The sequence below is a fragment of the Harpia harpyja genome, chromosome 3, assembly GCF_026419915.1.
Source record: "Harpia harpyja isolate bHarHar1 chromosome 3, bHarHar1 primary haplotype, whole genome shotgun sequence".
Classification (NCBI taxonomy): Eukaryota; Metazoa; Chordata; class Aves; order Accipitriformes; family Accipitridae; genus Harpia; species Harpia harpyja.
Window position 1 is genome coordinate 23,762,149 of NC_068942.1, and position 72,089 is coordinate 23,834,237.

Sequence of the window (72,089 nt, forward strand, 5' to 3'; positions counted from 1 at the left end):
AATATTTACATTTTAGGATATACTGAAAGCCATTCTGACATGTTTAATATTGTCATGCAAGAAAAAAACCTATACATTCATAGGGAATCTGAACCCAAGTGGCAATAAAAGTTGCTGCATATGCTATATATGGTTTAGCATTTGACTCTCTAAGTAAAGCAGTCTTGCAAACTGTCATGGTTTAACCCCAGCTAGCAACTAAGCACCACGCAACTGCTCACTCACTTTCTCCCCACCCAGTGGGATGGGGGAGAGAATCGGAAAAAAAAGGTAAAACTTGTGGGTTGAGATAAAGACAGTTTAATAGGATAGAAGGGAAGAAAATAATAATGATAATAATAAAAATAACCTAAGAATAATAATAAAAGAATTGGGATATACGAAACAAGTGATGCGCAATGCAATTGCTCACCACTTGCCAACCGATGCCCAGTTAGTTCCCGAGCAGCGATCCAACCCCCCCCAGGCCAGCTCCCCACAGTTTATATACTGGGCATGACGTCACATGGTATGGAATATCCCTTTGGCCAGTTTGGGTCAGCTGTCCTGGTTGTGTGCCCTCCCAACTCCTTGTGCCCCTCCAGCCTTCTTGCTGGCTGGGCATGAGAAGCTGAAAAATCCTTGACTTGGTATAAACACTACTTGGCAACAACTGAAAACATCAGTGTGTTATCAACATTCTTCTCATGTTGAACCCAAACCACAGTACTATACCAGCTACTGGAAAGAAAATTAACTCTATCCCAGCCGAAACTAAGACACAAACACTCCTGTGATGACCATGAGGGATATTCTGGCTATACTGTTACTACTGTTATTATTATACCACAGTATTGCAATTCCTATACAGTAGCATATTTGTGATTATCAGACCTGTACATTCACAAATATTGCTTTACAGTATGTCTTTATCATTCATGAATGTGAACAAATCTGGGATTATTAACATTAGTAGATTATAAATCCTGCATGACATACTGTGATGTAGTACATACTGGAAGCATAGCTCAGGACACATCACATTGTAACCTGTGTTCAAGGATACTTTTGCACATATCAGAAAAAAAGACAAAATACAGCTAGGAATAGATTTCAATTTTGGTTGCCATACAAAAACTTTTCTGTCATTTCTACACATTAAATGCAATACACATGGAACAGAATACAATTTGCATCCCACCTAGCCATTTCACAAGTCACTATGTAAAGCCATCACACTTGAAACACTGGAAGTAATATTATAATTAACTGGACATACATCTTTAATTATATTGGCAATATTTTAAAAAACATAAGAATGGAGAACTCACCGTCCAAGAGTATTAAAATATTAAAATAGTTAGTCAAATAAATCTCTTAAATATTAAAGTTGGTTTTTCTCTAATCTTGAAACACACGTGAATTTCAAATGCATTAGAGAAAACATGTCCAAATGTTAAATTTCTTGATTTCACAAACTTCTAACTCATTAACATGTGTGTGCTGGTTTTGGCTGGGATACAGTTAATTTTCTTCATAGTAGCTAGTATGGGGCTGTGGTTTGGATTTGTGCTGGAAACAGCGTTGATAACCCAGGGCTGTTTTCGTCCCTGCTGAGCAGTGCTTACCCAGAGCCAAGGGCTGTTCTGCTCCTCACCCCACCCCACCAGCGAGGAGGCTGGGGGGGCACAAGGAGTTGGAGGGGACACAGCCGGGACAGCTGACCCCAACTGACCCGAGGGATATTCCAGACCATAGGACGTCACGCTCGGCATATAAAGCTGGGGAAGAAGAAGGAAGGGGGGACGTTGGGAGTGATGGCGTTTGTCTTCCCAAGTCACCGTTAGGCGTGATGGAGCCCTGCTGTCCTGGAGATGGCTGAACACCTGCCTGCCCGTGGGAAGTGGGGAATGGATTCCTTGGTTTGCTTTGCTTGCGTGCGCGGGTTTTGCTTTACCTATTAAACTGTCTTTGTCTCAGCCCACGAGTTTTCTCACTTTTACTTTCCTGATTCTGTCCCCTGTCCCACTGTGAGGGATGTGAGCGAGCAGCTGTGTGGGGCTGAGTTGCCGGCTGGGGTTAAACCATGGCACATGACATGGATTCAGGACTCAATTAAAAATGCAGAAATAGGATGCCATGAGAAAGAAAATAAAATGTGTAAGCAATCGATGTCCATCAACCTGGTACTATGAAATACAGATTTTGTCAGATAGGCTTGCTATTTGAAGATCTAAAGTCTGACAAAGGTAATGGTACTAATATATAAGATAAAGCTTCTGTAGGCACCTGAATTTCATGAGTTTATGAAAAAAATAGAGATGCAAAAATTACTTTATTTAAATTATATGGTTTAACAAGTAGTTAAGTGACAGAACAGAAAGGGTAACTGCAAATGGAACCATCAGCTGTAAGTAGTAAGAATACAGTCTTAACATATTCCATGCTTTTTATTTTCCCTTTGTAATGTTTCAGACGGGGTTCTTTGGTGCTGAAATAAGGCTGATTGTTCTGTCATTTAAGGATGCCCATAAAACTTATTTCAAGGATAAATCAAATAGTCACGGATTGCTAGCAGCTGGGGAAGTCTATTGGAGAATTACCGTTCATTGACTTCTCCTGTTGTTACTTTCTATTCTGCTGTTGGTTTCTACCAGACACAGCCTATCGTTGCTTGGATTTTTTTGCATTCTTACAGTAAGTACAACATTTAGTCTTGTTCCAGAAGCCAGAGATTCCAGTCCCTTTCATTAGTTGTCAACTTAAATGGGACGTACAGACATCTTAACTTGCATTTACTTCATAGTAATATCAGCATGCATTACCTAGCACTTCCTTAGGCTATGTTCTTAAGAACAAGTTTAAAAGTGTTAACAATATGTACAAGTCTATGCAAGGGATGACGTGAGAAGTAGTACCAACCTCAGCTCACCATGCCTCTGCTCAGACTGGAATGTTGAAGTTTACTAAAAGTGACAAAAATTAACATCTGAAGTTAAGGTAGGAAAGATTTAACTTCTGGAGTTGAAGGCGAATCACAGAAGAATTTAGGTTGTAAGGGATCTCAAGATCATTTAGTCCAGTCCTCTGCTCAAACCTTGGCCAACTTTGAAGTCAGAGAAGATTGCTCAGGCCTTTTGGTTGGGTTCTGAATATCTTTTTCTTGGCTGCAACTTCTGCCCATTGCCTCTAATCCTTCCTCTGTGCACCTCTGAGAAGTGTCTGGCCCTGTCTTCTCTGCACCTTCCCCGGAGGTAACTGTAGACAGCAATAAGTTCTTCCTGAAGCCATCTCTTCTCTGCGCTGAGCAAACCCAGCTCCCTCAGCCTTTCCTATTCTATCACGTGCTCCAGCCCCTGATCTTGGTGGTCCTCCAACGGACTCAGTATGTCCAAGTCTTTCTTGTAATGAGGAGCCCAAAACTGCACATATCATTGCAGATGCTGTCTCACAAGTGCCAAACAGAGGGAAGAAGCACCTCCCTTGTCCTGCTGGCTACGCTCTTGCTATTGCAGCCCAGTATGCATTTGACCACCTTTGCTGCAATGGCACACTGCTGACTCACGTTCAGCTTGTTGTCCAGAAGGACCCCCAGGTCTTTTTTTTGCAAAGTTGCTTTCTGGCTCAGTCCCCACCCTATACTGTTGCATGGTGTTATGCTATCCTAGATGCAGGACTGCATTTTCCCTTGTTTAATTTCGTGAAATGTTCATCAGCCCATTCCTCCAGCTTGTCAAGGTGCCACCTCCAATGGCAGCCGTATCGCCCAGCACAACGACTGCTCCCCCCAGCTGGGTATCATCTGTGAACTTGTGGAGGGCACGCGCTGTTCCACTGTCAAAGCCATGAATGGAGATGTTAAACAATATTGGTCCCAAGATGAATGCCCAAGGAATACCACTTATAAATAGCCACCACCACACTTTCAGCCTGTTGCTCCAGCCTTTTTTTTACTCACTTTGTCATTCACCCAGCTAGTCCCAGCTTTCTAGTTTAGCTCCAAAGATGCTGCAAGAGAGAGTCAAAAGCTTGCCAAAGTGAAGGTCAATGACATCCACTGCTCTGCTCTCATCTTCAAATCCAGTCATGACATTGTATAAGGCAATTAGGTTGGTCAAGTGCAATTTGCACTTGGTAAATCCCTGCTGTTTTTTCCCAATCACTTTATTCTCCCTTATGTGCCTCGACATGGCTTACAGAAGGATTTGCTCCATAACCTTCGCAAGGACTGAAGTAAAGCCAATTGGCCTGTATTTTGCCAGCGCTTCCTCCTTGGCCTTCTGGAAGATGGGTGTGACACTTGCTTCTGCAGTCATTGGGAACTTCTCATCACTGCAGCCTTTTGAAGAGATAGAGAACAGCCCTGCAGTGATATCAGCCATGCATCCTACTTGGCTCTGTGTTCAGGTTGCTTAAGTAATTCCTAACTCAGTCTTCCTCTAACATCGGTTGTATTCCACCAAACACATGGGAAGCCTGAGAACAGACCTTGCCAGTAAAGAGTGGGGCACAGAAACCTCAGCCTTTCCATCTTCTTCATCACTAGGCTACCTGTCCACTTGGCCTTACTCTTCCTCTTGCTGCTTTTGTTCCTACTTCTTGTAACCCTTCATGTCCTTCACCAGTTTTTACTCTGGCTAAGCTTTGGCTTTCCTAATTCAATCTCTGTACACTTGGGCATTCCTTCTTTATTCCTCCTGAGCAGCCCATCCCTGCTTCCATCTCCTGTAGGGTTCCTTTTTCCATCTAAGCCCAGTCAGGAGTTCCCCATTCCGCTAGTCTGCCCTCCTCACATCTGCATCATGTTCTGCAGACAGAAGTGGGTGCTTCTTGTGCTTTAAGGAGGTTGTCCCTGAATATCAACCCGCTCTCCTGGAGTCCTTTGTCTTTCAAAGCAGCAGTTCCAGGGAACCAGCATACCAGGAATCTCCCTGAAGGCCTCTCTATTGAAGTTCAGAGTTGTTATTGCTCCTTGCCTCTTTTGCTTTCCATCTTCAAATCCTATGGCTTACTAGGACTAGACCATACAAGCCCAGATCTTTTGTTATTAGAATCAGCTAGGAAGAAATAAAACCAAATTTTATTATTCAACAGGTTTATTATAAAAAAATAAAGATTTTTTTCCACGTTGGCATGTATTAATAAATTGATCCTCAGATTAATATAATTCTAAATATTAATATAGATTAATATAATTCTAAACATTTTATTGTGCTCTTTTAGTGCAGCATCTTTGGCCTCCCACACATTTTCAGTTGCCACTTTCTCAATGAAAAGGCAAGTAGTATATATCTATTGGTGTTTCTGCCTGTAAATGACATAAAATAGGTGTCCATAAAGACTCTACTGAAGTCCACAGAGTCCTGTTTGTTTATGCAAGCTGAGGATCTGTTCCAACTGTCGCTTCATGAATTCTTGAGGTGATTCAGATACAGAGCTATTATTCTGTGTCCATAAGTGCCTCTGTTCTTATGATTTTGGGGCAGGTATTGCAGTATCTGGTTGGTCTTTGTCATTTGGGCATACTTTAATATTGCCTCTAACAGGTAGATCCTCTTCCAGGGTCAGGTTTTGGTTTTAAGCATCCTGCTCCATTACATAGATAAGACCTAAAATTTTGAGACAAGACCTGAGGCAAAATAAAGATTTTGTGCTAGATGCGGGGTTGATAAAATATGCATGGCAGATAAAACATGCATATTTTGTACACCTACTCATATGCAATAGCTGCCTTTTAAAAAGCACAACAGTTTAGGGTGTCACCTTCCCTTCTGGGTGTCCATTTAGCTGCCATGTAGAGTTGTGACTCTTACCTTGGGGACAGGTGACTTCATTCCCACCAGAGCTTTGTAATCCTGGTAAAATCTTCCTATTAACTGGCTGTTGTGCTAAGAATGGATGGTGCCCAGGCTAACACCAACACCCTGCAACAGGCAGTGCAAACCCCAGCAGACTTCCGTGCCTATCCCCAGGCTGGAGAGATGGACGTATGGCAACTTGGGCTGAGTGCAGACAGGAGCTTGTAGAGGAGTTCCAAGGTCCTTTACCAAGTAATGGCTGTTCTTCTGATTTCAACAACTTAATATTCTTACGTTGTATTATCTTTTTCTGCTCTTGTTTTGTTCTCTTAAAACACCATTGTGTTATACACACACAAACAACTACTACAAAATTGTCAGAGAACCCTGCCAACTAAAAAACTTTAGAGCAGCCACTGCATGAAAACATACAAGAAAACTGGTATGTTTTGTGAGAAATTTGGAATTTCACTATTTAGCATAGGAAATGTTATGTTTTATATGTGTCTGTCTTGCCTACAACTACCTAGTGGATCTTCAGGTTCTTTCCAAGTAGGGTCCTGAGGCTCATGCCCTAACTGATCATGCCTGGATATGGCGCTGGAAAGACCAGTGAACCACGGGTTTATACCAGTGAGTGGACAAGACTTAGCTAACTTAAGGGAGATCCCAACATTTTTGCTCTATTCCATTCCAAAGAGCTGGAACTGGCATTGCTTTTCTCTAGGCTTGATTTCACCGTACAGAAAATGAACTTAATAATAACCGCTTATCTTAGTAGGGTGTTATATGGCTAACCTCCTGTTTATAAAATGTATAACCCTGTGGCAAATACTTCCACATGATCTTCTGAGGATAAGACAAGGTGAGCCTCTAACGAGGACTGGCATTCAGGCTGTCCATCAAGAGCGTACGGATCTACAGAATATCCCCCTGGCAGAGTGAAAGGCGGAGCGTGCACCAGGTCACACCGGTTCAGAGGCCCAGAGGCTGGCACAGCCTTTATGTAACTCCTTTACCACAATTTTGTCCTCCACACATCACACAGATAAAGGATGTGCCCAGCGCTATCGTGACCACCCATGCTCACACAGTTACAGCCGGGGACAGCGTAATAGCACACAGCTTGCATCATCAACACCCTTCCACCTAACTATATTGCTATAAGCGGCTTGTGCAGGGGACTATGCCCTACATTTCAGGCCATTACTAGCACAGAAGCAAAGGTGCAAAATCATCCCTACAAACAGCTACACGCCTTCGGGAGGCTGACACACCCAGCGAAGTGGGTGCAGTAGCAGTGACACACACCTATGGAAAAGGCTGGATTTGGTAGTTAGCGACGTGCTGCAGATCTGACTATACATGTTGCTGTCGTTTCAACACAGTGCCCTCAAAACATCAGCTGATAGTTTGGCATAGCCGTTCTCCAGCATGTACACATATGAAGCCCTCATTGCAAAAGCGTGCTTGCCACACCTCACAAATGATAGATGCTGTGACAGATATCACTGCAGATAAAAATCTTAGCTGTGTAAAAGTATGAGAAACCATGTAAGAAAAGTATCAGTAAGGCAGAATGAGATAGTATGCGTACAGGTTTTTATCATCCTTGTGTCCGTGAAACACTCATTTTTAAAAGGAAGCCGAAACACAGGTTAAGCTATGAATGTGTACCTGCTGGGTATACAACACACCTCATATACTGCGTATACACATTCGCTTCCTGGTTAGGGTGAAATCTCCCACAGAGGAATTAATTATAAATGAATCTCTCAGAATGGGGCTGGGAAGCACTGGATTAATGATTCCTCTTCTGGACCAGCAGCAGTTTAAGTTGGATGCAGCCCAGCACTGCAGGCCAACACTTCCAGTCACTGTCCAGATTTGCAGTAAACAGGGTTAGTTCTACAGTTTAAAACCTGTAAACATAACAATCTGGAGTCAAACCATAGTTATATTTACTTGGGAATAAAACCTGATGCAGCTTGGGAGAAAGCTGTCCACTACTTCCCTGGTCTTCTTCTCGGGACCAGATTTTTGGGTAGAAAGATGGAGAAGAAATGTCCATATGTATATAGAGTCCTGTGGAAACGAAAGTTGCGTTTGCTTCACTAGGAATTCTCTCTGTTGGATCTGGCCCTTGAGCATTTAAGCCAGGATATTAAACATATTTTAATTCTGATATTTCAGACAGAGCCACAGCAAAAATGGCTGATGTTCAAAACATGAAGTTGGCACAGACCAGAAATCAAATTCAGTGCTGGTGCTGGGAGACGCAAGTGAGGTGGAACCTAGTGGGAACTTACATCAAAGGGAAGGTTTGGCCAAAGCCTGCACTGAGCATTAACATCTCTGGATACTTTCTGATGCATCATGCCAACATATTTGGTTTGGAAAAAACCTGTTTTGATGCAGTTGAATGTATGAAAGGACAGATGGCATCTAGCAGGCAGTTTGGAAGACAAAAGAGCTGGATCTGTTTCAGATCCTGCGGAAGACTCCCTGTGCAAAAGCTGTGTAATCCCTGTGTGCCTGAGTTACCCCACCTCAAATTATGGAGTGAACAACATGTTACGTAATAAACAAAAAAAATTAATTAGTGCTGAAAGACACATTGTTGGTTTTAATGTTATTATTTTTAAAAAATTATGGTTGCTTGAAAACAGCTTCTTTTAAGAATGTATACTATAAAGCTGCCATAAACCAGCCTCTGTATTGAAGCAGATAGCAGTTGTACTATTGCACATGCATACACTTAAGCCTGCACTTGTTGATTCAAAGAACAGACAAGCTTTGTTGGCACTGCTAGCAGTCTTTACAAGGCATATCAGCTATAAAGCTTCAATGCAAGGAGCATATAAATTTGACAGGCTCTGCAAGAAAATCCCATGCACCTCAAATTGATGCACTAATTTATTTCATCATTTTCCCTCTTACAACATTGATGGAGTCAAATGAAAAAATCTGATAGTTCAATAGTTAATCAGAACACATTTCTAAATTTAATGTCTTCTGAACAATTTAAATTTGGTCATCGTTAATGCATATAATACTTTGTGTGCCTTCTTTACTGGTAAGTGAATTGATTGTCCCTTACTGCATGCTGTAACATTTAGAACTTCTGACAAATGCATTGATTCAAGCACTTTTATGGTTTCCCACCAGGAAAGTTCCTGGCTGTGGTGATTCTCTTTGTAGCAAGGCAAAGTTCTTTTACTGCTGTTTTTGTCTTTTGGTGAGCTGCCTGGAGGGATCACTGGTGGCAACATACAAAGCTCTGACAGCTTTCTTCCTACTACGCTTCATAAATATTATCCAACATACCAGTATTTCACCTTCCCCTTACAACAATCTCATTGCTAACCTGAAGCAAAACCTGAGTGAGTTCAATTAGTGAAGAAGCAACTGCTCATTCATCAAACATTACAGTAGAATATGCTTCACTGAAATTAATGAATAAATGCTTTTTCCCGTGCATTACTATATGCACTGATCATCTGGACTTTGTAACATTTCTATTGCCATTAATTTGTGTCATGAACAAGCAGCAAATGGCTTGAAATAGTTCTGAAATGAGGTATCTCGGGTTTTTTACCAAAAAGTTCTGGAAGGAAAACAAAAAGTTTGTATCTCAAATGGGAACTGGGAGGAGACCTTCCTTGAGGCAGGCTGTCCCACACCTTCCTGTTACCTTCTGCACCTTTCCTGAAGAACGCAGACTTGCCTGCTGCCAGCACAAGCACCCTGGAGCGCTGGACAAATGGCTGGAGCGCAGCTGGGAATTCATGTGTTCCTCTGGGATCAGCTGCCCCAGGCCTGCCTTTTCTGAACGGAAATTTGCCCACCTGAGATGTCCAGGTTTTCGGAACATGTAGATTACCAAGTAAAGGATGACAACACTGGCTAATTAACGATATTTAAAAAAATAATCTTTTTCTGACTACCATGCTGCAGATTTCCTTGGAGGCTGCTTTGATGCTATGCCTTTGGATGCCTTCCTCCTTCTGCTCTCTTTAACTAAAGACATGGGTCTCAGCTTTCTTAGAACCAGCACATCCTGCTGGGTGCACAAATGTAGGAAACTAGTTGGGATGTGTTTGGAAGCCCTCAGACACTGACCTGATTTTAAAAGCATGTCCACGTGCTTGCAGGCTGAAAGTTAAACTAATGAGAATAGTTTGTCATAAACTTCATCTCATTTTCTAAAGCCAATATCAAAGCACAAAAGAAGTTACTCTGGTTAGATTGTTCATCTTCTCCCTGTTCTCCAAGCTCTGCAGCTCTGTTGCGGCTCTTCTCAAGGCTTAACTGCTCCGTAAAATTATCTGTGTACAATCATATTGCCAATATAAAGGAATTAATTGCAATCCAGAGAAGTTATCTAATCTGAAATAGATGAAAGAGTAAACTGGATCATATAAATATTTTATAAACAATAATTATTGGTGTAAATTGTGCAAAAAAGATTTCCATAGAATAAATAAATAAACATTTTAATAAAGAAGTAAGCATATCTAGGCTATAATATAAATAATGATTATTATTATTATTAATATGTATTAATATTCCTAATATGTCTTGTTCCTTTTTGTTCTTTGGTAGACTGCGGATCTTTACGCAGTGTTGGTGGTACTCTGCTTAGTCCACATCTTGCCTGACATCAGGGATGGCCAGAGAGTGCAATCCTTTGTCATGTTGATTCATTCAGTAGTCCATTCTGTTCTAAACATGTGGCCAAGGCAAATGGCCATATACCAATCTGAGGATTATGACTCATTCTTTTGGTTTCCTTTTGATTTAAATGATAATGTTAAAAAAAGTTCTGAAGCCATGCTTTAGACAATACCAACCACGCGTCAGGTTTCTAACTGCCCAACAATACGCTGCAGTGGTTTCACCTGAAGGAGGCACAGGAACCACAGCTAACACTACAGCTGTCTGTCTGCAACTTGGGAAGAAGGTTGGCGTTCACCTGGCCCTACCCAGTGACAGATCCATTTCAGAGCTCTCACCGGACCTCCTGCCATGATCAGTGCCATCAAAATAAAATATAATTCAAGTCAGTGTAATTCATGCAGAGTTTTGATTGACTCTTCTCGTGTGAGAGAAGTAGCAGCTGTCCATACATCAGCACGCGGTAACCTTGCTTCGGCTCCGACTTTCAGGCAGCATTGGGATAAGCTGGACTTCCCTGTCCATCCAGGCCTCCAGGGGTTGACATAGCTCCTCTTCCTTTTCCCAGTGCAGGTGATCCCTACTCCCAAACACCTGCTAGTTTCCAAGCTCCAGGCGCAGCGGCTCTACAGCGGAGTTAGCTAGCGATGGCCAGTGGGCCTCTCCTGTCCATGGGGCTGGGATCGCAGCAGCCAGGGTGGTCCAGGAGCTGAGCGGAGGGTGACTCACCCAGGAGGAGGAATGCGAGCTGTGCTCACCAAGACCAAGTGACAACAAGTGACACAGGTGCTGGTGCACTGTGGGAGGGAGAGATAGATACCATCTGATCTGCTGTCTGCCAGGAGGAAAGCTCGCAACTCGGGTGGAGTAGCTCCTCTCCTGTCCCTCGGTGGGGAAACTGACCCCGAGGGTGTCATGCAGCCATCCACGCTACGTGGATCGTGGGAGAGGGAGGGCGAGAGACAAGCTGGCAGGAGGAGGTAAGAGGCAAAGGGTGTGAGGAGCAGCTGGTGCATCCACACCAGGCAGAGGGTTTGTCGGGGTTGAAATGTCGGGTGCAGAATGGATGAACCGCGACTGCACCCGCAGCCCCGCCGGCCTTTGCCACGGAGGCTCCTTCTCCTGCAGCCCCCAGCAACGGTCTGGGTGGGCGAACCTCTCTGCGCCATGAAGTGACCATAAAGGCTTTGGTCCAGGAGATGGAGGGGAGAGCGTGCGAAAGGCACCTCGGTGGTGCCGGTAGGAGGCTGGGCAAGTTGCTGGTCAGGGAAATGCCACCAACCACTGCCGGTGGGGCAGGGAGATGGCGAGATCCCGTTGCGAGATCGCTCGTTTTACCAGTGCTGGGAGGGGAAGGGATTTTAGCGGAGGCTTCTCGGGGCAGTCAGCTGAAAAGCCGACACCTCCGTACCAACAGCTTGAGGTAAAGTGAGTGCCGCTCACACCAATGCCTTGGCCTGCCCGTCAAGGGGGAATGAGAGGGGAAGGAGAGAAGAATCAAAACCCAGACTGCGAAGAAGAGAAAAGGAAGAAAGGAAATAAAAGCTGACTGAAACATTTATTCCCCCGTCTGGTAAAACCCTACCTATTTGAAAATAAAAGGCAAATTAAGATAATAAGCACCTCTTTTCCACCCCGGACGCCCACTGAGGGACAAGCGGGGTCCGCGAGGCGGCGCCAGGGGCCGCCGAGCCGCCCCTGCACCTGCTGCCGCCTCGCTCCCCTCAGCCGGCGGCCGCCCGCACTGCGCCTGCGCGGCCGGCCCGGGCCGCCGCGCACCCCGCGGCCAGCCGCCGGCGGGCAGCGAGCCGGAGGTCACGTGACGCGAGCGCACCGCAGCGCACCGCAGCGCGGAGGGTGCTGCGGAGCCGCGGCCGCCTCGCCGCTCCCCTCTCACCCCCCCCCCCCCACTTCGCCCGCCTCCGCCTCCTCGCCCTCCTCCCTGCCCGCGGGGCACGGGAGCCGGTGACGGGAGCGAGGCGGAGTCTGGAGGGAAGATACCGAGAGATAGAGATTTAAATCACATCCCCGGCTGTAGAAGGGCAGCAGCAGCAGCAGCCCGGGCGCAGAGGCACGGACGCACGCGCCGAGACAGGACTGCCGGCTCCGCCGTCGCCGCTGCTGCTGCTGCTGCTGCTCACCATGGGTGCCGCCGCCGCCGAGCCCCCCCGCGCCGTGGGCCTGGTGTCCAGCGTGGTGAACGACACCCTCGAGTTCTACCGCTGGACCTGGAGCATCCGAGGTAACGCGCCCAGGGCGGCCCCGCCGGCAAGCCCGGCGCCGCCATCGCCGTCCCCGGCGCCCCCCGCCCGCTGTCACTGAGGCGCAGCGCTTCAAAATGGCTCCGTCTCCTGGGAGACGCGGCGCGCGCGCCCGGCGGGCTGAGGCGGCGGGCGGGCCTGGGGCCGCGGCGGGGTCCGCACCCCCTCGTCCTCTTCCTCCTCCTCCTCCTCCTCCTCCTCCTCCTCGCCCTTCGGGGTGTGCTCGGGTGCTCCGTTTGTTTATCTGTCTCAATCCCGTGTAACGGCCCCGGGGTGCGCGGGGCATCTCTGCGTGGCAAGGTGAGGGTGTCCCCCACGGGCGCCCGCGGGCAGGAGGTAGCGAACTCCGCCTCGCAGAGGCCTCTGGTTCCCTCTGACGGCAGCGTGCCGTGGGGTGGTCGTACGGGAACCTGGTGTCGGAGGTCGGCCAGGCCCTCCGGTAATTCGTGGCGGAGCTCGGGCGGCCTTCGGCTTCTGCGGCAGGTGGGAGTCCTGTGACGGCGTCGCGTTGGAGTTCAGCAAACTAAATGAGGAAATGGTTGCGACCGGCAGCGCAGAAGCTTTTCGTTTCGCGTTGAGCGCGTTTGGGTCTGTTCTGCTGTTTGCCGTTTCCAGTGCGCTCCGTTTTTGTATCGGCGCCCCATCGCTGCAGTGTGGAAGATGCTGAAGGAAGAGAAAATGTCTCGGAATATGGAGAAATGTGGAAAAAAGCAGCTCTCGGTGCTGGGACGGCAAACGCGATGGTAACTCGCGACAGCGACCGGTAGCTCTGGAAGTATTGGTCAGCATGAATGGCTCTTTCTCGCTGGTCAAATGAAATGCGTCGGGTAGAGTGGCAGCTTTCATAGTTGCTCTTGTCAGTAGCCTTGGGCAGTTGACAGAAGAATCACTTCTCTGGATGTTTTCTTCGTTTTTCAGTTGTCCACACAGCGATGAGGTCTAGGCTATTTTGATCTAAACCTAGAAATACGTGGAGCAAAACTCTGGACTGAATACAACTATGGACGTATTTTGTGGCGGTGTGATAAGTGAGAATGTGGGGCCTTCATTACAGATAGGAAGCTCACTGCATCAGCAGTCTTTTCTTTTCCGCCCCCCTCCTTTCTGCCATCTGTCAGATAATAAATTAATCTTATGATATAGATGGAGGAAGCTCACTTTTTTTTTTTCACAATTTGCCTTCCCAGCCTGTCTTCTGGTTTTTGCCATATTTTAAAAATTAAGCCTGCGTGCATTTTTTTTCTTCTGTATTTAAAACCTGCCAGAATATGAGATCAAATAAAAATGCTTGCAGCAGCACTGCATTGTAATCTACCAGTGTTTGCTCTGTTTCTCTGCCTCTTGCAACATACAATTGTTCGTAGACTGCCAGGTAATGCATGAAAGAGATGCTATTCTAGCCAATCAATAGCATTTTCAGATGGATATAAAAATAGATGTGGGTACAAAGTTGATGTCCTTATGGATTATTTGATTTGTTTCGAAAAAGACCTCAAGTTCTGATATATTTCCAGAACTTCAAACACGTTATTTAAGTCTGTATATTGACCGTGTTTGTTGTAAGCAAAAACACATGGAGGAAAAAACAAAAGAGGGTTGAAAAGGCAAGTTTATGTAAGGAATGTAAAGATAAGTAACTTACATTAATACTACATACAGAGCAAACTTTTATCTCTTCCTCCTGCTTCTTTGGAGAATGTTAAGCAGTAGTAGGATGACATTGCGATGGCATCTAAAATATGCTTAAGTCTTTTACTAATTTGCTAATGCAAAATTTTAAATTTTTGCTCTAAGTTCGGTAGTGTTGCTGTTAACACAGGATTCCACTGTAGTTAAGTAATCAGTTGCACTTTGTGTAAGAGGTGGAGAGTTTCTTGTTCAGGTTGTGGATTTCAGCGTGTCCTTGCAAGAATAGTTTTGGATAGAGCCTCAGTAGCATCAAAAGCATGTTACTGTTCTTGTTTATACCCAGTAGTATGTAAAACAAGGTCCTCATATAGTTTTTACAGTCAGGTATGGATACGCAAAACATGTAATATCACACAATGTAGTCACAAGGTACCTCCGGATAAGAAAGTGTCATTTATGAGGCAATGCTGCGTTGCTATTTAATGAAATCATATCTTAATGCCCTAAGTTCTGCTTAAATACCTGTTACCTGTTCAGTTTGCAGCTTTTCTGCATGTGTCTTCATTCAGAAAAAAAAAAATTGTCTCCATTTGCCATCTCTGAGTGAATATACGTTAAAATCATGAATTCAGCACTGTTATGTGAATTCATGCAATTCACCTTTGTGTCAAGAACTATGGCGGTGACATTGCTCAACGGAAAACACAGATTATGGCATGCAAGACCATTGCCTAACATTCAATATCATTAAATAAAAAACTATACCACGCAGCAAAGTTGCTCAACAAATGATGCCATGCAATAGCATTACACAATAAATCATACTGAAACACTACTACACAGCAAAATTACACAATAAAATGTGAAGAAATTTTATTCCCACTACTACTCCTACGCAAAAACTTCTCATTCATATAAAACCAAATTTACTTATTCTCTTCAGTTCTCACTTATATTTTTTATTGGACACCCAAGTCTGTCTTTAGCCCTGTTCTCAGTATTCAGCAGGATTGTCCTGCCAGCAGGTGTTTTCTAATGCTGACCCGGACTCCTGTGATGAGACTTGTGTAGAACTGTGCCAGAACATCCCACTGAGTCTCGTGCTGCTTTATTTTTGTGCTGTAAAGATTTGGTCTTTTTCTTCCCCTGCTTTGTGCTATTCAAAAAGCAACCAACCTTTTCTAAGACCAAAAAGAACCCCAAAAGACTGAGTGATGAGCCTAACTGGCTCATCAACTGGATTTTTTTTTAATGATGTCACAATTTTTTTAGCATTAAGTGCGCTATCTAAAGCTGGTTTGTTTGTGGTTTTGGTTTTTTAAATCTTGCCTTTAGGAATAATAACAGTATTCTGTGACTTTTTCCTCATATATATTATCAAATACATTTTCAGCCTTAGCTTAATGGTTTTGCTTGTTAATTTGTTGAAAAAACTACTTTTTTTCTCTCCTTCCTTGACTATCTTTTCAGACCCCTTTCATGAAAGCCTAAAATCCATTGTAACCGTATATTCACCTGAAAAGGCTGAAGGAGATCATTTAGGAAACCATAAACTTCAAGGAGAGGTAGAAAGGACAAAAAATGGCCTTAGCAGTCATCAGGAGAAAAAAAGGTGGTCGATGGAACAGTTACTATCAGGAAAGATGATCTAGGAATTCCATGCCATTATTTCTGTAAGGACATGGGACTGGTTACATGTAATAGGTAGGGCAGGGCTTCCTTCTTTCTCTCGGCTCGGGTAGCTGGTTGGGGTTAGGTCTGCCAGGGAGGATTAAGGGTATGATTAGATGACTGAGCAAGTGACTTAAAGGGAGGTTCCAGGCTGAGTCCAGGGGAGCTATTAAGGTGAATAACTCGGGACACAATCCAGGAAAAGAAGAATGTGGAAATCTCAAAACATGGGTGAAGAGACCATTGGCAGTTGGGGAGGGGGAAGTAGGAGACTGCAGCTTGAAAAGGAGATTTGTGAAACCCTGTATCAGAAAGATTTCTTTTAGAGGAACTAGTTAGTTTGAATGTATTGAGCTAAAGAACAGAAGGCTTTATCGACTTTGGGTGAGAATGGTTGTTCTTGGAGCTCAAAGTTAAAAGGAGGCAGGGCCATCCCAGGCCACGTGGAACTGCTTTGGAACAGCAACTATTTACAACTGTTGCAGTTAATAAGATTACAGACTTTTTCCATCAGGAGGAAAGGAGAGAGGAGAAAGATGCAAACTTTCACTTCAGTGGTAGGATAGTCTTCTAAGTAGCATCTTGTTCAGGAGCAATATGAATCATAGCTTTTATCAGTTGGGTCAGAAGTGTAAGGCAATGAGGATGGGAAACATAGCTGCTTGCCTTAAAAGTGAACGAGTGGAGTAGCTTCCATGGGAACTCAAACGGCCATAAAAACTTTCACCAGGAAGATCTTGGGACTAAGTTAAGAATGCTCAGGAAGTTCACGTTCTGTTTCTTTTTCAGTCCAGGGAACAGAACTGGAAGAAAATGCATTTCTTCTTCCTCTTCCCTTGTTCTTTTCCCCATGCTGAAAACAAGTGTGGCCAAAGGATCCTGAATGTTTATGCTTGAGGAAGGTTCATTGGGGTTAGCAGAACAGTCTGAGTGCAAGTAGTACCCTGTTGCATTTGAGGAGTTGTGCCAAAGCTGGAGGCAAGTAGAATCCCAATGAAAGGTCTTCAGAGGGTGATGATGGGGAGGGAGAGCGAAGGGTGAGATGAAGGTTCATGAAGCCTGTTTCACAGAAACAAAGCAGAATGCGTTCCTAAGCTCTCAGAGGGCTGGCTGAGCATCAGACTTGGTGATTTGACATGATACTTGTCTTGCAGATACAATTTTCTTCTCAAGGGAACAGGTTTTTTTGATCTGTGACCATGACTGGGTAAAACACGAGGATTAGACAGGAAGAAACACACCAGAAACTGGAGAAGCTAGTGTAATTGGGTTTGGCTGTCTTGTGGCAGAAGCAGCACTTGGAGAAATTGATTATGGAAGTAAAGAATGTTAAAGGCTAGGTTATGTGAGTCTACTGTCAACCAAACTGAGCAATAGGAGTATCCCAGTTTACATGATTTGTTTCATTAAGCATCACATTTCACTGCCTGTCAGTGGAGGGAGGGACTTTATTAGTGAAGAAAAAACAGCTGTCGGTATTGAAGACAATTTGCTGGGTGTTTGAAGGAAATTCCACCCACGTTTCATCACCAGGAGATTTTTATCAGATTATGGAACTCAAAAGATGGATAATAAGAACAAAAGAGATACCAAGCACCTTTGGAAATGGAAACATCATTCAGAAAAGTACATTACTGAAGTGGAAATATCTGCTTAGAGACTTTGGATCACCAAGCTTCAAGAATTCGAGCCTGAGGGAGTAGCCTGAAGCAAAGCTAACACTATGGACGAGGAGCTGAGTTGTGAGTGGAAGACTCCTCTTTCCTAAAATGAAGGAGGGGTTGTACGTGATGACCTGCAACTCTCAGGACCAGCAAAGAGATGAAACAGAGAAAAAGCCTTCAAAGAGCACCAGCAAGAATGTGATATGAACTTCTGTTTGAATACTCATCAGCATATTCCAGAAGCAAAAGCAAATGTTTGGAGAAAATAGCAAGAACATAACTGAACTTCTGAAAATTCCTTTTAAGGCTGTGTAGATAGCACGTCTTGAAATCTTTGGAGGAAATAAGATGTTATGAATACTCTTAAAGCAGATTCAATGGAAAAAGGCTAGGAAACGGCTTTATACAGAACTTAACCAAACTGGTTGCATGACCTTAGTACCTACTGGAGAAGGCCAAATGACTAGATTTGCAGCACACCATAAATTACTGTTGTGGAGTTCTCGGCAGATCATGTGTCTTGGCTAAGGCTGTATGCCATTAGTGAGGTGCAAATTGGCACATGGTCCTGGAGCCACATACTGCAACGAGAGGTGAAGAATTCTTGAACAGTTGAAATACCTGTGGCATGAAGCAGATGCAGTCATCCTGGGGACTGCGCTGGTTCCATAAATTGATTGAGCATAGTGGTTGAACTGTTGTTCATAGGTAGCTGTCTCTAGTTGGAGAAGCTTGACTAGAAGTTGATCATGGTAGTCATTCTGTATTTATATGCTGTGCTCGGAGTGAAGAGGCATGTAGCAGGGCTATGGTTATAGCTATGAAAGACCATAAGAGGTTGTATTCAAGGCAGCTATGCTATACTATCCTGTGCAACCAGGAAAGATTGTCAAAGGCTGTGTAAGGTCAATTAGTAGAGGAAGGTGTAGGAAGCGTAGGATGTCGTTCCTTTTAAGGTCTTGTAGATCAGGAGCCATGAGGAGTGGGTGAGGCAAGATTCCACTTTTTCCTCTGCCAGTTCAGACAGGTTTTTGGAGTTACTCGATTCACATGGAAAGGATTAAGGGAGCGCTTAGATGAAAGGTGAGTGAATGAAAGGCTTCAAGTGGACATGGAGAGAACTTTGGGAGGAAGAATTTGCTAGGATGCAGGACTGAGGGGGGAAGAGGCTGTGGTGTGTACTGAAGAGTTTTTTGAGGTAAGCAAAATGGGGCTAAACATAAATGGCCTGAAATACTGGAGCTAAATGAGAGTTCATTTAGCTGAAAAGAATTGGCCATAAAAAGAATGAGAGCTTTGGTTTTGAAAGAGTGTTGGTATGAGTGGAGTATGCCTGGAGCCCAGAAGCTGGGACAGTGTGCTTTTAAGGGCAGATCTGATCCATGAGGTAAGACTTCTCTGACTAGTAAACTGTTATATGACTGGGCTTTGCTTTCTCAGGCTGTGTTTGAAAACAAAGTTGAAACTACCATTGCATTTCATAAGGAACTCTTGTGTGTGGGACTATCTGACTGACATCTCCTTTAGGAAGGTGTAGATGCAGGATACATAGTTTCTGGATCTTGTTTAGGTGGCAGGTGGGTACAACGGTGCTCACTTTTGTCAAGACTCATGTGCTTCTGAGCATATGGACTTCAAGGTCTTGTGGCATTTTAAAGACATAAATGAAGGCAGCTCTGAAATTCAGGCCTGCTGAGACTAAGGTGTCAGCTCTGTGGGGATTTTCAGGACTGCACCCTAGACTGTAGGTAAAGCAATAAGTAGCTCCAAGGCAAGCCTAGGGGTGAATTGAGTGCAATGTGTTTTGTATTAACTCCCATTGTGTGTGCTTGGATCTCAAGATAAACATGAGCTAGTTTACCTTTCTCTCGTGGAAGGTGAGGGGGGAATAAGCTACCTCAATTTGGCTTGCATTTGATGCAAGATAATCGCGTGCCTGTGGGCATTAACTGCTCTTGGTTGTGTCAGGTTAACTCACTTACGTGCCTGCAACTCAACTCCTTCCTTTATGTACTTGAATAATTTCAGTGGTTTGATCCTTCACTTCTGCCCCGGAGTGTTCTCTCTCTCCAGGGTATTGTGTCTGCTTGTACCTTGAGACTCTTGCCTAGTTTCACTCCGTCCATTCATCTCCCACATGTACTCCTCTGTTTCAGCATAATCGTGGACTCTTGACTGTTTGGTTTGTTTCCATCATGTTTTCCTACTCCTCTTATCTCTTTCTGCAGTATCTCAAAAGTGTCTTCTTCCAATTCTTGTATATGTTATGCTTCAGTTTGCATGCTTGACCATGGTGTTTTTCTATTTTTTTTTTCTTTTTTAATCTGCTTATAGATATCATCTCCTTGTTTCCCTCTCCCAGTTATAGCAAATATGAGAGCTTGGTTTATTGCTTTCTAAATGGTCACAGAATGTTGCTGGAAGAAGGGAGTTTATAACCCATGCCTTTCACTTTTTCTGTTGAGCCAGTAAATCTCATCTCTCTGGACAAGATTTTATGTCCTTCTATTCGTAAAGCATCATTGTAACACCTTGTTTTTAAATGGTTTAAGATACTCTAAAGGGAAAAAAATAGGAAATACAGGTACTAAATTGAATAGCTGGGCTTTAAATAGGAAACTTCATAACCATATTTTCTGGGTTTGCATTTAATATTTAGTGGTTTACCAGAAACAGATGTGCCCAATAGAAATACTTACACATAGAGTACCCCCAAATGCTTTCATATTTAGGTCAGATTTTCTTCTACTCTTTCTAATCTCAGTTTCAGTGATCCATGAATTTTTGATCAAGAGTAAGAAACTGTATTGCAGAAACCATTATAGAAGCTTAGATCTGGGGGCCATATGTTAGCACGAAAGGTAACACGACTGTAGATGCGAAGAGACTTAGCTGTAGCAGTCATTTGGGCATGGAATTATCTAGCTGCCAAACTGATGATTTTGCTACTGTATACTTCGTGAGTGAAAGATTCAGGCACTGATCATTCTTATGGTCATCTTTGGGTATGAGAACGTTATCTCATTCAGTTCACGTTTTGAAAATCAACACTTAAAAATTAGTCTCTTTTTTTGGTGTTGGGTCCGTCCCCCGCCCCCCCCCCCCCCCCCCCCCCCCCCGGATTTGTCATTTTTGCTGACGTTGAAGGCATGTTGAGGAATTAAGTTCTAAATGTTTTGCAGTGTTACTTTTCTTTGGAGGCTTTGACTGATGTACTTGTGTTAGGCTAACAGATGACCCGATGTACCTCACAACTGTAAATTTTACTTCTGCCCCTGAACTTTGAAGATAAGAACTAATATATTTCAGTAACTCCTTTTGTAGTTTTTACTCAAAACAATTCCCACCTCATTCATCCTTATGTAAAACCAAATTGATGAGCAGCATCCTCGTGCTGATGCAAACAAAAAATGGGTAGTTTATCAGAGAGATTTCTGTGCAGCTTCTCACAAATGTTTGGTAGCTTTCTGGTGTTATTTTTAGGTAGATTTCACTTGCCATTGCTGGTTTTCATACATGTTCAGTCACTGCATCTAGGAGTCTAAATGTTCATCTGCAACCCCAAATCATTCTGTGTTATGAGAGCAGCGATTTAAGTTGTTTACATTTGCTGTGTAGTTAAGTATCAATATCCTTCCGCTGTGTTAACACGTTAGCAAGACATGTATCAGTGCTGAACTTACTGTCCCGTGTATGCTGAGTATGTAACACATGTCTCTGTACAGTGGATAAGGCCTTTGCAGAGTTATTATTAAACTGTTATTAATAATCCTTCACATTTTTCAGGGATGTTAGTTTCTAACTGAGGGAATCTAATAAAAAAAAATTCTGTCAACGGAGAAGATTTATTCTGTGATCATCCCCTTTGGCATTATAAAACCCTGAATCATACTAGATGGGCTAATAGTCTAATCTGTTATTGCAACATTAAATGTGCATAAATCCTGTGTTTGCATTACTGCGTACTGATACCCCTACAAGTGTTTTCATAGTACCAAAACCCACCACTTTTGTGTGAAGTAATGACATCTCCAGTCTGAGCTCTCAGAAATACAATTTTGGCTAAGACCAGAGAAGTGTGAATAAAAGTTTCAATAAAGAAAACACTGTAGAAGGAAAGCTTGTTGAAGTGTGTTTTATGCAGCACTTCTATTTCTTTAGAAATACAGAGGCATGGGCTGGATCATAGAGTTCTGCAACTAGTTCATAAAATTGCATCCCTTGGATCAGTTGGGTTTTTTGTTTGTTTGGGGTTTTTTTAATCTGTTTTCTTCATCTGTTTACTCTGTAAGTTGTAACCTGTAAGAAAAGGCATGCAGGTATCACTGCACTGGGAATGCATCTTGCTTTTGTGATGTTTGGAAAAGTAAGATTTGACAAACGGAAGAATGCTACATGCCTCAAGGGCTTACTATCTTGCAAATCTTGTGTAAGCTTCAGTGAGGATTATATTTTTATTATTCCTTGAAGCAGAGTATTTGCACTGTCCTCACAATCAATGGAGGAGGTAAATAAAAAATAATCTGAACAAGGCAATCGCTTAGACTTGAAAATCCTGAGATTTGATGGTGAATTGATATGGCTCCTGAACTTCATAATAATTCCATTATTATCCTTGTCTTGAAACGAGTGTATCCTGGAATTGCTGTGTACAGACACAAAGACAATATGGTATTAGTGATTGAATGATGGGAGTCCTAAGAAGACTAGAATGCTAGTTAGAATAACGGGAATACTAGTTAAAATACATGTGACCCTTTAACAACAAATTGGGATTAAGCATTCCTGTTACTTTAATGGGAGTTTATGAAACATGCATATTACACAGATGTTCATTAGCTGCAGGAGATGTTCTTAGCTGTGTGGTATTTTGATTTTATGTTGCTGTATATAGCTTTAAAGAAGACTAAACAGTCAATTACAAAGCCCTGAAATTTAAAACAAAGCCACAGCTGGTTATAGGCAGTAGCTGTTAGTCTCATCTGTAGTCCTTTTGGTTTCGGGGAAAGCAGCTCTCATTTCTGAGTGCAGCAGGATTTGTACGGCATCATCTGCAAACTTTTAAAATCTGTGGGTTTTGTTGTTTTGTTTTTCAGAGTATATGCTTTCATTATTCGTTGTGCTTGAGACTGAATATTTTTATTCTTGCATCTCAGCTTGATGTTTCATAGCTTGTTAAAATGACAATGCTTTGCCATAAAATTTTGATGTCTCTTGTTCTCGGCCCAAACAAATTAGTTTGTTCTTGGCTAGTTAAAGCTTTAGAATAGACAAAATACTTAGATATTTCCATTCATTCTTGAAGATCAAAGTAAACATCTTTTCTCTGTACTGTTCTGTATTTTAAAAAAATTGCTTAAATCAGGCCAGCTGTTGTGCTTTTTTGTGCCAGGTTTTGCGAACTTTTGTCCATTAAGCATTGTGTGCGTGTCATCCCTAGCTTTACGGGTAACATACTCACCTTTTTGTTTTCTTGCCAATCATAACCACCGCTGATGCTATGACGTTATTGTGATAATACAGAATTCTTCTGTGAGGGAAAGCAGCAAGGACTTGATTGGTATAATTAATTTTCCCTGTGAAACAGGTGCAAGGCTGATTTAAATGTTTGTAGAGTATCCAGAGAAGAGCCATGAAAATGATGAAAGGATTGGAAAATACACCTTCAGGTGAATGAAATAAGGTGTTTCTTTAAATAAAATTTAAAAAGCAGCCAGTGAGTGACCCTACAGCTGCTTATAACTACGCAAGTGAGGTATCTTTGACCCTGTCAGACTCCTTAGCAATACCCATAGTGCCAGAAGACTGCAGACATTGCCAAGTATCATAGGTAAGATAAAGGTGAGAAAGAAGCATAAACTGGACATTCCTTGTGGCCCAGTCCTTTTGCTTTCCTGCAGCAATCTGTCTGCACAAGTCTCTCCTAGGAGGGCATACACCTTTTTCTGACTGAAACGGGAGTGAGGCTATAGGCATGTTATTTTAGTTCATGCACTAGCTTCAATCCCCTGTCACAGAATTTCTCATAAAGAAACTTGATAAACTGAGATAATTGAGGATTAGAGTGCAATATGTGCAATGAGTAATCAATATCAAAGCAGACAAGTTAATTCAAGCACCGGAGACCTTTAAAAGCATCATTTGGTTTGGGCCTTATAAACGTCTCTATTAAAATTGTAATGAATAAGTGAATAGAAAATTTTAGCTTCAGTAGATGTTCAACCCAAAGATATATGGCCTCTCAATTTTGACTCTGCAGTGGTACTTCTCTAACAGTCTTCAGTCTCAAGTTGTGCAGCCCATTTAGTTAGTCATGTACTGTTTTAAAGGCGAAGTTTATAGCTTCAGCTGTTGTTCCATTTGTATGTTCTGAGGTTTTAGTTAGTCAAAGACTTTGGTTTTTTCTTGGAATCTCTACAAACTGGTAACAGTAAAGGTACTTTTAAGTGATTCTGATGCATTACTCCATTTAGTTTAAAAGCCTAGGGTCTAATTATGTAGATGCTTATTCAAGTTTACTCTCAACTGAGCCAGTCTGCAGTGGTTGTATAGCCACAGTGAACTTTATATTTGCTTGTAAATATTTACAGGACTGAGCCAGTATTTCTAATACAAATGCAGAAGGAGAAGTATGTTGTATAGAATATTAATCTGTAACCAGAAAGAAAAGAGGGAGAGGGGGGCACTAAAATACTGCAAAGGAATTCAATGTGAAAGCTTTGTGAACATTTTCAGGGGTATAAAGTTATGTTTCTCACATGTTTTCTTATATGACATGTGTTTTTATTTTGTAATGTCCTTCTATTACAGTGCTAGTGGACCTAACAAGACGTGTGAAATTCTTAGATGATTAAAACAGTGTAGTTCATAGAATAATACTCCAATTAGATAATACTGGTTTGCCTTCCTTATATTGTGGAATTAATATTTCACTCGTTTAAGGAAATCTTTTCTTAAACTTGAGATTGGGCTTTGAGAGGACTTCTTAAACAGCATGATCTGCAGAGAGCTCTCACTGTTAAGAACCACTTTTAAACAGTCACCATCATTTCTGCAGTGTCTTTAGAAATGTAACTGGACAGATGGATGTGCTGGATTGGCACTGTAAGTGTCTTTGCGCTGAGAATAGTATCAATAGCTATTAATAACTTTGAAAGGCTCTCTAGATAAATTACTGAGTAGCGACCTTATAGCTAAGGAATACATATGTTGTTAAAGTAAAAATAAAGACTTACTAAGTGTTGATTTTCAATCTGATATGAATGCAGGGAATTTCAAAAGTAATGTATTTTAGTTATGTAATGTTTTCTCTAAAACTAATATTAAACGCAGAGATGGTCACCATTGTACTGTTTCGGGATTTCTTCTGATGAATGTAGGAGCAACTATACTATGCATTTGCTTATTTTATAGGTTATACTTCTTGAGGAAGGAAAAAAATATTGATCATAGGCTCAGTAATATGCAGGAAATTTAACCGTCTAAAATCCTCCCTATTAGAAAGGAAATGCTGAACCGCATTTAACAGTAGCATTTGCATATTAAAACACTTAGAGTATGTTTCACAGAAGTTTCTCGTGATTTTTAACTCTAGATCACCACCAGTGCAGCCTTACTTACTGAAATTCATCTTCGTTTGCCTTCCATATTTCAATATAGGTTAATTACGTCCTCTTTGGACATTAGCAGGTAGGATATTCAGTCCTTTTCACTGGTCCTGCTGTTGTTCTTGCTTTGGAGGAAGAAATCAGAGGGGTTTATGTGTGTATTTCCTGTTAATTGCCCCACGTAAAGAATTAAATCCTGCAAGGGTAGGTGCCTCAGGGCAATTTAAATTATTTTTTATATATATAATAAATATATGTATGTTCGTCTATTTCTTGTCTTGTCTTTGCAATGTGAAACTTTAAAATGTATGTACACAAAATGACAGGAGAACCTTGTGTATATAAATATTCTTATTCTTCCCTTACATAACAGTAATTTTCTATCAGGAACATATTAGCAGATGCCTTATTCTGCTCTGGATTCACCTTTACAACTGAGTGCAACTTTAAATGTTTTTTCTAAAACTTCTCCCACCTTACAAAAAAGCACTGTACTACAGGCTGTACCATCACAACAGACATTTTATTTGTGATAGAATTAGAATCTGGGTCTTAGGATTTGAAAGACAAACGCATTAATCCCCTGAAAGATTCAGTCAGTCTCTGTCAATTCTAATCAGGTAAAGGCATTGGTCATTTTGCTGCAAAGCAGTTGGAGGGAGTTTTAATTCAGGGAGCTGGCCTTTTTATTTCAAGCTTATTTCATCTTTCAGGTAATAACGTACCTGTTGCGTGTGAAGTACTGCAGGATTTAGTACACTCATACGTCCCCTTAAGCTATCACAGTTCTCTAATTTGCAGAAATCATTTGTGGTCATCAGTACCAGCTAGTAAGTAGGACACAAAATTATGCTGGTTTTGCTAAAACAGGGTGGGAGGAAGGAGGGTGTTGGAGTAGCTTGGGAGGTTTAAATTCACTCTCTTAAGTCATCTGCTTATCTTGGTTTGAAAGAGGGTATCTGAAAAGAAGCTTGGAACAAGGGTCTGCATGTAACTTTGTTTTCTGTGTAGAACACAGACAAGCAGGCTTGCTTGGTAAACTGAAATGAAATTGGTTTTGTAATACCTTCTGTGCAACAAGAATGGTGCGTGGAGCTGATTTAAAATGAAACAAGTTACTCTGCATTATCCAGGCAAGATCTTGTGATGAACAAGTTTCTAAATCTAGCAAGTTCTGGAATGAATAGTAGCATGTTTTCTGATGCCACAGTATTACTAAAAAATAATCATATGCAGTGTCTCCTAAATGCCCTTAAAATAAATGCAAGGTGTTGTTCTTAGCACAGTAGGAATTAGAATAAACTTCTTGGCTATTGATGTGCTTCTGTTTTGCCCAGGATGTACTCCAGAATTGAATTGCCTACTGTATTCCCTCTCATACAGGCATTTTTTGTTCAAAGTGTAATTAATTGTCCTAGGAGAGGTCAGGCCCCCAAAATCCCAATCAGATAGATTCCGTGGGCACTGTGCTATGCAGTCTGTATCAGTAAGCTATGCTGTTCTTGCAAATACTTTAAGACTTGTCTCTGAGATGTGGTGGCTCACTGTCCGAAAACCCTGTGCAGAAGGAAGGTAACAGGCTGAAACCATGATGCAGGTATGGAAGCGTAATGGCAGCTCTTATGTTGTTGTCTGAGTTAAGTAACTATATCTCTTGGTTTTCTCCAGTTAAGTTCTTCAATTTGTAGTATTTGTGGAAAGTAGGTGAAAGAATTTTTTATAGTGCTGATGAAGCATGAGGCAAAGCCCACTTGCAGCTGGGCTTTCGTAAAAGTTGTCCATTTGGCTTTCCTTTCACCCTCTAGTGAATCCTCATTCTTCCCTCCAGAAATCTTTGTCTCCTGCCACAAAAAGAAATCTGGAATAGGTCATGGTATCCAATTTTCAGCAAGGGGTGGTAATGTTCAACTCCTGAGTAAAATTCAAATCATCTTCCTTTTTCACGTTTTTCGTATTGTCACTCCAGTGTTCAGGATACCATGAAACACTGGATTAGAGAATCTGTCTTCTATTTTCTAATATGTCCTTGCCTCTTTATATTGCTTAGTGCAAGAAGGCTGGAAAAACAACTGGGTCTCTTGTCTCCCCTGCTCTTAACTCTTTGCACACTATAGTGTCTGAAGTGACATGCAGATTTGATTAAAGCATGTCACACATTGGCTATTCCCAGAGCTGTCTCTTAATTAAGAAGTGACATCTTTCTTCTTGCTTAGTGGAGGGAAGTCTTTGCCCATTACTTCTTATCAGGTGGATGATGAGGTTCTCCATTTCTCTTGTCTTTTAAACAGTGTTTTATTTTTAAATTCAGATTGGTAGAGCAGTTGCTAAAAGCAAGCAGGAGCTAAAGTGTAAGGGAGATGGCGGTGTGATTTCAGCTTCAATAGGTAGCACTCTGTGAGGTCTAGAAAATGGGGCTGTTCCTTTCCATCCCAAGACACTATACTGTACTATAAAGCAATCATTCTCATGTTTTACAGAGAGTACATTATATTGTAATAGAAGTGTCTGTTCCAGGGACTTGCTGAAAAGTAAGAGGTAACTAACTGTCTTCTCTCACTTTCTTCAGTTCTGTTTCACTCCCTGTATTTCTACAGCCAATCTGTCTGAACTTTTTGCCACTCCTCCCTGTACTCCTTGCCTTATCTCACTGTTGGCTTCTGTTGGTGGCTGCGGTCGCAAGGCTGACTCCTGTCATTCTGGCAGCGTCAGCATTGTTGGAGGTTTCCATGCATTAGGATGACTTCTCTCTTCTGGTATTAACAGCCATAATGGAAGCAGCTAGGCTGGTTTCTCTTTCTTCTTTTCCACTTCTTTTTAGGCCTCCTAACATCTTACTTGCAATGTGCAGATCAAGTATTGCTAAATGAACTGGAAGCAAGAAGAGTCAGTGCCATGCACACTGTCTTTCTGTAGATCACAATATGTGTTATTTATTAGAAATAGAGGGTCTCATGAAATCTGCTCCTAAAATGAGGTTCTAATTTGTGATCTTAAGGGCAACCAAGGAAATGAGAAAGAAGTGGAGGAGGGCTAATGGCAGTGCTGTTCTGTACTTTCCTCACTGCATCAGAGTTCCTCATTTTGTAGATAAAAAGGGTTTTCTAACTCACCTGTTAGTATGCCTGGCATCAGGAATTAGTATATGGTATAGGGGTTTTTTCACTGTCTTTGGGTGACCGTGAAGAAAAAGTTCTCCAAAAGAAACTTGTCCTCTAGGTAAGTTTGTGCGCAGCCGCATTGCTATTTGCGTTTGCCCACAAATGACTGAAGACAGGTGGTTTAGATGTCTGAGCTTCCCAAGGAGCCCTGTGGTGTGATTTCCATCTGAACTCCCAACTGGCCTAAGCATCTGGAAAACAATCCAGTTAGTATTGTAGATCTGTGCAGTTATCTGAAGTATTGATAGTTACAGAATAGTTACCTTTTATCTCTTGCTATAACTAGAGATTAGCCTTCATATGGGGGTGGGGGGAGGCAGGGGGAGGAACACTGAATAAGGAGGTATCACTGTAGTCTCTCCCTTCCCTCCTCTGTAGCAGAGCCATCTTCTAATCCTAGATGTCACTGGTTCATCAGACTAAGGGTACTTTTTTGATACAGATCCAGAACTTAATATAGCGTATTCTGGGCCCTAGAATTTGTGTAACTCTGGATCCCATGAGGGACTGAAGGAGACTGTAAATAAAACCTTTGTCTCCCATATGGCAGCACAGATTAATCTACCTAGAACCATTCCTTTAAACTCTTTTATTTAGTTGTTTTCCAGTAACGTTGTTAGTATTCTGTCTGAAACATATGAGACTGACCTACATCAAATAGCAAAGGTACTTGGTTAGCATCGTACAACCTGTATAAAATTAATAGGAGGCTTTCTAGTGCCTAATGTTAGACTAATAAAAGCTATTAATTTTATCAGTATTTTGCCAAATTTGTGTATCTTTCATTTGCAGTGGTGTTGAATATTTGGTTACGTTGCCACTGAAGTCACTATTCATCATAAGCAAAATTGTTTTTTTGTGGGATTAGTGGGTTGGGTTGGGTTTGTGCTCACGTGATTGTTTGCTTTATTGTTTTGGATTGTAGAACTGGACAATAGAACTTGCACGACATAATGAATCTCTGTGTGAGGTAATGTGATGTAGTGGGTTTTTTTAAAATCTATTTTCTTTAACCTTCCTAGAAAGAATGAGTGTTTTATGTTTCTACTGTCTGATGCAGCTATTCCAGGAGAAAAAAATACTTAATAAATGCAATGCTTAAAATGATGATGAACTATATTTTTTTCAGACCTTGTTGACTCCTTCTGTTTGCTTCACCCCCCCCAGACAAACGTGTTGATGATTGGCCCTTGATGCAGTCTCCATTTCCAACACTGACTATAAGCACTATTTATCTCCTCACTGTCTGGCTGGGCCCCAAATGGATGAAGACAAGAGAGCCCTTCCAGTTACGTTTCCTGTTGGTTGTTTACAACTTTGGAATGGTTCTACTCAACTTCTTCATTTTCAAAGAGGTGTGTATGTCCTCTCGCACAAGGGAATTCCTAGTTAAGTCTGAGGGTGTCTACAGATTGCAAAATTAAAATGATCTTACATATTCATGATGTCTATTGAGGGTGAATGTTTTGCACAGACTTTTAAAGCTGAGTTTGCCTTTGATGTGAGTATTTCTGTAGCTAGGTATGTTCTATTTGAGCATAAATGCACTAAATGAGTCTACAGAGAGAATTTGTGTACTAGCTATTCCAAGTTCTTAGATTTACGTTAGTGTAAATACTGGACAGATTAACTAAAATCTGTAGAGATTTAAGACTTTTAACTGATTTTTTTTTTCTTTTTAATAATCCTAAAGGGTGTCAGAATGTATCTTGTTAGAAATTGAGCTGTTTGCTGGTGCCTTCAATGTCTTTATCATTTTTAGAAATTCAGATGTCCATTGTCTGTAGTGAGGAAAAGTATCTCGTCTGTAAGTTATCTCTTAGAATAAGAATAAAAATAAACTGTGTCTTTAGATAAAAATAAAAGGATACAGTCTTCTAATATTTGGTTTGCAACATTCTGAGTGTGTTAATTTTAAGAAATGTCAGTGTTGCTGCATTTCTCCTTTGTTAGGTTTTCTGTACAGAGGAAATGACTAGTAACAATGCAGTGGATCAGCTCTTTAGCAGTGACTAAGTGGGATTACTTAACAGTTTGGTAATCATTATTCAAGGATAGCTGTCCAGAATACAGCTGATGCTAAGGAGCAGTTTATGCTGCTGTGACTTTGCTTATGTGGATTGAGAGCCTTCTTCCTGGAAGACCTCGGATCATAAATTTGCAAAATCTGTTTCCAGAAGTAAGCAAATGAACAGAGCAGTTAAAATTACAGCATTGCAGAATTCTTTTTCTGGCTGGTTTGTTCTGTACTTTTGCCAGGAAAGCATGGCATATCTGAAGATGATCTGCATATTGACTCTTCCCCAGAGATTCTATAATAAAACCCTTAACTGATTTCAGCCTTTTTTTAAGACATGGTTCAGTAAAATTTTAGCCATCACACCTCAGTTGTCATTTTGTTTAAATTGTTTCCTTGCACTATTCAACTAAGTAAGAAAATACCACATACAACAGAATTTAATGCTGACACCCCATGATAGTTGTGGGAATGGATGAAATCCAGTCATCTTGGCAAGTTAAAACCAAAACTCCTCTGAAATGAATTCTGCAGTGTTTTTTCCATGTCTGTCTTTTTCACTTACTCTTTTAAAATGGTTTGTTTTATCCGTAAGCTGAATTACACCAGACTTGTGGTCAATTAATTTTCAAACCTATGTTGCTCATAGGATAATGCATGTGTTTGTATGGGATTTCCAAATCACTGAATTAAAATAAAAATGAATGGGACTGCAAATACGCATTTGCTGCTGATGGGCTGAAAGCTCGTCATTTTAGACGCAAACAGATTCTAGTTTCCTGCTCTTTCAAATGTTAGGTTGTTATTCAATGGATGTTAAGGCTATGGATACAACATTTACAGGAAGTGTCTTAGAGACTGATAGGAGGAAGGTGTTCAAGTTTCAGTTGTTCACTGTAACCAGGCAACTTCTGCTTCAATCTATGTGAGGTTTACAATACCAGTGTGCCACTGCTGTAATTCGCATGAGTAAGGTAATTGTTACAAGTAAAATGATACATAGTTTGTATGTTGCGAATGACTGTGAAGTTTCTAAGTGTTGCTGAGAGCAGAATTTGAATGGGAAATGCCTTTAAATGTTATTTAAATAATCATCCTGATGGCAAGCTGTATTGTTCATCTGTGATAACTTATGTTAAAATGGTAAGTCCATAAAGCACTGCTAGGTTGTCTAGTCCAAGACTCCCATACATTGGACTCAAATTCAGATTCAAATTAGGAGCAAATTTTGCTTAGAACATGCAGAAGTCCCAGATGCGTAGCCCCTATTTTGCCACAAAATCTTGCATTTCTTATTCTACTGTGAGGCAGTCTGGTGAATATAGTTTACTGCCTTTTGCCAAGTGAACCTTGGTCAAATTACCCAGTAGGTTGCAGTAGAGATTGGTTAGTTTCTGTAACAGTGTGGACTAAACTGTTCCCTGCTTTTCTCTGATATTATTAGATGTGCTTGTGCCTGTGTGGGACCACACTGGAGAGTAGTGGTGTTCCAGCAGTTTGTAAATGGACTTGGATGATGCAGAAGTAGTTAAATGTCTGTCTGTCTTAGGATCACTTCTGTGGACAGTTCTTTCACTTCCCTACTTTAACAAACATGCAGCAAATAAGTCCAGAGTTTCACAAGGTTTTGTGTGTTGGTTTTATCTGGATAACACCTGTCTCTGCATCTGACTACACTCCTAGTGCTGTGTGCAAGATGAGATACTGGAGTAAACTTGAGTTCAGCCTAAATAAGATGGAAGTCAGGTTAGCAGTAAGAATAGTCAGTGCCTACCCATGCTTAATTTGAAGATCTTTTTGTATCACCCTTCTTTACTTTTACAGCTCACAATTTACAGGTTATGTTTGCTCCGCTGCTGTCTTTTTTTGATCCTTAACAGGGTGGGATTACCTGGCTTTAAACAATCTTGGATCATAACATTTATGAATGTCAAGATTAGAAGTATTACTTGAACCTTATTCAGCTCTAGGCAAGTGTTCTTCTTTCCAATGGGAACTTGCTCAAATGTCAAGTTTATCTTCTCCTGTTCAGGTTATTGCAACATGCTTTATTTGGAGTGGCCCTACAGGAGCACTTTCATGTGCTTTAGGCCATTTCTGTTGGCATGAAATGGGGAACCTTTCTTCATCCAGTTTCTCTCAATATGTTTTATGGGTGCTCAGCATTGGCTGTTCAGGGTTGGTTTTTTTCTGGATTTTGATTGGTATACTGTTTTTAAGAATAGTAGATCCAAATTATCTAATCCCTGTCTCTTGGAGAGACTTCTCCCTAATCCGTCATGGGAACAGCGTTTCTGTCATTCGTAGTGAAAGCAGTTAGGTATTTTCTGTCTCTGAAGCTAGAGCCATCAGAGAGAATACTCATGTTTGAATAGCTTAAGGTCATACTGGAATTATTACTAATTTGTACAGGGCTCTAATTATCTGGACAGATACATACAGGGCAAAATGAGTGCTTTCTTTTTAATTTACAAGAAAAAAAATAGGTACTGTGTAACAACAGGTTGTTAGAACTAAATAGTGGCTTCCTTCAATGGTATTCTCAGGACTGATAAGGATACTTTAAATATTTCTGTTCAGGTAAGTCTGAGGTAGCAAGAAATTTGCTGATAATTGTTATGAACGTGTTTTATGTAGCACCTTTCCCCTCATGTATGACTTTAATATTTTCAGCTGTTTTTGTCATCAAGAGCTCGAGGGTACAGCTATGTCTGCCAGACTGTGGATTATTCAGATAATGTTTATGAAGTTAGGGTGAGTATTTCTTTTTTGTATTTGTATATGAATGCGTGTAATATATAGCACTACATGATGGTTTAAGTCTTGCCTGAAAATAGTGTTTCCAAAGTTCTGCTGTCAGCCATGTCTGTATCCCGTTATATTCTCACAGACCACTTCAGGTTTGACTACATTGCACATAACAGGTTTAACCAAAGTGCATCAGTGTATTTGCATTAACTTTCATCTGACTGCTACAAGTAGGGGTAGTCTTAAAGATAACATCCTTGGCTTCATCCGCGGTTGTACAAACCAGGATAAACTTTGTATGCATACTTTGGTTCCTAGGCCTTGCTGAAGTTTATGATACCAGGGTAACCACAGTAAAGGTGTAGCGTTCTGGCTAGCAAGTAAGATTTGTCAGCATATACTGTGGTTGCATTTCACTCATACTGATAAGGCAACTTTTTGTCTCCTTTATACATGTTTGGCTTCATGAGGTCTTGCTGGCTTCTGGCAAATGTGTGATCAGTACATTTCATTGTAGAAGCTTAGATTTCAAATGTGTGGTTTTTGGAAAGCATTCAAATTAAAATCAAAGTGCAGATGCTTGTTAATTTCCGTACCGCTGTTGATTAGCTCATGTACTAAACCTTATCTTCCAGCAGAGCTGACACTTGAGAATCTCCCAGCTGTTCTTGCAAGTTTCACCTACAGATTAGAACATGTTCCTGAAAATGTAACGAAAGTGTGTTATAATCTAAATACATTTAATATTTATAACACAGATTGAAAAATGTCTGTCTACAGGGTGGGTGTTCATAGGTAGTATTACTCAAAAGTTTGTGCCCGTGGCAGGGGTGGTAGTGAGAAGGATAGACTGAAGTCTTACACCTTATGTGCAATAGCTGATATTGCAGAACAACCCTGTGTGTAGATTTTTATTGGCCTTATGGTAGTCAACTATCTTTCACCTTTGCCAATACTGTGCACTCGCTATTTCAGTCACTAGAATACTTCTGTTAATAATTTTGTTTAAAAACAAAATCTAGCCAAATATAACAATTACTTGACAGGGTTTTTTTTTCAATAGATAAGCAAAATAGAATGCCCTTGTACTTAGCTGGATGACATTGAGGACTGCTATGGCATGTATTGAAGGAATTTTTACATTAGCTAAGTACAAGAGATAATGACTTCTAGTATGCAAAAATTGTGTTTCATAGCCTCACTTTTAGGTGCACTTGTTTGTGGGAGGCTGTGGAGGGGTCAGACCTGCTCAAAAGAATTATCTTCTGTTTTATTCATTATGACAAACTTGTGGATTTGCACAAACTTTATTTCTAAAGTTTTAACTTGTAGCATGTTCAGTTTGCAACAGAGAAAGTTGAGGAAGCAGGGAAAATTGAGTTCTCTCAAGTTGTTGCAACAGCTGTGTGGTATGTTCAGTCAAGACCCTTATCTTGATCATTATCTGGTAGTTCTGTTGAATGAATTCTCAATTTAGGTAAATAAGTTGCAAGTAGAAAACTACACTTTCCACAAGTGCACTGTCTAACTAAAGAGTCTGGGATACATTTCTGGCCTGCTTTACAGTGTATCATGCTCTGCATTTAGAAGGTATGTTGTTGGCTTTTGACATTGTAGGACAAAAAATACCCTCAAAGCTCCTCAAGATTCCTTTCACTATCATTTTTCATAACATAAACCCATAAAAGCAATTTTTAAATGTAAGTAAATGTGGGCTTCTTTGCAGGTTTGAGTTTAGAATTGATAAACCTTGTAGCACGCCTCTCACACCCTTTTAATAGATCTAGATACTAAATGTCTAGTATCTGTTGGCACCAGGTTATCTCTGAAGAGGAATGCTGCACTGCAACAGTAGAATTAATTACAAACGCAATACCTTTATTTGTAGGAGAACAAGTAAATAAGTCCTGTATTAGTCATATAAGGCAGACTGGGACTAACTCAAATGGAAACAGCACTGAGCCCAGAAAGCATTATGGAATATGCTCTGGAAAGCAATAGCTTCATATATGATTTTATCGTGGGGCTTAGAAAGCTGGAACAAATACTGAGAAATGTGAAACTAATTGCATATGGTGGTCTAAATGGCAACATAGAAGCCCTGGTATGACCTCTTCCTATCTTTTGGGGAATGTGCCACTATGACATTGCCATGTAGTGGCCCCTTTTGACCAAAGCTCTTGCTCAAAATGAGGGGTCAAGAAACCATCCTTTATTCTTCAAGGGAGTACAGAGGGCTGGTAAACAGTTCCACAAAAAAAAAGTTTGGCTATCCTGGGTGCCAGAGAATGTCTTTCTTCTCCTCTCCAACTCACATTGTGTGTCAAGACAGTAAGCCAATGGTGATTTCAAGGCAACAGCATAAGGCCATGTGGTGGCACTTCCCCTGTATAGTCTAGCAACACCAGCAATCTGTAGCTCATAGACCTCTTAAGTTAGACACAGCCTCTTTGTTTTGCCAGTTTTTAAGGGGTTATTCTTCCATGAATTTGTACATTTTCTTCAACTTTATCAAGCTTCTGGCTCTCAACTGACAATTAATTCTGTAGGTAGTTGGCACATAGTATGAAGAAGTTGGTCCTCCTACTTATTGTTTTGAACCTAGCTGCACCTGTTAATCTCATCCAGGCTCCCGTGGCTGTTGTTCTACAAGAGGAATGAACGACTGGAGCAAGCAGGGGTGGGAATTAGATTCCACAGTTGGAGAAATATTTGCAGAAATAAACTCCTTTCTAAAGGATTTATCTTCTGGGTGTAGTAGGTAGCCACCTTACGGACTGCTGGCAGGAAGTTGAGGAGGGTGTTTTGTATCTGGTTATATAAAAAAACAAAATATTCATAGTAGGCAAGAAAGGAGAGAGGGAAGAAATCCCCAAGAAGGGATTTTGAAGGAGCTGCAGCTGCATCTTGGAAGAACGTTTTTGGTTATAGCTTAGGAGTCAAAATAATAAATGCAAAGAGCTGAGGTGTTAAATCCATGCTTTGTAGTACTCCTTTGGAAGCTCCAGTATTTGGAGTGAACAATTTCCTAACACTGTCTAACTTAAGGCATGTTAGTGTCCGTGAGTAGTCAATTCCCCCTCTGCTTAAATTTGTGTGTCCTTGTTTCCCAGGTCAAGGTTCATCTATTCTATTAGCATTTCTGAAGAGCTGAGAATAGGAATCTGGGGCTGTGCAAATTAGTTAGTTCGTAGTTTTAAGTGTGCTGATTGTAATCATAAAGCTGAGCTATTGTTGTCTTCTGTATTGTAATTGTAAACAGTGGTGTTTGTAATAAGGTCTAGAGCTTGAGTACTTTTCTCTTATAAAATAAATATGATAATAATTATCTTTAAACTTCTGTGAAAAGGGAACTTGACTTAACAAAACAGACTTCATGGTCCTGTAAACAAAATTCTATAACTGGAGCAGGGAGAAGACTTCTCTTTAAAAGCCACTTTAATTTTTCATGTTACTGTTACCTTCTAAGAAGTACCTGTCCCTTCAAACCCCTTAATGGATAACTGTCTCCAACCTGAAACGAGGAAGGAAGGTGCAGGAACGGAGTCCCATGTTAAAACAGCCCTCTGCTCAAAAACCCTGCAGCAGGCAGAGGTCATGGGATTGAACCTCTTGTTGACCCCCTTAATCCTAGGCTGTAATGTAATCTTTCTGTGCCATCTGGTGTTTTAACAGACTTAGATTACCGCCTATGAAAATTGCCAGAAAAGGTATGGTTGTGACTAGTAGTATTAATTTCAGGAATACACCTTTTTAATGCATATTTTCTTTTAAGCTAAATCTTTATTTCATTCTGTGTCCAAAGAAAGGCTACAGGATAGGTCCTAACTTCTGATGCTTTGCAGAAGAAGTTTAACAGTAGCTGTCCACTCCTGACATAGCTTGCATATCGGTGTATTGTTCTACTTTATTTCTGCCCTCTGTCACTGATTGCATGCATGTCTTTGGGTAAATGACTTAACATCTGTTTCATTTTTTTCTACATCTATAAGCTAATGATCAAAACATCTGCATAAGTCATTAGGAGCACTGAAATAGATCATCAGTACACAAAACCTATCAGGTTTGAGAATAAATGGTACTAAAATTTGATGATAGGAAAAGAGCAGAAGAGCTGTCAGGCAAAAAAATCTACAGGAACACAAAAATCAGCAGCTATAATCCTGCAAAGAAGTGGAGGCTATTTTTGTTCTTAAGTGATGGGAAGCATTTTGATCAAAAGTTGTAATTCTTTTCTGTGCAAGGCAGGTGGAATTCAAAAGAAGAGGAATGAGGTGTGTTAAATGACTTGTCCAGAAGCATATAGTGAACCTGTGGCATCTTGGGTGTAAAACATAAGATTTTTTTCTTGGATTTTTCTCCACTTACCGTATGACATGGAGCAAAATGTAAATTGGCTGTTTGTTTATTGGCTATTTGGCTTATTGTGCATTTTGTTAAAGAAACGGTGGAACATCAGCTTTGTGAGAGATTTTATGGCAGTTTGCTTGTAACTGACCTGTTGATTCCTTAAAAGTTTCTGGGAAGGAGAGACCTCCAAAGAGCTTGAGTATTGTAGTGCTGGCTTGTCATTTTATGGATACAGTCCCAAGTGTTTATTGTTAACCTATGAGATGAAAAGATGCTTATCTTAATTTATTTAAGAGATGCAGCTTTAGCAAAGATCTGTAAAAGATGCTGGACTGTTATGCTAATCCATGGGTGTGAGACGAAGCCTTGATGTGGGTGTTTAATAAACACCTGACTACCTGTCCCAGAGGCAGAACTGTACTGGATATTGAGCAACATGTATATATTGATGGTTCTTGCAGCTTGCCTGTGTATCTGGGAACTCCAAGATCAGTGGGAGTCACTTTTCTCTCATTAAGCCTCTCTCCAGCTTTGGCAGATATTAGTATCTTTTCATATAAAATTGACAAAATCTGCCTTCTCTTCCTGAGACCTGAAGTAGGCTAAATCACATCCAGAGAGTGAGAAGGGTATTCATTAATGGATACATAGCAGCCTGCAGTTTGGCAACAGGAAATTGTGCAGTCCCTTTGGGAAACAGCAGAGTCTGCAATGCAGATCTGCAGCACTCTTCTGCTCCTCTGCTGCTATTTTGCTTCTGCTGTAATCTCTCCTAAAATGTTCACCAGTCCAATTACGGCTGTGACAAACTTACTTTGAGGAGAGATGTGTTCCTTTCCTGCTAGTTTGGAGAGGTGGAGGAAAACACCATGCAGGGCTGTAGCATTGCTCTGTATTGCTCATTCTCCTGATTTCCCTTTCTCTCACTTGCCTAACACTATGTATGTATTTGGGAAGGGAACCTACTGCTGTCTTAATTTTTTCTCTTCTGTCTCCTCTGGGGACTGAGGGGGTGGCAGGGTTATTTCACACCATGTTAAGGTAAGAAAGTCTTATTTGCCATCAGATGAGTCCTGAAAGACCAGGTGAACTTCTTACAAATAGGTGTGTTGTGACATTGCCTGCTCTCCTTTCTGATGGTGCCATTTCCAACTCTTTTTTTTTTTTTTTTTTTCTTTTCATTCTCTATGTGAGTCACCATCTGGGATATGTTCTGGTCCCACCCTTGCATAACAAGCTAGATGACTTAACAATGCCAGGAACTAGACTTGTTGCTATGCTTTGGGATCTGGAAGGGAGGCCCTACCACCACCATACCCCCATATCATAGTATTAGCAAATTGCTACACAGAGCTTCTGGGCTTTACCTGGTACAACAATATCCTGATTTCAGCAGGAAGCCATGTTTATGTTGCATCTTGGGCAAGATTCACAGTGATGGGTGGGTTAGAAAAAGAATTTTGGGTGTGTAGCACTGCCCTGTTGGGTAGATGGGTTATATCTCTGCAGCTTGTGTAGCTCCTGTGGTCTCATTTCTTCTGTTCCCTGAATGGCACAGAACCACTGGGGGAATGCTGCTTTCCAGAGAGGGTTACTGAGCAGGCCAGAAGAAGCTGAGGGGAATACTGCTCTAAGGGATGTGAAATCTGTACTGCACCTAGCTTGCAAGAGTGATTTGGTATCTTCCCACCGATATGCCTATGGTACTGAAAGAATTTTATATAAGGTTTCAACCTTTGCAACTTCATTTTATCATAATGTTTCTGCCTCATTGTTCTGACCACATCAAAGTGTTGCCTCATTAGTATGGGAAGCCCTGCGGTAGTCTTCTCCCGCAAAGCTTAGGATAGAGAATGAGGACACAAACTCCCTATGTTTAACTGGTAAACTGTTCAGAGATGGCAAAGCTTTTAGTTATGTTAGCTCTTTTTTACAATTGTGATTTGTGAGCAGTAGACTCAGAATAATACTTCCATGTCCAGAATAGATGAAGGGAGTGTTGTTTTTGTTGTTCTTCTACCATCAGTTGTTTGATGACTCCACCTCAACATTTACTGGGATTGGGGGAAGGAAGAGGTATCTTTCTCTTGCAGCAGATCAGTGGAGAGAACTTTATTCCATTCAGCTTGGAATCACTAAAACTTCTGTGTTCTCTTATTGCAGATAGCTGCTGCTTTATGGTGGTATTATGTCTCTAAAGGAATTGAATATTTGGATACAGTATTCTTCATCCTGAGGAAGAAATTTAACCAAATTAGTTTCCTTCATGTCTATCACCATTTCACCATGTTCACCTTGTGGTGGATTGGTATTAAGTGGGTTGCAGGTGGACAAGGTGAGTTCCCTTCCTCCCATACCCTTTTGACTGGACACAAGGGGGGGGTATTATTGTTTGGGAGCAATGGAAAAATGTTTTCGTAGACTTAAAGTTACAATATACAAGACTGTTTAAATGGCACTGAAGCAGTGCTGTAGCTTTAATGCATACAGTCTTCCTCTGTGGGAAACATGGGGGAGGAAAAGATAACAGGGCAATAATCTAATGAATTGCAAAATTTTTTTTTTCCTCACGGGCACCAATTGCAAGCCCGAAATTCTGTCTTCAAAATTATCCTGGTTCTGTATGAAATAGAAAGATGAACGTGTCTTGCCTAACTTAATTTTTGCAGAAACAGAGAACTGCAAAATCTAATTATGGGCCACAATCTGTGTGCAAATTAATGAAGTTAATGGAGACATTATTTTGGCATTGTATCTGAGTTTGGTGTTTGCTTTCTTTTTTATTAAGAGGCATGTATAAAATTCTGAAACCTTCCCTTGAAGGTGAGCCAATAAACCTATTCATAATGACACAAGTCTATAATTCATTATCAGGCTTTTTTTCCCCTGGCTTCCTTTCTAGAGCCCCAATGAAAGAATGTCATTCCATTGTACTTGCCACATCCTCCTTTGCCTGCATTGTACCCTTGTTGCTGTTGTTTTGCCTTGTCCCTCTCAAATTATAAGCTCTACAGAGCTGGGGCTTCAGGGAGAGCACCCTGGTTTGTTTGTAATGTGCTTTGTAGGCTTAAGACACTGAAAATAACATATAGTAAACACCACACCAAACTAATATTTGGGGGGGTTTTTTTTTCAAACCACACTAATATGTAATGCCCGGGCGTTTTATGGTCTCATTTACTATAGATATTTTGTACTGAGGGATTACTCTATATTCAAAAGAAGAAATATTTAAAATTGGTATCTGTGACTATCCTTGAATTTCACCCAAGTAATCTGCAGGATGCAGGTACTCAACCAGACATTTCATGATCTTTGTTGGCTACTGCACCCATAAAATTAGTTTATTGGAGACTGGATGCTTATTTGTAGTCTGTCTTAGAAATACCCTGGATATCTCAAAATGCCCTCTCCATTGTTGCCTTTTCAGACTTTTCATGCTGAATATCAGCAGTTTTCAATACAACAGTTGCAACTATTTCCAAATTTATTTCAAGTTTTGGTGTTCTTGCACTGCCTCTTAGTTTCTAGCCCCTGCAAAAGGAAAAGCAGCAGTTGCTCTTCTGCATTTATGTAGTCCTACTGCATAAATGTGGATAGATCTATGTTATTCTGTTTTCTAGTTGATAGTACATTGCTTACATAGACAGATCTATTATAAACTAGACCCTATTATAACTAACTGGCTCTAGACCACATGGGCATCTGAGCTGTTTGATGTCAGCAGCTATTGTCTGTATAGCCCTAATTTTATACATTGGAGCCTTTTTGAGCCTCTCTGGCAGTGTAAGAATACCTTAACAAGGTATAATTTGTTTCTGTTAAATGGCTGCTAATCTTGACAGAGCTAAGAGATCTTAATGCAAATGAGAACTGTCATCTTCATTTCCAGCATGGATCATTTTGGAAAAAGTTATACTATATGTTTATACATTTAAGAATGCTGGATATTTTAAGTCATAACCAAGGAAACTAAAGTGGAGCAATTTAGACAAACTCACTTGGCAATGCCCAATTGCTTTGTATGACTTTTTGGCCTATTTATTCAGACTTCCACATGAGTTTCTTGACTTCTTGCTGAGAAGTGAACCTTCTACATTTAAATACGGTTTAAAAGATTTAAGTTCAGAACCTGATAGTTTATATTTTACATTGTCAAATACAGCTTTTAATAATCCTTTAGCAAAAGAATTGCAGTTATACTACAATAACTAATGTGGAATCCATGTGATTTATGTCTATTCAACAAAAATCTTAGGAAAAGTTTTTGCATAAGTAGTGCCATGAAAGATGTGACGTACTACTTGCATGAACAGCTATCTGTGTCAGCACATGTTGGTGGTCAGGTCTATACTGTACTATCGAATATTTCAGAGATGGAATCCTGGCATGTCCTGTGCTTTATAATTTTTAGTACCACGTGAATAATACTAGAAAAGACTTCTCTCTCTTTTTCAAAATTACATTACAATCTTCCCTTCTGTTCCTGCACAGCTTTTTTCGGAGCTCAGATGAATGCATTTATTCATGTCATTATGTACATGTATTATGGATTAGCTGCCTGTGGCCCTAAATTTCAGAAATACCTGTGGTGGAAACGATACTTGACCATACTGCAATTGGTAAGTAAAATTTCTCCCTTTATCTCAGAAGGTATTGCCTCTGAGTGGATTTGCACTTGCAGAGCTTTGGAACAGATGCTGCTCCTTCCAAAAGTTCTTTGCTCAAGTTAGAATGCTTCCTGGAGGTGGAAGTATTTATTTCATTTCTCAAAATATAAGCAGCATAGATAAGAGATATGTGAGTAAGGTCTAATACTACTTTACTGGTTGTTTCAACTGAATTGCAAAAACCTGTTCAAAAGGTAGAGAAAGTCCAGATCTCTTAATGTCTTCTCATTTTCCTATTTCTGAAAACTGGTGCCAGGTACTGCAATAGATTTGATGTTCCTGGTCAAGCCTATGTGTTCATGCATGATGTGACAGCCAAATACAGCTTCCCTACTACCTCCCAATTTAGCAGTTTTCATAACTTAATGCATCGGTATACATTGGTGCAGTCAGACCTACAGATTATATCCAGACCTTTTTGATTCTGTATTTTCTGTCTTTCAGGTGCAGTTCCATGTGACTATTGGCCACACAGCCTTGTCTATTTATATTGATTGTCCTTTCCCTAAATGGATGCACTGGGGTGTAATTTTCTATGCTGTCACCTTCATTTTCCTGTTTGGTAACTTCTACTATCGGACATATAAGCTGCCCAAGGAATCCATAAAGAATGGCAAAATAGCAAATGGTGCTGTTGCAAATGGAGTAAGCAAACCAGAAAATAATGCAGTGGTGGAAAATGGAAAAAAGCAGAAAAAGGGAAAAGCAAAAGGAGAGTAACTTGATCCAGGCCTTAACCATTGTTGGCAGTGAGGAACCTCCAGTTTGGTTTATAAAAGGAAGAAAAAACCACTATCTGTACCAATTAACCTTAGGTTACTGAAGAGCTAGAACACAGATATTTTCATTATTTATGAGGATTGTTTTAAGAACAACACTAAAGTTGAATTTCTATTGTAATTATGTAATTATCATGCATATGGTCTCTGTGTAAACTTGTAGACTGCTGGTGTTGGTGAATGTATGGAAGAATTGCAGTTGATTCCATGTTTAGCAGTCCAAAAGTTAATACTACCATTGATACAGGCAGTTTTGTTGGCACCCACGTTTCTTTGGGGGAGGGAGGGGAAGGAAGTAGCATTTGGATACTTGTGTTTTCTTTCCAGAAAATTATTAAATTTCAAATTATGACGTATTATCTAATCAGAACGTGCAACTTTTCTTGTCCTCCTTGGAGAGTATCTTCAGACACTTTACGTTTATGTGCTGTCAGAACAGTGTTTGACTTTTCAGACATTACTTGATTTAATTGAGTGTCTGTTACAGTTTGTTTGGTTTTTTTCTTGTGTGGAAATATACCTACCTCTTCATCTGCTGAAAAGAATATTGAGCATTAAATAACTGGTTTCTGAAATATGGAGTCCTCTAATATAAATATCCGTTAACACTAATTCAGGAGAAAATATGATTTCCTGTGGGAGTAAAAGGGATTTGGGGCGGTACTTTTTGGTCAAGTCATCAATAACCTTTTTCATTGTAAACTTAAATTTTGGAGTGGTACTTTTAATATAACTAAGTGAAGAAAACATTTTTAAGAATGTATAAATATGAAACAATGCATTGTTTGAAGCAAGCTGTAAAAGTAGGCCTGCTGCTTGTTATCCGTGACCTGCATTAAACGTGTGGTACTGACTGTTAACTGAAAATGGTAAGGTAATATGGTGGAGAGAAAACAACAATATGTAATTCCATTGAGAAATGCTGTGTGTATGGGTAGTCATGCTAACCACAAGACAGTCACTTTATTGGGAGAGAGAATTTGGTTAAAAAGTACTAAATACAGCAAACAAAATGTTGAAAATGCTGCTACTGCTTGATACCCATCAAAACTCTATTTGGCTTTTTTTGGTTTTGTATTTAGACACTAGCAGCCAAAGTATTGCTAGTAGTCAGGCCACCATTTTAATGTGAAAGTCAGAGATGGGCTTCTGGAACTCTATTCCCAAAATATTCTCGGCACTTTTCAACCTAATTGGGAAAGTGATTCTGCTAATCTTTTTTTATTCAAAACTGCTAAAATAAGTAGAAGCCTTTTAGATGGCTTTTCATCTTATGTGATAGATTAATGGACTTCTTATTGCTCCTTTTGTGAAGAAAATATGGAAAGAGTTATTCTCCTTCCAAATAATGTGATTGCTAAGAGAGATGTTTTGAGCTCCTCAGCATGCAATGAGTGTAAGAGAGGAGTGGAATTAGAAACCATATCCTGAACTCCCGTGTTCCTTGCTCATCAGTGCAAGAGCTGCATTGTTGCTGTCTAAATGCATTCCTCCCAGCTCTTGTCAAAAACATATTCATAGTTAGTGACAAACTTGCATCTGGCAAGTGACACCATTGTTGCAGGAAAAAAGTACATGGAGCTGTAGGTGTAAAGTATGTGACACCTTTAATAGTTTTTGCATCTTGATTATCCATTTGTCGGTTTATAATATGCAAACAGGTCACATCATCTGTGTCTCAGGTTTGTCTCTCGTCTGTACTAAAAACTGTCTAAACCAAAAAAACAGGTCCTAGGGAAAAAAAGGTTGGATTTAGTCTGTTATATTAAGAAATAATTCCTAATGCTGGCGTTGATTCAGCTGGAAGATAGATAGTTCATCCATAATCTCCACCACTGTGGATTCTACGGCAGAATATAGGATTGTGAAAGAATGTCTCTGCTGAGCTGTAATGCATGTGACCATTAAGTTTCCTATATGCTGTGTCTTGTGATTCTTCCAGCCTTTGTACTGATGCTTTTTGCATTTGCATCAATCTGTATTTATGTAGTGTGGCATGGGGAGGAGCGATAGTGGTCTACCCTTCTTTCTTGGAGAGATGCCACTACTGTTAACCAAGCCAAAATGCTGGCTGACTGGGTAACTTTGGAATGGCTAAAGGAGCAAATAACTACAAAGCAAGCTAGCAGATTTACAGCACGCCTGCTACTCCAAGGTGATGGCTTGTGTGAATACACTTACCCTACTGTAAATTCAAGGTAGCTTATCCCACTTTGATTAAAGGGTAGCTTCTTTCTATTTGCCATGGGCTGTGGGCAGCTAACTTGCAAATCTGTATCATTCCTTGTATTGTGTTAAATTGGTTGTTTGCTCTGTCTTTCTTTAGGTAAGCCAGATCAGATAAACTGATACTCTTAATGTGATCTAGCTCTGAAAGGGCATACTGAGAAGTATTCCAGTACAGGTTCAATTATGCCTTTGCTACACTTTGTAAAGTAAGGATTATGTCTTGCATGTTGGCAGATATTTAAATAACTGAAAGTCAAATCTTCTCTCCCCTTGTCGTGCATGGAAGCTGCTTAAAGTTGATAACCACTTGAACCTTATTGGCAGAACTTGAGTAGAATCCTACCCTCGAACTCTGGGGCGCTTGGTAACTTTTAAGAAAAAATGAAACAATGCATTGTGAGAATGCATGCATACATACAAATCATGTTGTCTGGCCCTGTGGGTAAAACCAGTTTGAGAGATTGGCATTTCATGGGGAAAAAAAAAAATCAGTTATTAAATTGCTGGAACACTGCTGTTTTGAGTCCATCTTCTGCAATATGGCTTTACTAGGTCTATTTATGATATATTTGATTGTTCATGTGACTTGAGTCCCATTATGATCTTGGGTATAATGGCCTTATTAAATGTGCATTTTTGTAGGCGTGGTCTTGAGTGCAATACTTCTGGTTCTGACTATGCAGCCAGACTCACAGAATACAGGGCTGAACTTGTACGGCTTTTTCTTTTTCAAAATTTGAGGCAATGATGCACATGTGAGATACTGCCAGATTTATTAAAGTCATCGAGTCCAAGGCACCTCCAGAATTTTGCCATGAAAGTAATAGAATATAGGTACAAATGTTTGTGTTTGCTGTACGCAGAACTGAAATTTAAATTATATCTACTTTGCATGGTTTGGTTTGGTGTTTTTTTTTCTAAATGCTTCCAATTTATTTAAAAGTGAAATTCAAACCATTTGGAACTTTTCTTTTTTGCCAATGAAAGATACTTTTTTGCTAACAGTTCTGAAGCTCTTGGACCAGAGTCTCATAATTATTTGATGCCATATAAGTAATACCATTTCATTTAGCCTCATCTCTAGCAGTGACAGTTGTTGGATTCTTTTAGTACTTTGTCAGTGTAAAATAAACACAAATTATCTGTGTGTGTGTGTGTATGTGTACACATACATAGTGTATGTGTGTGTGTATATATATGGGTTCTTAGCAGGTTCTTTCCATAGGTGAAGTAAATTACATTTCTTTAATGTGAAGTTGGCAGGAGCTAATAGAACAGTTCTTACAGCTCGAGCAGTAAAATGAAGCAGTTTTCATTGATCCATAGATCCAATATCAGTCTTGCAGTCATAAATAGTATTTGTCAGTCATTTTAGACATAGGATGGCAGACAAGCCAGAGCCATTTCTCCCAGTGTAATACATATTTTGAGGCATCAATTGTAGATTCTAAGGGGAGGGACCTCAACTCAGAGGAGCTGAGGAATTATGCTGTTTTATAGTAGGGGTTATTTTAGGAAACAATAGGAGTAACTTGCTCCAGGTAAGTCTTTGAAGTCATTATGATCAAATTCTCTGTTTAACAAAACGCTTTTTTAATAAATAAATAAGTAAATGTTTCTCTGTAGGTTCAAAAGCATGGTCTATTTGATTATATGACCATTAACTACTTCCAGCTCCAGATCAGGAGAAAAAGATGAAGGCAAAATAAAAATGCTGCACGTTTTTTTTTAGGTTAACCTTAGGGCACGTTTCTTCAGAGTAAGCACTTGACCTTCATGTGCTGGGGAGGCAGGTAAGAAAGGAGTAAATAGCTATTGTGCTGAAAGGTCTCACTCCTTAAATAGCTTATGAGCACACTTGCTATTTCATAAAAACTTGAGTAAAATTGTTCATGGTGCATAAAGTTAAACCTTGCATGAAGTTAGTGTGGGATGAGAGTCATAATGTTTAAACAGGTATTTAAAATTAGATCTGTTTCAGTTAAAATTGAAGAGAATGGGGAGCTTATTAAGTATCTGGATAGCGTATTTATCTTGGTTAGAAGCACAGCCTAATCCAATTCGGCACCTAAAGCAAGTCACCCATATGACATCTCATTGTGTCGTGGTTTTATGAGTTGGCCTCTTTGCTAACGTAAGCAGTCGGAGCTCCGTGGAGATCAGTGGGGTGGTTCCCATTTACCTCAGGAGAGTACGTTTAACCCTAAAGAACAGAGAAAATACTTGCTTTCTGCCAATACCCCAGGAGGATGAGGGAAATGTATGGTTCAGAATGCTGCTTTTGCGTAAGGTGTTCATGCTTTTGTAAACAATAAAAATAAACATTACTTTTTTCATGCTGTTTGAGTTTGGTTTTATACGTTCCGTAGAATATTCTTCTGTGTCCCATCTTGCTTCAGGATGCTTGCTGATTTTACTGTGTTGCGCAGGTTGTGTTGATGTAATCTGTTATAGTGCCCAAAAGTTTGAGAAAAACGTTTTTGTGGCACATCCTCCCATTTTAAGGTTATGAGGACTTTCTAATTTTGGATATTGCCTCAAAATGGTAGTCTAGTGGCTTTGAAGTCACCCTTAGGGAGTTGACTGAAAATAGGATGTCCACTTAAAAAACAAGTCTCCTGGGATATATTCTGGCTGTACAGCACATGTAACAGCATCAGATTTGGTCCAAACACCATCTTAAGGCTGGGATAAACTGAAAGTGTTGGTTGGAGTTGGCCTTTGCTTTTCTCCCAGTATAGCTTGTGCCTTGGATATGCAGGAGAGGGGGGGAAGGATCAGCAAAGTGAAAAATGAATGTAATGCCTGAATATAATGGTTCTAGCTAAGAAACTTTCTCAATCAATCTTCTGTTTTGAGAAGGTGGTGGTAAGAGACTCTGCACGCTGTACACAAGGCTCCAGATTATTTGGTCTTGGAAGTATTAACAGTTAGGAATACAATTGGCCACGTGGTTTAGTTTTTGCTGGGTACCACATTGTGTTAATGTGATGTCTCATCCCAGAGAATCTGGAGCACTTTTGGCAGTAGGTGTAATTCACGGTTACATGTTGCTGTGTACAATAAGTTCCTTCCTAGCCAGTGCGCCAGGTATGATCACTGTAATCAACCTTATAATAGCGAGTTGCACCCATGTTGCACTCCTAGCACCTAAGTGCGAATAGCTACTGTGGATGTCAGCTCGTAGAGAATCAAGTCTGCCATCATAGCAAAATATGGTGTGGTCAATTATCTCTTGCATAATTTGCAGCTGTTGCTTCAATCCATTGCTTACACCCTCCCTGGAATCAGAAAATACACCAAGTGTTCAGAGCAGGATTTGTCCCTTAGACGATTAACCCATGCTGGTGGTAGGCACTCTGTCCGGACATCTTTTTCATAATACTTAATCCCCACCAGTAATTAAAAATAAGCACATGTGATCAAGTTAGATTCATCAGATGATTGGATAGAATAGACTGGATCCTCTGTTTTGCATGTTGGGTTTTCTTTATTATATCACTTGCTGCTTAATGTCCAGGAAATTGGGGTTGGGGGAAAGGTTTTATGACCTGTTTGCTTGCTTGGCTCAAAGCACTGGAGTTCCCACAAGAGAGTGGGTGAACGCAGGCTGTAGTCTTGCATGCAAATAAATGAAGCATGTACTCAAAGTCAGTTTTGAAGGCAATACTTTCCATGGACTAGTGCCTTTCAGTGTCATTTTATGCTTGGGCCTTCTAGATAGTCTAACAAATGCACATACACTTTTCTATTAATTGCCTGAAGTGGCAGTGACATCGCATTTGACTTAATTACAAAGATGTTTATTGATGGGCAAGATTATGGCTCTTTTGATCATCGTGGTGCCAGTTGTCCAGGGCCTGATTAGTGCATGCTGGTCTGATAGCATTAAGTGCTGGCAGTTCCTGCCAGAGCACTATACAGTCAGTACAGCTTTGAGGGGAAAAAGCTATCTGCCTTTTGATTCAATATGTGGGAATTGATACGAGCTTGTAAGGCATCACTGCTATCTGTCAAATCAATATCAGGTAGGTTTTAGTCTGCTAAATGGGAAGAAATCTTTGATTCTTGAAATGACTCAAAGATAAATGTCTGTCCTTATCTTTAGATTGAGAACTGTTATTCTTGCAGTGGTATCATCTTAAATGTATTTCATGAGAAAACCACCTTTATGCTAGTATCTTCTGGAATGTGTTTATGGGAGAAAACTAGAGAAATATGAGAAATAACTTGGGCCAAAAGCTGGAGAACATGGAGTAGTCGCTCCTCTAGTTTTGCCCTTGCCTCTAGATGTTGTAGGAGTTAGATGACTACTCTATAACTGTTACTTCTGTGTATTTATTATTTATAGATGCTGTAACAGTATACAAGTAGTGTACTTGTGCATAAGTACATTCTGGAGTACATAAAAATTGCTTTGTCTTAAATTACAATAGAGCGAGCTATTTATCTAAGCACAAATGCTTATAGTGGAAGTAATGACAAACATTGTAGTCCTGTATTGGCAGGACTCACAAATAATTAATATTTACTCTGTATTTTCTGGTTAATAATCTTCAGAGCTTCTGAGGAGCTCCTTGCAACAACACAAAGCTCTGTGAAGATAAGAATTACTATATAACTGCTAAAAATTTACTTTGCAGAGCTCCTGTTATTGCTTTGTTTCTTTTTTGTAAATGTGTCTTCAGGTCAGGTACTTGCTTACTGAATTATTCCAGAGTGGGATGCACTTCATAGAAAGATCTTGCAGTAGTTGCAAGTGAGTAAAATGCTAAAATGGACGCTGGGCTGTTGTGCAGTCAAGGGTTTCAAGCCCATGGCATCGCTTGGTACGCTGGCTTCGCCTCAAATGCTGCTCGTGGGCACAGGGAACAGCAATCTGGATCCATCCAGCCCACTATGAATTTTCTTTACTGGACAACAGATTCTCACCTGGGATTTGGTGTCTGACCTAGTTTCCACACGTTTGGCAGAAGGGGCAGGAGAAGTCCTTGGGCCAAAGAGGAATTTTTTTTGCAGTTTAGCCTACTCTCAAAATACCAAACTTGGCAGGGGGTGTTTGAATGTTTGCTGACAGCTTGAGGTACAGAGTTTGAAGAAAATATGGCCCTGGATTCAGTACTTGTAGAGAGCCTAGCATGCTTTTTGGTTCTTAGTTGCTTGACATAAACCAAATGTGCTGGAAATACTCCAGTTAAATAGGAAAAAAAATTAAAAGCCACCACCTTTTAGGATTTATTCAGAAAACGAGGCTTTATGTAGTAGCTAGCTTTTTACTGAAAACTTCCCCTTTTTTCCCCTTTGCTCTCTCTAACTGCTGTGCATGCCTTTCTGCTCTGCTGGGGTGGCTCCTTGGATGAAGATTGCCATGTGTGTTCAGGAAATAATTTACTGCTGTGATTTGTCACTGGGGCTTTTGACATGACTTCTCATATGGTCTGAAATCCCGAATAGCAGCCGCACAGCCTGAGCAGGTTGAGTAGTAACAGTATTTTGCACATAATGGTCTCAAGGCATCGCTACAAAACTGGGTGTTCTGGATACAATAAGCTAGAAAAAGGAACAGCTTTTATTAATTTTTGTCTTCCTGCTTAACAAATACGGGCCTACAAGGACAAAGTCCAGTTTTGTATTCTATGATACGAAGGTGTATTGTACACTCATAACCAGAGCTTATGGCTGCAAGAGATGGAGAGTTTACTGCGCTATAAAATCACTTTGTTAGAGATTTTATACTGAGCTATTCTCTTCTGTGATCAGAGTTTAATAAAAAAATGGATTTTTATATACATCTGACTTTTGTTTTTTATTTCAAAGTCAGTTCACTAGTACAAATATTTTCTTGCATGGGTAAAAATTCTCATCCTGACTTTTTGATGCTCTCCAGGTGAAGTTTCACTTAGTGAGAATTTTCACTAGCTAAGGACACTCTGTGGTGCTAACAGAATTTATAAGAGCTCACTTACTGTGTAGACCTCACATTGCACACTAAGATATTCAGAGAATAATAGAAAAACAAGTACCAAAACCTTTATTTTCTATTTAGATTTTTTTTAAAAAGACTTTACAATGAAGGTATAACTACTTCAGTAAAACACTAGGAGAAGTGGCAATGTGTTTTGAACTTACACAGTGTTGGCTGTGGCAGATTCCTTATGAGAAAAACCTGCTTTGTGCTGCAGACCGGTGCATGGGCAGGGTTTTTTTTCTTGTTTTCTGACACTTTATTAAATCTGCTTTTGATAAGGATCAGATATGAGAGTGTACGTGCAACGCTTGTAGCTCAAACTCTCCTGAACACCTCTGGTTGCACCAGCACTACGGAATACACCTGCAGTACCGTAATGCTAAGCAGTTGGCATAAGTTGTCTGTCTCACAGGTCTATAAATCTCTTGGACCTGGAAGGTGTTGTCTAAAGCCTGTTGAAAGCTATAGAGGTACTGATTTACTAAAATCCTTGAACTGAACCCTTAGGACGACAGTTTGAATTCTAAATTAAGGAAGCCTGTATTTTTTTTTCATACTTAGACTCCCATGTTGCCGCGCAAAAGTAGGGTTTGGCTCAGTTTTGGCACCTGTTTGAGGCAATTTCTCATTCTTTCAACACCTTGAGTCTTTGACCTTATGAGCCTCTGGTCCTGCCGCTGGCTACCAGGGAGCAGCGCTGGGCTCTCAGCGGTTCATTGCAAGTGTTAGAAGGTGGCTGCTCGGCATCTCTAGTAAGTGATGCGTTAAGTAGAAGGAATTAATTTACTTTGTCTGCAGTGTGTTTAGTTTGGAATTTTAACAACTGACTGGAGCCTTTGTGGGTATTTTAATCTGACCAAAATATTCTTGGTATTTTCTTCACATCATGTCTTGGTGCATGTTTTTCAGGGAGGGCAGGAGCATGCGCTGGGTTACAAACAGATGCACAAAGCGTTAGTGGTTTGCTTGCTATTGAATTGGAAGGATGCTGAAAATAACATGTTGTTTTAGCCGGACAAGTGGTTTTGGGTTCTGTTCTCAATTTAAATTTTGCTGTAGCAATTTTGGCAGCATAACATCTTGAGGTAATGCAGGGGGGTTTTTTGTTTGTTAGACCAGGCACAGAACGCTGTACAGTAGCTCCTTCACTGAGCAAAACTCCCTTTGTAAGCATAATTGCTAGACACCAGGATTAGCTATCAACATTGTTATGACCTGGTGAGCAGCGTATTCTGGATCTGAATTATGAATTTAAAAAAAATTCCATAATCTGTCAGAAAGTAGATATAGTCAACAGCTTTTTTCCAGCACTGTGGCTAGGCCAGGACATAGAGATATGTGCCATTGTTAGCTGCAAAAGCTATGTTTAGGAACCAGGAATAATTTTTAAAAGTCATTACATTTAACACAACTTTGTCATCTCTTTCTTCAGCATTGAGGAACAAGGTAAAGAAAAAAATCCCTGTGCTCACTGAGGTTATTACTTACTGTTCTTTTTGTGCCCTCTGCTATTTTAGTACCAGAAGCAACCAAATTAAGAAATGCCCTCATTATTGCTTACTAATGCTACTTATTTTAAGAAAATCAGTATCAGGTTTTAAAGTCCCAGCTGGAACCTGTTTCTCTTTGTTGCTTAGATAAAATAGCCTTTACAGTCGTGAAGAATGCTTTAGAAAAGAGATTAATCATCCACTCAGTCAGAGATGGGGGGTGGGCTAATTGTATTTTTTGGTTTCTTTTTTCAGCTGTTATAATGCAGTCTGAATGTTTGAGCCAGAATTTCAGTTCCTGAAGCTGGAATTTCTGGAGCAGAAGCAGCATTTTATGTTGGCAAGCAGGACTCCATACATGCCCAGCGGGATGGCCCTGGCATCCCGTGGACGGTGAAAGAAATCATAGGAATATTTGGCCCTGACCCCCTTTTAAAATTAAAATATTCTCATCCCTGGTAATTCCTATTTCTTGGGACTGGTTTACCTTTTGGGACTTACTGGACTGACTGAGCAGCAATTTAAATAAGTAAATAAATAAAAATAGCAGGTGCTGAATTTCTGCTCCAGGTAGTTTAGTGGGGAAGGTGAAAATTCCCGTAGCTGGCAACTACATCCACTTACAAAACATTTTCTAGGTGGCACTTGGATTTAGCAGGTTTCGCACAACCTGCGAGCTGTTACCAGATTACACTACACAGGGACGGGTACAGGTGAGTGGTGGGGAAGGCAGAGCCAGCTGGGTGATGCATTTCACTACAGTGTTTCCTTAGGAAAACTTGGAGCCTTTCCTAACTGCTGATGTTCTCTAAGGAAGAGCTAAATAATGTTCTGGCATCAATAGGTAGGGCGTTTCTGCAGCTCCACCTCCTTGGCTTTAAAACTTTAACTGATGGGCAATCTTAAAGTGGCTTTTCTGGTGTCCACCTACCACCAAAAGCAAAAGCTGCTCTTTCAGGAGCTTCTCAACATCAGTAAAAGACCACTCTCAGGTGTTTGGCTTTGGGGTATTTTTTTACCTTAACAGGGAAAGGAGACCAAAAGAGAAGACCTAGACTTTACATGGAATGGCTACCGTGCTGTTTAACTGCAGGTGGTTTGTATGTTTTCCAGTGGCTACAGGCAAGGATGAGAGAGGACTGAACAAGTTTTGAGCAGACACCCTTTCTGCAGTGTGGCGTCATGCCTTAACAATAGCGTTATCCCTCCTGGCAGCGCTATAAAGTCAGGAGATTATTTATTCAACAATAAAAAGCGGGGTAGGTAATTTGTGTTAGTGCTAGCTCTTTCTTAATATTTTTTTTCTAATAAAAAAGACATTTACAAAGTGGTTGGAATACTTGGTAAAGAACCAGAAACAAGACTTGCAAGAACTTGGGTAAGGATGACTCTCTCCTTTGATCCTGTTCCTTCCGCAGCCGTGGCAGGCTGCTGCTGCGTCTGCAAGCTCTGTGCAGGATTTACCGTGCCGAGGGGCTGGAAATGAGGTCCCCAGGTCACTGCTGCCTCCTGGGGCACAGTGGTACGGAGAAACACCGAGAACTGGCAGAACTTTTGCTCTCCTGCCCATCCCCAGAGCAGCCTGGGTCTTCATGTGCAATGGATATCCTGCAATGCGTGATTTGTACTGTCACAACTCTTGCAGTTTCTGGTCTGTGATAAAAAACCAAATTAGTTTGCGCAGCATTAAATAGGAATTTCGCTGAATGCTGAAAGCAAACGCCAAATCCCCGGTATCTTGTTCACGAATAATAAAATCTTTTTAATTTGGGATGTAATTAGCTTACATCATAAAAGCTTTTTAGATAAGCATTTTCTAACAAACAGCTGAAAAAAATCATATAGAAATATTTGTAATTGCTTGAAATTGCTTAAAAAGCCTCTAACACAGCAGCAGTTGTGTTAACCATAAAATCAGAGCATTTACTTTTGCTAGGTGTGTCTAGATATACACACCCAGACACCCATGTTATTGAAATTATCATGTTGCGCTTTTCACTTTTGTTTTGAAGGTGCATGTATTTTATCTTATGTTGAGTCTATACAGGCTATTTTCTGTATTTCTAATGTTAAAATTAAACTAATCTGCTGTTGCTGTATTTTTCTGCAGCTCTTGCAAAGTAAATTGTAAAACCCCCAACCTCTTTCTGGTGTTACTCGTGAGCAGTCCCAGATACATCAGTGTATTGGGTTTGCATGGCAAGGTTTCGGTAGTGGGGGGGGGTTACAGGGGTGGCTTCTCTGAGAAGCTGCTAGAAGCTTCCCCCATGTCCGACAGAGCCAATGCCAGCCGGCTCCAAGACGGACCCGCCGCTGGCCAAGGCCGAGCCCATCAGTGATGGTGGTAGTGCCTCTGGGAGAACAGATTTAAGAAGGGGGAAAAAAAAACCCTGCTCAGCAGGAACTTCAGCCAGAGAGAGGAGTGAGAAGATGTGAGAGCACCAGCCCTGCAGACCCCCAGGTCAGTGCAGAAGGAGGGGAGGAGGTGCTCCAGGCGCCGGAGCAGAGATTCCCCTGCAGCCTGTGGGGAAGACCATGGTGAGGCAGGCTGTCCCCCTGCAGCCCACGGAAGTCCACGGGGGAGCAGATCTTCACCTGCAGCCCGGGGAGAGAGGACCCCACGCTGGAGCAGGTGGGTTCCTGAAGGAGGCTGTGACCCCGTGGGAAGCCTGCGCTGGGGCAGGCTCCTGGCAGGACCTGTGGCCCCGTGGAGAGAGGAGCCCACGCTGGAGCAGGTTTGCTGGCAGGACTTGTGACCCCGCGGGGGACCCACGCTGGAGCAGTCTGTGCCTGAAGGACTGCAGCCTGGGGAAGGGACCCACGCTGGAGCAGGGGAAGAATGAGGAGTCCTGCCCCTGAGGAGGAAGGAGCAGCAGAGACAAGGTGTGATGAACTGACCACAACCCCCATTCCCCGTCCCCCTGCACCACTAGTGGGGAGGAGGGAGAGAAAACCAGGAGTGAAGCTGTGCCCGGGAAGAAGGGAGGGGTGTGGGGAAGGTGTTTTTAAGATTTGGTTTTATTTCTCATTATCATATTAATGGACAATAAATTAATTTCCCCAAGTCGAGTCTGTTTTGCCTGTGATGGTAATTAGTGAGTGATCTCCCTGTCCTTATCTCAACCCATGAGAGCCTTTTGTTATATTTTCTCTCCCCTGTCCAGCTGAGGAGGGGAGCGATAGAGCGGCTTTGGTGGGCACCGGGTGTCCAGCCAGGGTCAACCCACCACACAGGGATGTGCCAGCTCAAGCACCGAAGAGACAGTCTGTTTTACAGAGCAAGCAGAAGTGTTTGTTTCCGCGTGATTTCAAGCGCAAGCAACAAATACATATAGCAAAAAATAAATTGGCATAGCCAGCGCTTCAAAGGGTGTGAGCTGCCACCCATGGTAATTTCAATGTGATACCTGCCGCCTTCCCCTTTGCAAAAGGCCGCTCGAATGATTCATGAGCTTGTCTACCGATGTTCCCGGCTTCTTAAACCACACCACTTAGTCTTTGCCTTGGACCCAAAATTTTCACATGGTTTTTAAAAGGCTTTTTTGCGTGTGTGTGTGTGTGTTCACAGAGCCTTCTTTTGAAAGAGAGGCGTTCCCAGCCTGCACCCCAAGAGACAGGGCTGGCAGCGGGCAGTCACCCTCCTCCCCTCCCTTACTCACCTCTTGCTTTTCTCCGCGACTGCTCCCCGCGAAGGGATGGAGCCGTGTCCTCCTTCCCCACGGGTGACAGCAGAGACACCGAGCTGCCGGGAACTCTCCGGCTCTCCCGGGCGAGGGGTGCCTTGCCCTTTTCTGATTAGGCTGCAAAGTTTAGGATGCTGACCCAAACAGAAAGCCAGGAGGTGCGGGCACCTCCTCCCCTTGCTTTACTACTGGGCAGAGGAAGGAATCACCACGCTTCCATACCCTCCCTCTTCTTTTTCTTGCTGGATCTGCCCCCCCTGCCAGCCCAGCTGCTCACCATTCCAATGAACCTTCAAAATCTTTCCTAAAAAGCATTACAGTTCATTTTTTTTTAATTAGCACAGATGGCAATGCCTACTTTTTAAGAGGAACAAGGAGCTCTGCATCTCTCCAGCCCTGCCAGGGGAACTGTAGGGTGCTGGCATGGTGGGTGGGCAGTGATTCCCACGGCGGCGGGCCTGTGCGGCCACGCTTTCCCAATGCCTCCAGTGACTGATCCACTTGGCAAAGCAGCTCTTCTGGTTACGTTTAGCTCCTTAATCCTTTTCTTTTCCTTTCCAGAAGTGACAACTTTTCTGTTTGCACCTCCATTGCATCACACCCCCCCTTAACAGCTGCCCTGCATTTTTTTGCCTAACAGCATGTAATTAGTCAGCTCAGGTTTGTAATAAAATATGACGCCCATTTAATAGACTGAGTCACCAGTAAAGCCAAGCAAAATTAGCCGATGGGAAGGATGGCAGGGGAGATAACGCAGGGCTGTCAGCAGGCGAGGGGCAGGCCTGCCTTGCACAGCCAACGCTCTTCAGAGGCAGCCTGGGCGACACCAAGACCGAACCTGCTCGTCTTTCCGTGTTGCTTTGTGACGTTTTGGCATCTTTTCCCACCTTAGCCAGCGCTTCTGCAGCGGGAGCCAGATTGGTCAATCCCTTCCATAAGCGATGGGCATGAGGGGAGGGTTAGGCTGGGAACTGGGAAACAAAAAGAGCGGGTAGAGCCGAGAGGGACCGCTGCCCCTGCAGGGATGCCCACCCTTGGGAGCAGGGGAAGGGGTCAGACCCCAGCGAGGGGGTGAGTCTTTCGGGGGGAGCCGCCAGCCTCATCCCCAAGCTGTTGCTGGCATTTCAAACATTGGGATGATTTCTATTTGTAGCATTTTTTGTTGCCGGTTGTGGTACAGTCACATCATTAGTCTTCATTAGAGGGTGATAAAATACATATGTAAAAACTCCATAAAACCAGCTGATCACCAGCATTGTGCTTTATGTGCTCTGGGGTGGCAAGATGCAGCAGTTCTGTGACATTATAAAAATCTCCCTCTTGTGGCTCAGAGATAATCAAAGCTAATGAAGGGTTGTTCTCATGCAGCTGATAAGGGCTTTAGGGCTTTGCATACAAACAGCTAAACTGATTGTGGTGGGTTGGCCCTGGGGGTCTGCAGGGCTGTTTCTTTCACATATTCTCACTCCCCTCTTCTCCGGCTGCAATTGTGCAGGTTTTTTTCCCCTTCTGAAATCTGTTCTCCCAGAGGCACTACCACCATCGCTGATGGGTTTAGCCTTGAGCCAGCGGCGGGTCCGTCTTGAAGCCGGCCGGCATTGGCTCTGTCGGACATGGGGGAACCTTCTAGCAGCTTCTCACAGAATCTGCCCCTGTAGCCCCCCCGCTACCAAAACCTTGCCACGCAAACCCAATACCCCCTGTTTTCCAGTGCCATAGGAAACTCTCTGAAGCCTGCTAAGTGAAAGGGGAAAAAAAAGAATTCTCTCCTATCCATCCCTAAACTCTCAAAGCCAAACCCATGGACTCACTAGCTCTGGAGAGGCTGCTGAAGCCTCCTGTGTGGTGGATGCACACTCACAGAGCGTGTCTGCAAAGCCAAGACTGTGTGTGCTGTGGGGGCCAGTTCGTTAGCAAACCACTTTTAGTGTTTGCTGATGCTAGTTAACTTCTTCCTGCAGTCCCACGCTGTCTTGTAGGTGTCTCAGAGCCCTGGCTAAAACACAGCCAGGAATGATACAGATTTTGAATGTATTATTAGTAAACCGAGGTGACTCATGGCTTTCAAAACAGCAGTGTTACCACTGCCTCATTCACCAGAGAGTGCGGGTTTTTCATAAAACAGAGGAGCCAACAAGGAAAATGTACATCATCGGGCTGTTGGGTACATCCCTGGGCGGTAGGACCGCAGCCTGGCATCAATGGAAAAGCTTCAAAGCAATTAGAAAATCATTGCATTAGGGAGTATAAAACTAAAAAATGCTTACACACTTGCTGGAGATTTTTACTTCAGGAAATAAAATTTTTAAATAATTCTGGAGGTTTTTTTCAATAATGTAATTGAGTTACATCTTGTGTCTCCTCCTGTACCCCACTCTTGCCTCTTTTTAATACTTTCACCTATTTTACTATGTGATATACCATATTTTTACATAAAATTATAGAACAATTTAGCCTGGGAGGTCTCTCTGGGGACCTTCTGGTCCAAACACCTGCTCAGGTCAGGGCCAACTTCCAACGAGTGAGAAGCTCCTCAGATAACCCCAGCCCATTACTGAAAATGTGTTCTCACCGAACACTCATCCTTTGGAAACCTCAACCAACCCAGGGACAGGGCAGAGGGAGGCTGGAGGTGTCTCAGCTGTTAGTGGAGAGGGTGGACTAGGGAGGATCTGAAATAAGAGGTTAGAGAGAGGGTTCAAGGCTCAACTGGCCCATCATTTACCTCTCAGAGAGAGTCTGGTTTTCTCTTAAATCATGACAAAAGGACAGCCAGATACTTGCTGGAAATAATGGTAATTCCCAGCAAAAAGCAAAACTCCACCCTTCTGGCTGGTTCAGAAATTGAATGTTCAACAGTGCCCAACATTTGGCATAAGAACGGTGCATGAGGTCCAGCTTCAGGAGCCATGGCCAAAAGCTCCACAAGAAAAGATGATGTTAAAAAAGGAGGTGATCTTACAACATACCACCAGGAAAGGTCCAGAAGCCTTTTAAGCTGGCAGAGGTACTGTATTTTTTATGAAATATCCAGCAGACCAGCGTGGAGCTTGTGCTCTTGGAGAGAAACGAGATGTGCCTGATGGATGTCCCTGTAAAACAGCAGGCGGCAGCTGCAGCAACTCCCTACTAAGGAGATGGGGGAGAAGAGGTAAAGACAGATAAATATTTCTGTTATGCATTTAGAAAGAAGCAGGATGGTATATTGAAGCAAAATGAGAGAAGTCATATTTTTTAGCTGCTAAGTTATACGTGAGGACATTAAAAATCTGTATTAGACATAAATAGGTTTAAGTCTTGCTACATACCCAGGAGGCCTGGAAGATCTGCCTAGGAGATAATTGGCCCACTCATCTTCATTTTCAATACATCCTAGTGTACCAGGGAAATTCCCAAAGCCTTACAGAGTATTAACATTAAGCCACTGTTAAAAAAGAAATAAAGATGAGTGTGGTAATTCTAAGACATTTAGCCTGACATCAACCCAAGGCAAACTGATGAGACTGCTGACAGAGGGACTGGACTGATAGATGACAGGAACAGAAACTAATACTGCTTGGTGCGATGAAGAGGAGAAAGGCGTGGAGGGTTTTTTTCTGCATGGAGACCGTTTGTCTGCACTCTGTGTAGGCAGATATTTGGGGTTCTGTGAGTCTTTTGGTTCAGTACCATGCAACACTAGTGAAAACATTACGGGTAAGTTGTATCAGAAAGGGCAGAAAACACTGGACGGGCAGAGGAGAAGGGAAAAAGTGAGGAACAGCAGAGGGGACACCAAGGTCAGGGGAGGAGAAGGAAGGGGACAGGGGAGGAGGTGCTCCAGGAGCTGGACCAGATATCCACCACGCTGCTGAGGACCCGCGCTGGAGCAGGTTTATCGTGAAGGACTGCAGCCCACGGAGGACCCCACGCTGCAGCAGGGGAAACGTGTGAGGAGGAAGGAGCGGCAGAGAGGAGCTGTCAGGGACTCACCCCAGCTCCCCTTCCCCATCCTCCTGTGCAGCCTGGGGGGAGGAGGAGGAGGGAGAGGAGTTGGGAACGAAGCTGAGCCTGGGAAAAGGGGGAGAAGACAGGTATCATTTTAATGTTGGTCTTTGTTTCTCACTACCTGAATCTATTTTAATTGGCAACAAATGAATGTATTTTCCCCCCAGTCAAGTCTCGTTTGCTTGTGATGGTAATTGGCAAGTGAGCTCTCTGTCCTTACCTTGACACAAGACCTTTCTCACACTATTTTCTGAGGAGGGGGAGTGAGTGGGCATCTGGGTGGGAGTTTGGCTGTTCGTGAAGGCTAACCCACCACATACGGTTCACAGGAAGCAAAAAGCAAATGCATTAGCTGGTTTTAAAAAAATAGGTGATTAATAAGGCTAATAAATAAAGGGTAAGGAAGCCAATCATGGGGTTATATCCTTGCTCCTCCCAGGAACTCCCTGCCATGATTTCCAGCCTGTCCTTGGATGCCCTAAGTTGGGGGCCCAATGCCATCTCAGGCTACTCCAAAGACTGCAAATGAATGCTATTGGCAGGTTGCTTTTTCCTTACAGGTACTTTTGCCCTTGTACACATCTACTAGTTCAAAAAAACCTCAAGAAGTTTCTCTCTCTGAAGTACTGATTTTTAATCTTGTTTGCCCTTCATGTTTGATTTAACTAAAGAGAAGGAGCTCTTGTAAGAGTTTGCAACTCTTAGCATGTGCTGTACTTACTGTAATCCATCCCCTGTGTATTTTAACTATAAACACAAGGCTTTCCAGAGAGCTGCTGGTAAATCTCCAGAGACCAATAAAGAGCTGAGCTATATTTCCAAAAAATAACCACTAGAGGGTAGTCAATGACCTTCCAGGGAAGGCAGGCTTGCAATCTAGCGACTGGGAGAGGAAAGCCAACAGAAAATGTCACCGATAGTTGCGTTAACAATAGCAGAGCACAATATAGGACCGGAAAGCACAGTAAGGAGGATTTTAGGGGAAAGAAATGTTGGACTAGCTTAAATCCAGCAGGAACATCTCTGTACCAGGGCTCCAGTGATCCCAAGCTGCCAGATGGAAACAAGGGGTTTGGTGGCCCTTTCGCCGGGAGCGTGAGCCCACGTCCAGACCCACTGCGGGACAGGAATGCGGGGCTGGCTGGGAGCCCAGTTCGCAACTCCATGACAGCACACTGCTGGGTTTTCTTTCTTTTTTCCCTGCTTTTGTTGTCCGAATTGCGAGGAGAGAAGCTTTGGGGGTCATCTCTGTGCTGGCTGGTTTGACACAGCGGAGGTTTTCTGAAAAAAACACATGCATTTTTTTATTCTGCTGGCCATTGAGAGAGTTGGTCTGAGATATTGGAGTATAAAAAAAATCTTGTAAACCAACAACAATTGCTATTCCACAGTGATCTATTTTTACTGTGCTAATCACTGTTGATCATTTTAAATGGGCAGCTGGTGACTGTCCTTTGTAGGCAGGCTGGAAAAGGAGACGATTTTACCATGCAGGTAAGTCACAAACATTCATGGAGGCTTTATAAACCTGGCAAATCCCCTGGTCACAAATTTCTGTTTGTATTATTATTCCAGTCTTTTATTTCCCCATTAAATGCTACAAAGGGCATGTAAAATGCTAGGCATGGTCTCAGAAAGGCTGGCCCTGCAAGGATGTGCCATTCATCTTTTGCCTTCTGCTTCCAAAAAATCAATAATAAGCATCTTATTTCAGGGTTGAAAGAGAAGATTTTTACTATCCAGCAGGACATCTGAGTTATTGACCTTGAACGCTAATCAGTATGTTTGAATGTTCTCACCAGGTTTAGAGCCAAGGCTAAAAAAAAAATCTAATTAAATCAGCAGGGGGCACGATTTCTTCAAAATATCACAGGATTACCAAGCCTTGTGCCGGGTTTTCTTTCTATTACACAGGGCAGGGCTGCCCACCAATACTGTTTTTAAAGATCTAATGTGGTTTTTCTCAGTTAACCTGTTCAGGCCCTGAGCTGCCCCACAGGGAACCCTCAGGTTTTATCAACGTAGTTCGGGGTCCTGCAAAGGGACCCTCCGCCCCAGCAGTGGGTCAGTCGTGCAGGATGTCCCTTTAATCATCCTGGATTCCTTTTTTCTTCCTTTTCTGGATGTCCCAGTTTCCTGGGGGCAGCCCAAGCCTGGGCTGCTTTGCCATTAACCCGCAGTGCACTAAAGGAGAAGTGCTGAATCACATCTGCCTGTGGCCATGGGTCACGGGCGCCAAGCCCAAAGGTCCTGGTGGGCTGCTGGAGGCTTGCCTGCACCCCTGAAATCCTTCTTAGCAATAAGCAAACTGGAAGGCAAACCTCAGACAAACATAGACTAGTATGTAACATCTAGGAGAGCCGGTGCCACTTTTGGAGGCAGCAAGAAGAACATCTGGGGGTTGTTACAGCAACACAGGGACTGCCACACCAGAGGGGACCCTAAAAAAGACCAGAAAAAGGTCCACCTAGCTCAGTGCCTGGGCTCTGCCAGGGGACAGCGAGTCTGTAGGGAAGGTGTGTAAAAAGAGGGCACATTTAGGGTATCTGTCCTCTCCTTCCAGAAATCAGTTAATAGCATTGGGATTTCCTGAGGCTGGATCCGATCGATGGTGCCTTATAACCACGAGTGGCTTTAGTCATGGAAAGGCTGTAGTGGGGAGGCAAGCAAACATTTTGGGTCACCGTCCACCCAGCTGAGTCTAGCTATGGCGTTCTATTTTGTACCAAATCTTGAATCTTGAAAAACTCAGGGTTTGGTTCTGTTTTTTCCTCTGAAAGCTTATCCTTAAAGTATAGGGACTCAAGCTGTCTGGCTTTACAAACAAAGAGGGATGAATTCCTGAAAAAATTGACTCTTCTCATTTTTAATTAGCAAACTGCAGTTAATAGCTATGAGTGGCTTTAGGTGTGTGGTTTGTTCCTTTCACAGACATACCATGAAATGGCTTTACCCATTCCCAGTACATGTGCTACCTCTCTGTCAGAGCCTTCTCTGAGGAATACACCGGTGGGGAGAATACCTGGGAGGGCTGGAGGTGACAGCGGCAAAAATAACCAGTGCTGATTATGAGCATGGATGAGGGAAGCACTGTAAGCACTTGCTGCCAGAAAACGTGGTGTGGCTCTTAAGGAAACCTTTTAAATGCTAAAATGCTGAAAGTGAAGACCTTCCAGTAGCTTCCTGGGGATTTTTTTTTTTTCCCCCATATTTAGCTTGTTCCCTATTATGTCCCCTTGCAAACGCTCTGCTTAAATATGCCTGCAGACTGGATTCAACACTCAGGGACAAAGCAAGGGTATAGTCAAGGGTAACTGTAGGTGAATGAATTATATCCACTTTCAGTTCAGGATAATGCAATTTTCCCACTTCTCTAGCACACCAGCTGGGTGAACTCACTATTTCTTTACCAGTTACACTGCCAGGTGTTTTTCACCTGCAGAATAGGCAGGACAAAAGCAGTGGACATGCAGAAGGTGGCTGGTGGGATGGTGCTCGGAGGTGGGAAGCGGTCAGGTCTGAGTGTCCACAGCAGTATGGACGGATGACAAAAGAAGGGAAGATATCCTCCTTTATTTTTAGTATGTCATCTTGGATACCTGATCCAAAGGCTCATGACATTTTCATTACGAATTCCTATTCAAACTCCACCTCAGGTTCTTGGAAAGTTCAAGTTCACCTTCAGTCTTTGATCATTAGAGAAGGGGATTTTCTCCTTGGCATCAATGACAGCGTGTAGATTTGGGGACTCAGATTGCCTGTGTTTGGTTTGTCTTGCTATAAAAGTTGGCAATTAAGACATAACTGTGTGGGTCAATCAAAGTTCAGCATAACCCTAAATATGTGGTTCATCATGGTTTATAAAGCAACACATTAGTTATTTAAGAATTACACAGGTCTTTTTGTTTCATCCAAATTCCCTGCCTTCACTTCAGTGCACTTATCTAGGCCTCTGATTAGGTCCCTTTGCTTCAGCCGTTAGTAACCTTTCATGTGCATCTCCCCCATTCTGGCTTTTTGGTACCTCAGAAAACAAAATGGGGCTGGTAAGGGGCCTGTTTGGGTTTCGTTTCACAAGTCTGAGTGACAATATGATATTCCAGTTCCTGCTAAGATGCTGTCAGGAGGAGATCTGCATGCTCAAGCAACTTCAAGGAAGATGAAGTACTTCAGCTTTGATGCTTCCCCAGTGAATATGCAGGTGTGGATTAAGGGCCACCCACTTTCAGATCTCAGGGATAAATCATGCATTCTGAAGTGGGTGCATGTTACTATGACTGCTAGTTGCTAGAAAACCTTGGTGTTGCATTTAAAAAGAGCTATTAAATGCTGAGAAAAAAACCAAACAAAATATACAAACAACAGTTTTCCACTTGACAAATATTTTCCAACCATATTTAATGAAAAGGCAGAGGTGACAGAAGGCAGGCTGCAAAAAGCCTGCTGTTTCTTTCTCCCCAGTCCCCCCAACTGATGCACGTGCAGCTCCACGCATGTGCCAAGGACTACCTTGACCTGGACACGCAGGTCTCTGTCTCCTGCCTAGTCAAGAGCTGCAGACCAGGCAGCGGGACGCTTATGCCTGCCCACGGCCCCTCTCACACCTCGTTGTGGACATATGTTCTAAATGGGTTGACTGGGCTGGATTGCTCAGTAACGTGGCGTGAGCCAACTGAAGAAGCAGTGGCCACAAGAAGTCAGTGGTGCTGTCAGCAAACATTGGCAACTTACTGTCTGGGTGTTCCTGAGAGGGGAAAAAGGAAGAGGACATACACAGATAAAACCTGATTTTGTAGCTTCACCGTTAGGGAGAGGAGCAGATATTCCACATTCGCTCACCATAAAATCCATACATCTCAACCAATGGATATAAAATAAGGACTATTTAGGTGTTCTTGATAGATTTTGGATATTTCCTTATAACCAGAGCATTGCCATTTCTTCCCTGAGCTGGTTTCTACCAGGGCACAATCTTGCCAAAGGCTGCACAAGCAAACCCCTCGCCGTCGCTGGCTGATCTGCGTTCGTGTCTCTCTTAGGGGGCTGCTATGGGGAGAATGTACTTCATCAAAGGTGGATGGTAGGTCAGTTCATGATTTGTGGCCCTCCATGACATACAACAAATGTTGAAAGCCAAAGGGCTCTTTCAAGACGAAGGGAAAGCCTTCAGCTACCTCCAACTTGAGGTGGAAGTAAGAAGGCCTTTTCCCTGTGTTCACTCTCTGGAGCCCATCGGTTTCAGCTTCATATGTTTTAAGATGAGGTGATTAAAATGGGCTAAACCCTTCAAAATGCAGGAGGACCACTGACTTGTTAAGTGGCATTTTCTCACTTCTCTATTCCAGTCCTTTCTGTGTTTTGCTGAGGGTGCCTAGATCAGAGCCTGCTGTTGGATTATAGCCCAAAGGCTGTCCACGTCTTCTCCAAAATGGTCAGATTTAACTGAGAAATGAACAAGGGGACAGGCCAGCTCAACTTATTTCTTTTAAGGCTCATTATCTCACACTGACAAGAGCCAATTTCCTCTATCATCCTTCTTCCTAAGTGCCTTTCTTTTGCCACTTCTTCCTGGAGTTTCCTTAGTCCAGGAAACACCAATTTGCCTAAAAAAGTGCTGTCTTTTGCAAATTATTACCTCTGTAGCCTGTAATTTTAAGGTCTCTAAACATGTTTTAAAATGTTTGTTACATTTGCTTTTTTCCAGTCTCTCATTTCCGTTTCTGCTTTTATTAAAAGTTTGACCTTTTTTTGTTTTGGTTTGGTTTGGTTTTCCCCTTGTAAAGAGCTGAAGAAATCTCTTCTATGTAAGCCCTGCTCCTGAGCCAAAATCACAAGTGGTGTATGATGTGTGGGTACTCTTGAAAGTCTCTGTGACTTATATCATGTAAACCACTTCCCATTTTACTATTTATTTAGCAAAATTTAGTGACATTGTTTGTTTTTCAGTCTGCCAGTATGTTTCCAGGTAAACGCTATGTACAAGATGAACATCACGCAAAATATTCATGAACTTAGGGACTGGGAGAGAAAGTCCACATCTATGCTTGCAAACCTGCCTGGTACCAGTCTTTGGCATAAATACATCTATATATACACACAAATATATATATATATATTTTTTTTTTTTATATATATATATATATACACACACTGTGTAACCCGGGTACCCTCCAAAAGAAGGATGCTGCATCCAAGCTGTCCGTGGGAGCTGTGCCGCTGGGAGCAGCAGGGATTAGCCAGGATACTTCCCAGCAGTGTCCATGCTTGTTTGGGAGAGCGAACGCTGGCCCAGGCTCCAATAATCTTGTTGAGCTGGAGCAAACCCCAGACTTTACATCACAGGGCTCACACCTTTCTCGCACCACTCGTAGGTGTCACCCCCGTCTGCGATTGCTGCATCTGAGCCACTAATTTGGCAGCTCAGGGCAAGAGCTCTGGGAGCTGGAAACCAAAAGGAGAAGCAGCACGGCCGGGAGGGAATTTTGGCAGGCTGAGTCTCACGGGGGGTCCTTTTGGTTTTGGAGCCCTGTGGGAGAACTGCATTCCCTTAGATATGTTTTGTCGCATTTTTAAAAACTGAGGTTGTTCAGCTGGCACTCAACTTATCATATGCACCCGTTGGGCTAAATTTCTGAAGCAAAACGAGTGATATTACAGCAGAGATGGGTTTCTCGCTTTACTAGATTATGTCGTCATATTGATGTATGGACGCCCAGGAACAAATCTATCTTGATTTACGCATTGCAAGTGGGCAATGCTCTCTTTGTTTTCCAACTTCTCAGCAATGCAGGCCATTAATTAAAATGTATGGCTCTCTCAAGTGCTATTTTAATTGCATTTCAATTCCAACTTAAAGGGCCGGCAAATAATAAAGCTGGGTATTATGTACACTTTGAAATGCTGAGGGATGTAGGAGGGAATAAACAACTCCTGCAATCAGTTTGCTCTCCCACACTGCTCAATTCCTGAGTGTGCCATTTATTTGATTAACGGATGTTATTTTTTTCTGTAAAAATCAACAATTTTAATATTGTTTTCCATCAGAAGCTATTTGTGCCTGCTTGCGGATTAAGGAGAAAGTTCTTTAGCATCTCTCCCACGTGCTGGTGGAATCATTAATCAGAGCAGCCTCTCCTGACCTGGAAGGATGGGACCTGTATGGGGCACACCACACGTGCGTGGCTCGGTTGCTCCGCCTGCTCGTTCGTGTCCGTATAACTCCGTTGCCTGCCCTGCACCTCCTCCCAACGAACCTTTCCTTTCTTTTTATTCTCACCCTCCTTTCTCCCTTCACTTTTCCTCCTCCCACCCATTTCGGTGGGTGGGCTGCGTGGAAAGCCCACGTGCCCATCCAGGGCAGCCTGCGGTGCTGCAGGGCGGCTCGGCCGGCCAGCGGACGGCGAAGGCTCAGTGCCGCATCAGCTACAGCAACGGGGTAGAGGTTCACACCTCAAGCTCCCAACCCTGGTAGGACCATTAATACCTTCGCTTTCATGTTCAGCTCGCTGGCATCAAAACCCACATTGCCCATGGTCGTCCTGCCACCCACTCCTGCCCGCAGACCCCAGGACCCACTGCGGAGGGTACATCTCTGCAGGGGGATGAGAAGCCCCAGAGCTGAGTGACGAGACCTCGATGTCACTGTCATCTCCTGCACCTTCTTCCACGGGGATCTCCTGTTCAAGCAGCTTGTCTCATTCCCACTCAGCATTTATCAAAGCAGAGCTTTAAACTTTCCCTCCTCGGTCAATAGTGCTTTATCAGGGTTTTCTCTTGATAGAGAGGTTAAGTAATTATGTTGTGGTCAAGCAGCTGCATCCTGTTCCTGGTCACCACTGACTCCATCAGAAACACCTCCCACCAGCATTTCTTTCCGCATGCCACTTTTCTTTCTTAGCAGGAAAATCAGAGGAAAACTGCAGGATTGATAGCTCTTTTTAAAGTTACTAGAGGTACTAAAAATATATGGTTTTAAAATATAGGAAGAGCTTTCCAATAAGAAAGTCTACTCCTTGCTTTCTGTTGTGCTTGCTTTCCAGCCTCGCTTCTTCTGACTTGGCCAGGGCAAAGGGGCTGGAGCCCACCCTCAGCCCCAGCCTATCCTCGTACGTGGCTTTCCTGGACCGGGGCAAAGCCGTACTATCTCCTTGCAAGTGAAGCAGAGGAAGGCTTGCCGAGCAGTTTCCATTCTGCCAAGGAGGTTCTTTTGGCTTCAGAAGGCTCCTGGTTGTTTCTGAGCTTTGTTGGAGACTTGGTGGGTAACCTGGGGCATGACACAGCTGCCGCTGACATGGACAACGGTTGTGTTTCAGCTCCAGCTTGCCTCTGTGAACTCAGTCTTCATCCTCCTTCTTCCCTGTTTCCAAAATGTCACTAACAGTATTTCACAATTCACAACAGGGTGGTGGGTCACAAAGAGTTTCAAGAGGCTAAACGTTGTAAAGGATGTAGAGGCACCGTCGTGGTTTAACCCCAGGCAGCAACTAAGCACCACGCAGCCGCTCACTCACTTTCCCCCCACCCAGTGGGATGGGGGAGAGAATCAGGGAAAAAAACAAGTAAAACTCATGGGTTGAGATAAAGACAGTTTAATAGGACAGAAAGGAAGAAAATAATAATGATAATAATAACAATGATAAAATGACAATAATAATATTAAAAGATTTGGAATATACAAAACAAGTGATGCACAATGCAGTTGCTCACCACTCGATGACCAATGCCCAGTTAGTTCCTGAGCAGCGATCTACACCCCCCAGGCCCACTCCTCCCAGTTTATATACTGGGCATGACGTCACATGGTATGGAACATCCCTTTGGCCAGTTGGGGTCAGCTGTCCTGGCTGTGCCCCCTCCCAACTCCTTGTGCCCCTCCAGCCTTCTTGCTGGCTGGGCATGAGAGGCTGAAAAATCCTTGACTTGGTATAAACACTACTTGGCAACAACCGAAAACATCAGTGTGTTATCAACATTCTTATACCAAATCCAAAACATAACACTACACCAGCTACTAGGAAGAAAATTAACTCGAACCCAGCTGAAACCAGGACATGCACATACATTTAAAGGTAGTTTAAAGTCAGTATATGGATATGTATTTGCAGGAGCTGTAGCTGTAACAGAAGTCACCATTTCTTGCTATTCATGCCTTCCCAAACATACCTGCTTACATGCGCGGAGTATAGCACACATGTCTGCCCATTGACTTCATGTGCATATATATGAAAACTAGGATTCCTAAATCATCATTGTAGAGGAAATGTTTTTCTTTATTAACTATTAGCCTCATAGCAGCTCATTTAGATGCAGTTCACTCTGCGCTCTCATAAATTTTATACCACTCCTAGGAATATATAGATTAGTCCCGTGTTTAAGAGTGCAGCTGGTATCAAAACAATGAGCAGTTGAAGAAACCATTGACTTTGACAAGAAGAATCTGTGTGATTCACGTATGAGCAGCTGAAATGGGCAGCACCTGATGCCTGCCGTAACATCCCATTACTGAACGTCAGACATGCTTATCGCATACGAACGGTGAGGTTAACAAATTTCATGCCAAGACCCCTAAATTCTCACGCTGGGACTTCTCATTTTCCATTTGAATCACAGACCTTTGAACCATTTTGGCAGACCTAATTATTAATTTCTGAAAAAATCCAGTTGCAACAGATACTTCTTTAACTTACACGGTATAATAGCTTTGCTGCCTATTTCATCACTTGTTTCACAATATTTGGTCCAATCTGACATCTATCTGTTACATGTTAAAGCTTGGAGGAGAGCATTCCTGACTTAGATGGTAGCAGACTTCCAATTTATTGAGAATTCCTCTCCCTCTTTTATCAAGATGAACAAGAGTCAGGTAATACAGAGATGAGCATGTCTAGTACTTACTAGACAATCTGAATTTGTCTAGTATTCCTTTAAATATTTTAATCAGACAAGTGGAGGGGGGAAGCTTGGTCTCATTAATCGGTACACTGAAAATGTTCATGGATAAGGTCCTGAGGGAAGAATCACAGGATGTGGGTTATTTTAAGCAGCATTTGCCTGTCTATGCAGAACTGAAAATGCTTGTGATCTACAACAGTTGACAAATAAAAATTTGAGCAATTATGTGAAGCCAAGGAAACCTATTCTGTGCTGAATTACAAATCACACTACATGGACAGGTCCGAGGGAGCAATTGCACTGGCTAATGAAAGGCCAAACAAGTCTAATTACATAAAAATGACATCAAATTCAACTTTTTATCTCCCCTCAGACCCATGTCAATATGAGAAAGGGAAAATCTTGGAATGTTTAATTCATCATCAAGCATTTAAAATGTATTAAACACCCGGGGAGCCTTAAGAACTTAAAACCTGTGCTATTTTGAACAAATTAAAGTTGGCTCTGAATAAATGTTAATTTCCCTTTCACGTGCCTCTTAACTCAGTCACGTGTCACCCCAAATCCTTTCCCAGCACAGTGTGCCTGGGCAGGTCTGGTCGCACCAGTCAGGTACTGATGCGGGGTACGGCTAAACTGCTTGAGTATATATACTAGATAGATATATAGGTTTACTGAAAGCACATGTTAGGTCAATGATTACCCATAACTTAGCAGCTGACTGACTTACTGAAGCTATACTGCCTGCCAGGCTGCCATTTGACAAAGGCTCCCTTTGATGGCTCCTGTCCTGCCCTGTCTCTCAGAGCTCCCAACCCCATGTCACCTCCTCAGTTTTGCCTTCACAGCTTTTGTGGGATCATAAAATGACCCCGATCTGGGTCTTAAAGGAACCTTCTTTAATGGATTACTCTTAACCAGATCGGTTCCTCAGCCTGATTCACTGTATGGCCTCAGATGCAGAAGTATTGGTGTGATTTTTCCACCAACTGTAAGTACTGCTTATTGTCTATTTTAACAATAATTACAGAGTGACCTATAGCGTTTTTGAGTTCCAGAAATAAGTAAACAAACACATAAATAAAACATAATGGCCTTCACCCAAATGGCCAACTTGTGTAAATCTGCTTAGGTTTGCCTGATTTACAGCATTTGAGATCCCAGATCCCCTCTACCTCCCCGCATACAAACAGAGGACATGTAGATAGCATCTGAAAAGAGTTTCCCATTATTTTAGCACTCATAAAACATTTAAGCTGACAATAGTGGTGCAACAGAGCCTCCTATTGCTGCAGTGCCTCTGCTCCCTTACATGTTTCATCCAGACAAGACCACCACGGGATAAGGAAGTATCTTCACAGAAAGAAGCACAGACATTTTTTGGAGCTAAGAGGTTGACTTATAAAATGCACGTTGGCACCCAAAGATGAACACGTCTTAAATTTGCAGAAACGTCTGGCGTGCTGAACTACCACTGAAATGAAGTATGCATCCAAACACTTTGTCCAAAATTCACATGGGATGTTTATGGTGAAAGTGATGGCAAACAGGCCAGCTCCTCAGTCCCAGCCATAGGGAAGCACTGAGAATGACTATTTTGGACTCAGTGGCCATATTTTTGTTAGTAAATGAAAGGGACCAGAGCTCACTTTCTGGCCTTATGCTCAAGTGGCCTGGCAGAGTTCACAGAGGACATTCCCTAAATTCCCTGTCCACCCACCCACGTTTAAAGTGGTGGATAATCACGTGCCAGGATTTGATCCAGTTCCCTGGCTCCATTTTATCTACTCCAACAGACATGTCCTTTGAATATCTGAGAGAAATAAATAATGA

At 42.0% G+C, this 72,089-nt stretch overlaps 1 protein-coding gene across 2 annotated transcripts; it reads left to right on the plus strand.

The window, feature by feature from the left end:
* Window positions 1-12,336: 12,336 nt before the first annotated feature.
* Window positions 12,337-47,576, plus strand: ELOVL4 (ELOVL fatty acid elongase 4). 2 transcript variants are annotated; one of them, XM_052781653.1, is made up of 6 exons: window positions 12,337-12,696; window positions 29,612-29,799; window positions 33,135-33,215; window positions 39,723-39,894; window positions 42,054-42,181; window positions 42,674-47,576. In XM_052781653.1, exons 1-6 carry the CDS (start codon window positions 12,597-12,599, stop codon window positions 42,947-42,949), a joined length of 945 nt encoding a protein of 314 aa, XP_052637613.1. In that variant the 5' UTR covers window positions 12,337-12,596; the 3' UTR covers window positions 42,950-47,576. The 2 variants fall into 2 exon arrangements, with proteins under 2 accessions (XP_052637613.1, XP_052637614.1); XM_052781654.1 differs by lacking the exon at window positions 12,337-12,696 and adding an exon at window positions 12,934-13,458.
* Window positions 47,577-72,089: the final 24,513 nt, after the last annotated feature.

Excerpts from the sequence above, each read along its gene's own strand:
- ELOVL4 (XM_052781653.1), top strand. The coding sequence starts at position 12,597 with ATGGGTGCCGCCGCCGCCGAGCCCCCCCGCGCCGTGGGCCTGGTGTCC. Across the intron at positions 29,800-33,134 it reads ACTTCTTCATTTTCAAAGAG|CTGTTTTTGTCATCAAGAGC; the intron begins GTGTGTATGTCC and ends TAATATTTTCAG. Across the intron at positions 42,182-42,673 it reads ACTTGACCATACTGCAATTG|GTGCAGTTCCATGTGACTAT; the intron begins GTAAGTAAAATT and ends TCTGTCTTTCAG.